At 35.4% G+C, this 69,695-nt stretch overlaps 8 protein-coding genes and 1 long non-coding RNA gene across 27 annotated transcripts; 3 read left to right on the top strand and 6 right to left on the bottom strand.

Annotated features, from left to right (window-relative positions):
- The first annotated feature begins 1,681 nt into the window (after window positions 1-1,681).
- LOC113725531 (uncharacterized) lies at window positions 1,682-8,185 on the top strand. Of its 5 annotated transcripts, none has more exons than XR_011817339.1 (3): window positions 1,778-5,891; window positions 5,973-6,317; window positions 7,665-8,185. It is a non-coding gene; the product is annotated as an uncharacterized lncRNA (long non-coding RNA). The 5 variants fall into 5 exon arrangements; XR_003457356.2 differs by having other exon boundaries at window positions 1,778-6,033; window positions 6,126-6,317; XR_003457357.2 differs by having other exon boundaries at window positions 1,779-5,891; window positions 6,126-6,317.
- Window positions 8,186-9,488: 1,303 nt separating this feature from the next.
- LOC113725507 (uncharacterized) lies at window positions 9,489-23,623 on the bottom strand. Of its 5 annotated transcripts, XM_072056424.1 has the most exons (15): window positions 23,293-23,623; window positions 22,766-22,901; window positions 22,227-22,639; window positions 21,630-21,836; window positions 21,223-21,534; window positions 20,908-21,014; window positions 19,369-20,556; window positions 17,387-17,528; window positions 17,116-17,275; window positions 16,815-16,978; window positions 14,788-14,873; window positions 13,554-13,653; window positions 11,807-11,868; window positions 10,170-10,323; window positions 9,693-9,947 (listed from the first exon to the last, which is right to left on the bottom strand). In XM_072056424.1, the coding sequence occupies exons 1-15, from the start codon at window positions 23,470-23,472 to the stop codon at window positions 9,771-9,773; spliced, it is 3,588 nt and encodes a 1,195-aa protein (XP_071912525.1). In that variant the 5' UTR covers window positions 23,473-23,623; the 3' UTR covers window positions 9,693-9,770. The 5 variants fall into 5 exon arrangements, with proteins under 5 accessions (XP_071912527.1, XP_071912525.1, XP_071912520.1 ...); XM_072056426.1 differs by having other exon boundaries at window positions 9,489-9,947; window positions 10,170-10,232; window positions 22,227-22,901; XM_072056419.1 differs by having other exon boundaries at window positions 22,227-22,901.
- Window positions 23,624-27,831: 4,208 nt separating this feature from the next.
- Window positions 27,832-28,374, bottom strand: LOC140017916 (uncharacterized). The gene has a single exon (XM_072071498.1). It carries the CDS (start codon window positions 28,372-28,374, stop codon window positions 27,832-27,834), a length of 543 nt encoding a protein of 180 aa, XP_071927599.1.
- A 3,744-nt stretch (window positions 28,375-32,118) lies between these two features.
- On the top strand, window positions 32,119-39,237 carry LOC113725499 (F-box protein At5g39450). Of its 4 annotated transcripts, none has more exons than XR_011817299.1 (3): window positions 32,125-34,949; window positions 38,329-38,541; window positions 38,713-39,237. XR_011817299.1 is itself a non-coding variant. In XM_072056416.1 (2 exons), exons 1-2 carry the CDS (start codon window positions 33,091-33,093, stop codon window positions 38,413-38,415), a joined length of 1,863 nt encoding a protein of 620 aa, XP_071912517.1. In that variant the 5' UTR covers window positions 32,119-33,090; the 3' UTR covers window positions 38,416-39,237. The 4 variants fall into 4 exon arrangements, 2 of the variants coding, with proteins under 2 accessions (XP_071912517.1, XP_027104499.1); XR_003457350.2 differs by having other exon boundaries at window positions 32,126-34,949; window positions 38,329-38,411; XM_072056416.1 differs by having other exon boundaries at window positions 32,119-34,949; window positions 38,412-39,237.
- Window positions 39,238-40,286: 1,049 nt separating this feature from the next.
- Window positions 40,287-46,147, top strand: LOC113725484 (uncharacterized). The gene is made up of 5 exons (XM_027248670.2): window positions 40,287-40,538; window positions 41,203-41,583; window positions 41,685-41,760; window positions 44,498-44,634; window positions 45,101-46,147. The coding sequence occupies exons 1-5, from the start codon at window positions 40,436-40,438 to the stop codon at window positions 46,027-46,029; spliced, it is 1,626 nt and encodes a 541-aa protein (XP_027104471.2). The 5' UTR covers window positions 40,287-40,435; the 3' UTR covers window positions 46,030-46,147.
- A 1,463-nt stretch (window positions 46,148-47,610) lies between these two features.
- Window positions 47,611-50,168, bottom strand: LOC113725475 (sorbitol dehydrogenase). The gene is made up of 6 exons (XM_027248658.2): window positions 49,985-50,168; window positions 49,636-49,703; window positions 49,061-49,297; window positions 48,668-48,958; window positions 48,267-48,457; window positions 47,611-48,077 (listed from the first exon to the last, which is right to left on the bottom strand). The coding sequence occupies exons 1-6, from the start codon at window positions 50,067-50,069 to the stop codon at window positions 47,885-47,887; spliced, it is 1,065 nt and encodes a 354-aa protein (XP_027104459.1). The 5' UTR covers window positions 50,070-50,168; the 3' UTR covers window positions 47,611-47,884.
- Window positions 50,169-52,079: 1,911 nt separating this feature from the next.
- On the bottom strand, window positions 52,080-56,556 carry LOC113741457 (double-stranded RNA-binding protein 2-like). The gene is made up of 8 exons (XM_072071497.1): window positions 56,533-56,556; window positions 56,443-56,473; window positions 54,734-54,820; window positions 54,473-54,526; window positions 53,848-54,083; window positions 53,455-53,674; window positions 52,735-52,875; window positions 52,080-52,429 (listed from the first exon to the last, which is right to left on the bottom strand). The coding sequence occupies exons 1-8, from the start codon at window positions 56,554-56,556 to the stop codon at window positions 52,254-52,256; spliced, it is 969 nt and encodes a 322-aa protein (XP_071927598.1). The 3' UTR covers window positions 52,080-52,253.
- On the bottom strand, window positions 56,264-60,947 carry LOC113725445 (F-box/kelch-repeat protein At3g23880). Of its 7 annotated transcripts, none has more exons than XR_011817284.1 (3): window positions 59,406-60,946; window positions 56,985-57,179; window positions 56,264-56,616 (listed from the first exon to the last, which is right to left on the bottom strand). XR_011817284.1 is itself a non-coding variant. In XM_027248631.2 (2 exons), the coding sequence occupies exon 1, from the start codon at window positions 60,742-60,744 to the stop codon at window positions 59,449-59,451; it is 1,296 nt and encodes a 431-aa protein (XP_027104432.1). In that variant the 5' UTR covers window positions 60,745-60,947; the 3' UTR covers window positions 56,264-56,616; window positions 59,406-59,448. The 7 variants fall into 7 exon arrangements, 3 of the variants coding, with proteins under 3 accessions (XP_027104432.1, XP_027104405.1, XP_027104423.1); XR_003457341.2 differs by lacking the exon at window positions 56,264-56,616 and adding an exon at window positions 57,330-57,522 and having other exon boundaries at window positions 56,651-57,179; window positions 59,406-60,947; XR_003457345.2 differs by lacking the exon at window positions 56,264-56,616 and adding an exon at window positions 57,330-57,359 and having other exon boundaries at window positions 56,651-57,179; window positions 59,406-60,947.
- Window positions 60,948-62,875: 1,928 nt separating this feature from the next.
- LOC113725433 (F-box/kelch-repeat protein At3g23880-like) lies at window positions 62,876-69,032 on the bottom strand. Of its 2 annotated transcripts, XM_027248589.2 has the most exons (3): window positions 68,442-68,920; window positions 66,455-68,328; window positions 62,876-63,469 (listed from the first exon to the last, which is right to left on the bottom strand). In XM_027248589.2, the coding sequence occupies exon 2, from the start codon at window positions 67,719-67,721 to the stop codon at window positions 66,492-66,494; it is 1,230 nt and encodes a 409-aa protein (XP_027104390.1). In that variant the 5' UTR covers window positions 67,722-68,328; window positions 68,442-68,920; the 3' UTR covers window positions 62,876-63,469; window positions 66,455-66,491. The 2 variants fall into 2 exon arrangements, with proteins under 2 accessions (XP_027104390.1, XP_027104382.1); XM_027248581.2 differs by having other exon boundaries at window positions 66,455-69,032.
- Window positions 69,033-69,695: the final 663 nt, after the last annotated feature.

The raw sequence follows: 69,695 nt of genomic DNA, 5'->3' as shown, positions 1-69,695 counted from the left end.
GTTTTAGTAACCAAACCTTAAAATAATGTTAACTTGGACAATTTTTTAAATAAATATCCAAATATGCCATTTTGGAATGAGTTTTAATTTATTTTCCTATACAATTATAAGATTATTTAGTATAATTATAAGGAAAAGGTGCCAACTGTTTCATATCCATATCTACTACTTGATAAACAACTATAATAATAATTTTATTACTATGATATGATATTTTTTATGGTATTTTATTACTGATTTAGATTTATAAGATAGAAAAAAAATGTTGCAATAATTCATTTTGAGTTTATAAATTTTTGGAGTAGTGGGATTATTATAATTTAGTAGTGTTTTTGGGCCATTTCTTTTTGATTTATTGTTAATTTTAATACCAAAAAATAGAAAACAAAGATCAGCAAAAACATTAAATTACATATAAAATTAACTCATCAAAAAAATTACTAGCTCGACATTTGGTTATAATAGAAACCTGGAGGCAATAGTGGTAGTTCTACAATTTTATTGGCGAAAAATTTAAAAAAAGGAATAAGAAGGAAAAAAAATAAAAAATAATTTTAAAATTCATTTTAAGTATAAGTATACTAAAAAAGAGAATTTCATTAAATTATTTAAGGGTAAAATTATCATTTTAAATAACAAGAGAAGTATGTATAGTTTTTCAAACCTCAAGAAAGTTCAGTGAAATTATTAGAAACCTCAGGAGAGATTTCTAAAATTATCCCCTTTACAAAAGTACACAAACTAGATTTTCACCACACATGAAAAAGCACAACACAGCACTCAAAGAAATTTCTTTGAGAAACCATAGCTTAGGTTAGGTTAGAAATTCCAAGTAAAAAGTCTTTCACTTCTTTCTTTTATCCTTAAGAAAACCATACAAGAGAACTCAAAAAAAATGTGGTTAAGGACAAATTTGAAACAAAGACTTCTATCAAGAAAACAACTTTTTCTTATCACGAGATGATACAAATAATTTAAAATAATTGTCAAGTTTACTAGCATAACTAATTTGAGAGCCTTGTTCCACATCATGCAAGGCCAAAAAAAAAAATTTTGAGATAGTAGTCACATTGATCATAGAATTCTCAACCGTTTGGAGAATATTGCTGGGATTATATAGTATGGTATATTTTAGCAGTATACAGTGCCTATTGTCTGACTGATTATTTACTAGCCAAGATGTGTATTTTAACCATTCAACTTCTATTCTTATTCATGCTGATGAACCAAGAAAAAGAGAATTTAATATTTCCTCTCTTCTCCAAATTCTATAGAACATCTAAATTCTAAGACCAGTAAACAAGGCAATTGAAACCAAAAAAAAAAAAGTGCAAGGGCAAGACCAACGAAAAAGACAAGAAGATACCTCTTTACTTTAGTCAGACAAAAACCTCTTTTTTGGCGTAGAAAAACTCCATATATTGCCGAAAAGAAAACTTCAAAAAGTGGGAGTTTTTAGTATTTTAACCATTAGGCTATGTCACTTCATCTTTACTATACTAAAGGTGGGAGTTCGGATTGCTACAGTGAAAATGGGCCGGTTATAGCGCGATTTGTGTGAACTTGAGGGGCGGTTTGGTCTTGTGCCATTCAGTTGTAGTGGCTTTGCTGGAAATTGCTCAAAATTTGTTGCTATCCATGTGGAGTTGTTGTGGGCGGTGGGTTCAGTGGTAGTGCCTTTGCTAGAAATTGCTGGAAATTTGTTGCTATCCACGTGGAGTTGTTGTGGGCGGTGAGTTCACTTTTATCAACTGTCTGCATGGCCTTCGCTTCGCTGGTGTCCGCATGGTGGCTTTGTTTCCATCCGTTCCATTCTGCTCGTACCCCGCGTGTTGTCCTCGCATAGGGACACGCTTAGCGGTGGATTATGATACGGTACAAGAACCGTTGCTAGAAAGCTTGGCAGTTTCCACTGCCCTCTCATTCTTTTCTTAGCTTTCTTTGCCAGTTGCTTTTTTTTCCTTCGTCTCTTCCTACTGAATTGTCTCCTACACCACGTCTTTCTTCATAGTTGAACCTAAGTGTTCTGGAAAGAGTGCAAGAACCGCTGCGCGAAGGCTTTGCAATCTCCATTACTGTGTCTCATTTGTTTCTTAGTCTGTGCAAAACTAGATCTTCGATTTTCCTATGATCGGCGGAGTTTGGAGTGCCAACCTCGACAGTTTTGTTGCTTTTAGCCAGATTTTGAATTCGGTGTGTTAAGCATGGTGCCATGAAACAATAATTGGAATAAGGCTGGTGGAGCATCTGTTCCTTTTTGGTGTCTTACTCCCTTGCCCTACTGAACACAGGAGTAACGGACAAGAGGCCTCTCCTATTTAGAGGATAAAGTTTGTGATTCAAAAAAAAACCAGACCAGTTGTTAGAGCGGGGTAGGATAGGCAATTAACATGATTGGTCCCGTTTCAGTTTAAGTTGTTGGATGTGAGTACGTCGGATAAGCGAAAGCAAGCAGGAAATTTATATGCTGTACTTTGGCTTCTTTTCTTTCAATATTTATGGAGCCTGCGCATTGGAGTAAGTTTTGTTTATGGTTCTGTGAATCAAAAGTTATGGTACTACTCTTGGGAGGGGTGGGAAGCGGTTAGTGAAAACCTCATTACCATTCATTTTTTACGCATGTTTTCTTTCAGTTTGGGACCTTTGGGTTAACTAATGCAGCAGGTTATTGTTTTTTAAGTGCTAAAATTATGAAGACGCCACTACTGTTATCTCAAAGATTTCATCTCCAAGAATCATTGATGCACATCACTAAAAACGCATACAAGTTTTCTAACTCCATCCCATTACAAGCAAACAAGAAATAGAGAAGAAGGGGAAAGTAATAGCAAAGCCACAAAAAAGGGAGTCCGAGGAGCACGGAGGAGTCATTGCCTGCTGACCGGAATCCACCACAGCCACTGCCATCGCCATTGTCGTTGAATTTCTTCACCAAAAGAGCATTGTGAACTTTCGATGGTTTTGAAAGGTGAACTTTTCACTCTACTTCTATTAGCTTATCGGTTTTGAGTTTATCAATTTGCTGATCATAATTGAAGGTCGCATTGATGTGATTTGTTTGTTGTGCTGATGTCTTTTGTTTTATGATTAAGGGCTGTATTTTAGACAGGTCATTCAAACTTATTTGACGTGCACACCATATATTCGCTATATGTCCTCATTTAACATCTACAATCATTGTGTGTTAGTTTTTCTCTGTTTCAGAAAATTGTATGATGTTTTGGATTGGTTTAATGTAATTTCATCAATGCATGTTTCGATTGTGATATGGTATTTGCTTGTTCTTTTGTTTTTTGTAATTTGTTATGATATTATGGTTCCCTTCCTGTGTTTACATAGTACATTATATGGTTCACGTAAATTTGAATATTGCAGAGCCAAAAAACTGGTGTCATTGTCAACGGTTATGAATAAAGAAAATAAGTAAGAGACTTTCGATGCTTAATACCCAAGCCAATGAAAATGTCCACTTGGATAGAAACCAAGTAGTTCTTGATTTGTGATTAGTACATGAATTGGCAACCAAACCCATGAGCATTTTGTTTAACCACTTCGAAATATTCATTTGGTTTTAGATTCTGTTGAAGATAAAATACCTTTCAAATCTTTTGTAACAAGTTGGCAAACTATTGCAAAATTGACGTAGCCAGATGTAGATTTTTATATTGAGCAACAACTTCTTTGATATCAAAACTGGTGGAGCATTAATTTGTCATTTTTTTAACAACTCATTTATAATGTATTGGAGCAATTGATTTTTCTTCTCGTAAACAACACCTAACAGGTTTTGCAGTTCCTATAACCTTCTCTTATTATAATATCTGTATAGTTTAATCCATTATAAACTAATAAGTTTCCAAAAAGAACCAGAAAAGCTATAGAACAGAAAGGAATATATGGAAGGCCAATTGGATGCTATTTTTCTCTTTTTCTTTCTTTAATTTTCCTTGTGTAAGACATGGCCAGGCATTTCATACTTTCTGTTTCACTTTGTGTTTGTGTGTGTGTATATGTGTTTTATCTTTTTCCTATTTTACTTTGTGGGTCTAGCTAATGTAGTTTGTAATCTAGCCTATGAATATATCCAATTCATTTTCTATATTTGAGATTTAAAACATTAGAAATTACGCAGGAAACTAATCAAATTAAAAGGTGTTGAACATCAAATTTGCAAGTTCAATTTTTTTTGAATGAGTTTAATTAGGTTGTCAAGAGACAAACTATTATAAACTAATTACATTAAGGTATTTGTATTCCAGAGGCATTACAACTAACTTTTCTATCCAAAACCAAGTAACAAGAAAAATATAGGTGATTTTCTAAACATATTGAGAGGTTATTACAGTTGGTCTAGGTGTCATTCCTAACTTCAATAAATGAATGGTGGTCTAACAATATGAACTTGTTAGCCCTGAATTTATGCAATGTAAAGCTAAGAAAAGATGATGTGTTTTTTTTTTTTGACAATTAGCTATACTTTTTTTTTTTTTGAGTCTGAGCAAGCTTAGACTGTTGAAATATGCCATGGTAGTGAAATTAGTTCCAAAGATTCTTTGATGTTAAATTCAGGCCACTTCAGAAGAGCGTTCAGCATGATTGATGGGTTAAATGTATAATTTTTGGTTCTCTTTTTTTTCCAGGAAAGGAAGTCAGTTTTTGTCCCAAGTCACTTATGAAATTTCACGCAAGTAGCTAACTCTTGAATTTAAAACAATTGGATTTCCCCACTTTTGCATGATTTCTTTTTCCCTTGCATATTTTGTCTCTTCAAACCAAATTAACAAAAAAAAAAAAGAGAAAAAAATGAGAGGCAGGGTCTTGTTCGAGGAATAGGGATGAGCTATTGTTGCCGAGCAGAGTTCGCCACCACTATTGTGGTGGCAAAATTTCTTCATCGGAAAAGCACGGTGAAGTTTCTTCATTTTTTGGGTTTTCTGATCTTGTTCTCCAATTAATTGGGTATCCATGAAACAAACACAGAACACACTCTCATCTCAGGAGCAACTTAAACGATTGAAGAACTCATTCTCATTTCAGACATTTCATTCTCTAGAATCATTAACCATGGAAAATGATGGATATTGTGAATGGATGAAAAGTTGAATTCAATCAAATACAGTTGCGATTGTCACCTCTTGGTTATAAATGTTCCATAACAGCTAATTTCTGCTCTGTTTACTCTTTGTAGTATTTTTCTCCATCCTAATTAGTGCCCAAAACCTATTTGTAAAATGCCTTAAAGCCAGATTTAGCTTTCTGAATTTAATTAAGATAAAATGTTGCATGCTTATACTAGGTGTTCTAAGGATTGCAGATAGAGACAGCTTATTTGTTTTAAACCAAGTTTACCACGTTTAGAACCAAGATAGAGAGAACTCATATTGGAGGGAACTTATTTGTTTTAAGTCAAGTTTACCATCATTAACATATTTTTGTAGCCTTGGACAAGTTGGAACATTTACTGTCTTTAGAGTCTAAAGCAATACAATCATAGTTAGAAAATGCATCTCCTCATGCCAATGTATGACTTGGGAATTAGGATGATGATGGTATTGAATAGGGCTGGTCACTTCTTGGTTATAAATGTTCCGTAGCAGCTAATTTCTGCTCTGTGTTCATATTTCATTCTGTTTTTTATTTTTTAAGTTCTGTTTTCTTACTCACCTTTGTTTGGTGATTTGATGTTTTGATTTCAGATTTCCAAGTTAGCAAAGGGTAATAAGATCTCCTGTTTTATTCCGGTGATTTGAGTTTCAGATGATTCTCTATTTATGTGGTGCATGCTTTGATTTGTGTTCTTTACGTGAACTTTTGCCTCCATTTATGTGGACCATTGTCTCAGGGCCAACTTCTTCTTCCAATTGAAAGCTTCCATTTCCTAATTTTGCAAGGTGAGCTCTTTGCTTTATTTTGCCTTTTCGTGATTTTGTCCTTGTAAAGAAAGGCCTAATGAGTCAGAGCGTTCAAATCAGCGCAATGGTTCACTGAAGGATGTTAATGAATATGTTATTAATTCTTGATAGCATATTGGAGGTACAAACGTTATTATTTATTTATTAATTGTGTTTGTGCTAATAATTTAGTTGGTTATGCATTCTTATTCAGACCTTTTTACATATGTATAGTTGAGCTTTTCTAAATGAGTCGCCGATGAAAATATGCAAGCTTAGAAGAATCGTATGAAGAAAGGATTAGAAAGAGACGTGAGCAACGTGCCAGTCCGAGTGCTAAGCATGACTGTGGTAGATATCAAGGTGTACGTATTATGGCTATAAGTGCATTTAACATATGCGAATCTAGCATGACGAGGACAACAGGTGATATCAATTCATATATCAGCCACCCTGGTGTATTGAGTATGACTTAATAAACCAGGAAAAGGATTCTCTCACATCATAATTATTAAGTATGCAAGTGTTTTATACTAAATTACTCGCCATCATTTAATTTTGATTAACACAAACTGGGGGCAACCTCGCGCAGCGCGCGAGGCCAAAAAAACTAGTAATTTAAAAAGTGGGAGTCAGACATAAACATCTCACTCGTCGGTCTGTCAATACACATGAGCACGGCACGTGTACCGTATCAGGGAGGGAATACCTGAGAAAAGTCAACAGTATTAGGTTAGATGTTCTAAACAACCTCACGACATTTCACCAAATAAATTTTTTTATTATTCACTTTTAAAATAATAATTTTACATTTCTTATAAAATTTTTTTATTATTCACTTTTAAAATAATAATTTTACATTTCTTATAAAATTAAGGGTGTGTTTGGATTGTTATTTTTCAAAAAAAATTTGTTACGTCTTCCGTGAACCGTGAACACATTTTTCAATCATCTTTTTACTTCACAAATATCAAATCGCTACGATATTTTTTCTACAAAAAATTCAAAAAAATACAATCCAAACAAGGCCTTAGTCAGTAAAAATTGAATCCAACATAAATTTTTAATTACTTTTTACCTCAAATTCATCACAGGAATCACACATAATCTTTTTTTAGGGGCAAAAAAGTTTAGATTCCATTTATAATTAAATAAATGACCCAATTCATATCCATTTTTATCCGTAAAAAACAGAATCTAATCCAAACCATATTTATTTTTCTCTAAAAAAGTGGGATTTGACCCAATTTATATTATTTTTATCACTAAAAAAGTGGAATCTAACTTTTTTATCCATAAAAAATGACTACATATAGGTGACGAAGTGATTTCAAGCTAAAAAATTAGTCAAAAACTTAGATTGAGACTAAATTTTGCTAACTTGAACTTATAAGCGATATAAAATTAATATTTTAAAAGTGAAGGATAAAAAAATTCATTTGACGAAATATAAGGGACGTTTTGAATGATTTTTTCAAAGTATCAACAACAATTTGCAGCAAAATCTCCTTAACTTTTTTTGTTTAAAAAAAAATCTTTCTCTTGAAATGTTTGAGTGGAGTGTTTATCCTACATGAAAACGTAAAAGACACCCTAAGTCCAAGTAAGTTTTTTTTTTCCCTAAAATAACTTAAATCCAAGTAAGTGTTGTTGGCTTGCTATTTGTCCCATCTTTTCTACTTTCACTTGCACAAACTTTTCTTGGATATTGAATACCGAAATATTACCAAGATCTAGTGTTGCTTAAAGGTGACAATTTTTTTTTTTTTGAAGGAAAAGGTGATAAGGTTCAAATCAATGAGATGAAGAAGCAAAATCATTGATGAGTGTAAAGTGGAAGAGTCTACATCATCTGAGTCCATTTTGGTCACATGATATAAAAGACTCAGAGTGGCAACAAGAAGTCAACAAAGGCGAGCACTACCCGGAGTTGGAGTTACAGCCACGATGCTGCCCACACAAGTATGCCTTTTGGGCAATAAAGGAGAGTAGCTCAGGAAATAAAAATATTGATGAAGCTGTGGCAATCAAACTAGTTTTGTGCAACGCAGTGGAAAAACAGTGGAGTTCGCAACAAAGAACTTCTGAGACAGCTTAAATACCGAAGACCTCTTGATAGCAGAATGGCAACTGTAATTGAGGACATCCTAAGCTTAACAACGTTGTTCCGACTGTGCCCCTTTTTACTTAGTTAATGAAGATAGTATTAGTGGAAAAATTGGCTCCTATGTTTTAGGCATTCTTTTGGATGTGGAAGGCGTTATTTCTTAATGTTGTTGAACACATTTTGTACAGTTCTTTGAACATTTACTCGTGCTTTAAAGTTTTTCCTATTAATGAAATTATCTTAACATTTCGAAAAAAAATATCAAGACTAAGAAAAGTAAAGCATTGAGATCACTCGAAAAGTTATTGATCTAATCAAGACAAGAAAATAATATTATGAAAAAACGTATAATGACATTTTTCACCAAGAAAACTTTGCAAATATTATATTATGCACGTGACATGTCCGTCAAGGAAAAAGCAAGAAATATATTTGAATAGAAAATTATTTGTGATAGTTTTTTCGAAAAAATATTATAACATTTTTTTATGTGATATAAGTGAGATAAAAAAATGATTGAAAAACGTGTTTATTTTTTTTTAGAAGCAAAAAAAACTTTTATGATATAAGTAAATACAATTATGCAAATAATAACCTATCCAAACAAATCCATCGGCAGAAGAAGACAATCTTTGTTGTTTTCTTGCTTCTTTTTCATGTGAGGGATCCAACTCCAAACAATTACATTAAAGCACCTCCACCAGAGATGCGAATTTCTTCCAGCATAATGCATGTCAGAATGTTTTCTAGCCATTTGTTCAAGGAATAATTAGGAAAAAGTGCTATATTCAAAGAAGAAAAGCAAAAACAGTTACTACAGATTGGTATTGAATCCAATTTAGAACTATAGGATGGATTAAAATTGAAAATGGCTAAAGTAGAGAAACTCTACTTCTGGTTTATTATGAATGCAACATATTACTGTAATTTCACTGTACATATATTATATTGCAGAAAATGTTATAATCTAAATGTTTAAAATCTATTTGTATCTGAGATTAAGCATCTGGTAACAGTGACTCTCATCCCCAATCCTGATGTGTATTTCATCTGAAAGTTACTTTTAACCCTACTAACCCAAAACCCTAGTGAAGTCTACAGTCAAATTCTTTAAATACGTCCACAGCCCTATACCTAAACAGGATGCAGGCATTAGCATAAATGCAAGGGAACAAAGCATGCCATGCTAGTTCTTGATGTACAAGTCTGGCAAAACAAGACATGAGAAGAAAATCTAGAACGGAAGCAAAGAAGTGGTAAGTTAGCAGGCGATACATTCCATACAAACACTCATGCAGCTTACACCTTCTGCTTTCCAAGTATTGTGAGTAGGAAAAACAAAGACATTTTGTTAAGTCTCATGGAAGACCTGCTCGTCCACACTAATACAACAAAGTTACAATATGTCAAACCCAACCATATCCAATTTTAAACTAAAGCAAAAAAAATTGATTTCTGAAGCTCCAAGTTTGCATCTAAGTTCATCCCTATTTTGTAAAGAATACAGTATAACATCTTCCTAGTAATATGTACTCGCCCATCTCTGTAGACATTTACTACCCACCTCCGATGGATCGAATCTCTTAATAACTAAACGAGTGGAACTTCGCAAACTGATCTCACCAAGCCTGTTAGCAAACTCTTCAACCAACTACCAAGCAAGCTCCTAATGCAAAGTGGTTGTCCTATTCTCCTTATCTTAGCCAACAGCTGAGCAACTGTCAAAGCGGACATTTTGTGGTACTAGTCGCTCAGAACTGCATCCAAGTGTGTTAAACGTAAAGAACACCATGCTCTAGTTGTCTACCCCTACCCTCCGTGTAGTAATCATTATAGTTGAGATAGTCCCAGAAGCGTGAAAGGCCAAATTCTCCATGTTTTGGTGACTTGCGGTAACACAAAAACAAATCGTTGATGTTCTTTGCAAATGTTTTCTTAATATTCAGCACCTGCAAGTACATAACCAGATTCTCATCTATAGTTCACCACCAAAAACAAGTAACAATCTCGAATTGGTTTCATATCCAGATGATATGACAGTTCCATTTAATAATCTAAAGTCCTAAAATGTTCAAGTTCCATTGATACTCTAGGCTCTAGTCCTTAAATGAAAGAACATAGATTATTATCACTATCTTTGGCAGAACAAGGATGAAAATAAGAAAATTCACCTGTACAATGTCAATTTGACGAAGCTCTGGGTCCTTTCCGCTGGGCCCAACCTCCAAAGTGCACTGACTCAGACAAGATTGAAAGTCAACAGCACATTGTAGAATGCTTTGGATGATTTTAGCAATTGACCGTAATTCATCAGATAAGAAACATCTGCAAAATCATTGCAATGAATCCAGAAGGCCGTTTTATGCAAAACTTAAGATTAATTACTGCCAACTTTTTCCACACAAGTTGCAAAAAATCTAAGCTGATGAATTTTCAGCACTAAAAAGTCATTCATGCATGCTGACATTAGTTATTTCGGAAACACAAAAGACTGACAACAAAATTACTAGTGTCACCAGAGCCGAGAGTCCCTTAAAAATAGAAAAGAAAAACAAATGGCACCTAGTGATAAGTAACAAATTGCATTATTTACTTTTATTTCAAAATTTGTCCATCAAGAAAATAGATATACTGTTTATACACCACTGCTCCTCCCAACTGCATGCAGATTGGGCTACAAAAGGTCCAAAAACTCCTAACCAGAAACTTCTAGTGAACAAGGTGCATGTTACGTGGTTATAACTTGAAATTTGCAAACCATTTTACGTGGGCAGGTTGCAAGTCCCACTTTTAATTCTTATTTGCCATCAACTAAGCATATTATTAGTCAGATGTTGCTAGAAAATACGCCTAACATAATAGGAGATGTCAATGCACCTTATGCAGCAGGATTATTCTTTCCACCCTTTTTTTTTGTTTTTATTTTTTGTTTGCCCAGTCACTGCCACCACACTCACCAGTCATCCTCACAAATCAACATCACCTCCATCATAAATCACCATTATCAGTGCCACCACACTAGCCAGCAAGAGAGCAAAAGATAATGAAGAGGGACACTAGCGAAAGAGGGATGGGCAAGGGGTGCAAAAGTTGAGTGGGAACTTGGAAAAGGCTTCAGGGAAATGGAGGAGAAAGAAGGGCAGTGGGAGAGGGAGAGCACACAGCAGAGGGGGTACGAGGAGGTGAAGTATGGAGTCTGCCGAGGAAGCACACAGCATTATTTGTATTAATTCTTGTTTATTGTAAGGATGTGCTACATACACTTTTGCACGTCTAGTAGGCAATAACTTCAAAGCAGGAAACTCATTGAATGAAAACTACCAGTCAAAGCAAGCTCACTTGATTAACCAACCATGTACTATAATCTAACATCTTATGCACAAAAAGAAGGGTGGTGTCCTGTATATCTCTGTTTTTCAAAGTTCCTCAGATAAAACTGATTCTGTAAACATTATTTGAACCACTAAAGGGCATTTTTCTGTTTAAATTTTACCAAGCAAAAAATTCTTTTGCAATAGCACCTCTAGGCAGCTTGTCAAAGTAATCTTTTCTAAGATTAAATAAAGTTAAGAACATAAGTTAAGAGGCATAGGACATTATCTCAAAACAACTGCATGTAATAGAACTAGAAAATTAACTTGAGTTTAAGCATCTAAGAACAAGCAAGAACTATTGCCAGAAGCTTTATATGTCATCCGTAAACAAAGCTTTACTGCTTTAGCAATACAAGACAAGACAGAAACATACTTTCATGCACATTCAATAAATGGTGCATGTGTGTTTGGAGTGTGTGATTGTGTGAACTTACATATGCAGTGATTCAGTGAGATATTCCATATGCACTGCCTCAAGGTCGATAATATCTTTGACCTGTTTGAACAAAGCATCCTATAAGATAGACAACAGATGGACCAAATAAAAGTCATCCATGATTCAAGAAGAAGACTGACGTCAAAGCATGCTGCTATAAGAATCAGACAGCACAATTTGTGCAAAAAAGAAAATAGAGGTTTTCCACTATCAGAATATCATCATGCTGTGCCCCCATCAAGTTGCTCATATACAAGAAGGGACATCTTACCAGATAAATGACAAGCTTCTACTTGTATCAGGTACCAGTCAGATAAAATATACCTTTTCTATGAGTTGGAAAGGAAAAGAGACATACGGTGGAAATCAATTGCTCCATACTGTTTTCTAAAAGTTTAAAGTCCATTTTACCTCAAAAGAAAAGAAAAGAAAGAAAAAGAAAAATCTGAAATTAACCAAGAAAACACAAGGGGTAAAATAGATTGACTAACTTCCATTCAGTGACCTTTTTCTTGAGAGGCTTATTATGCTAATGATATTTCTTTGTCAATGTTTATCATAAGATGTCAAACACATGAGAGTTGTTACAACATGTCCCAAACAACATTCTCTATTGACTACCTGATTCATCATGAACTACACGGTTAAAACACATGCAGAGCCTTAGCTTTTCAGCACTTAGCAAAAGCAAGAAACCAAACAAGACAGGATTTAAAAGGCAACATACAGCAAGAAGCATGGACACAGCCACCAGCCTTATATTTCATTTTCCTGCCAATAATTATGAGGATTACATCTGAGATAATATTTACAACCGCAATGGCACTATGGAATGAACTGCCTAATCCATTTCCTCCAGTCTTGAGCCACTGAGACCTTGCACATGTCACTGATTGTTGCTCATCATAATTTGCACCTATGCTCCTGGTGACTAAGCTGGTCAAACCCACAAAAATGCATGACCAAAGACCCTTGGTCAAAGCACAAAACCAATCCCCCTTCAAGACTTAAACATTCTGAGCAACCTCATGCCACATTAATGTCATGTAAAATAGCACTGTATACATGCCCAGACTGAACTTTTTACCCAATTCATAGCTGTCGTCACGTTATGTTGGTATCCACTCACACAATAAAGAACTCAACCAGCACATTCAGTTTACACGGAGGTTGGCATTGATTGCCATTTCCAACAACTAGTGTCTCCAAAATTCTTAGCAGAAATTCCAGCATTTAATTGAAACTGTTCTAAAGTACCAAGACGGAAAAAAAGCCCTGCCCATGACACATTGTTGAGCCAATTCATTGTAAGAATAATCTACTATTAATTAATAACATTTCATAAGATATATGAAAAATGTCTGTTAGAACAAAGATGGAATAAATTAAAATCATCAAGAAAAAGAAGAAAGCGGAGCTAAATATTGGAGTACCATTCCTTCTAGAAGTCCATATTATGCAGAAGAATTCAGTTGTTATTATACGCCATTCCAGAAAAGATAGAAGAGACTTCATGTAAATCATTTAAGTATATGAATACAGCATATGACTTTATAAACGTATATAACTAGATTCTGATACACTGAGAAAACTAAAAATGTATGCATGCATAGGTAACTGCAGTCACACACAGAGATGGACAGTGAGAGGGAGATCTAATGACTGAAAACATAATAGATACATACATCCATGCGCACACGCGCATGTGTGTATTTCAGACTTAGGGACAATAACTTAAGACAAACCTTGTGCTTAAGAGAGTCTGAAAACTTGCGCCAAGATACATGGGATAATTTTGATTGAACATATTGCTGCAGTGTGGTTATGAAATGAAAAACTTGATATCTGAAATGAAATAGAATATATACATAAGTAGGCATGGCAAATAACAGTAAATGACCACATTATAAGTTCAAATTTCATTATGAACATATTTCTTGTAGACACTAGAACATGATTGAGAATTTTGTTTCTCCTTTTTCAATCTTTGGTTAAAATAAACAATTATATGTGATAAGTCACCAGATTAATTTGTTTATTAATGCCCTCTTTGTTCCACACGTTGAACTCAATCAACAATAAATTGGACAGGCTGCAGAAAATAGAGATGTTAACTCTTCTGAATCAATGCAAAATGTATCAATGACTATCTAACTTTGTAACTATGCACTCCAGAGTCTAATTAAACAGAATAGCCCCAACAAACAGGCCTCATATTTTCCGGTCTCTGAGAAGAAGAATGATCAAGATACCTCCCCAATTTGACCACAGGAGAAGCAGAAGCCTTCCATCATCTTATTTAACCACAGAAACACTCAAGGTACCAAAAAGAAAAGGAGTGCAAATAAGAGGCCAGTCAATTGGGTAAGGCAAAACCCTTTCATCTGAATCTGTTTTGTAGTACAACAGAACTTCTTAAAGAAGCATCCATGCCAAAGAAAGAGACACATAGCATCACATCAAATTCTCTTCACAATTCTAGCCTAGAAAAGCCTAATCTTGCTTTAGAACAGTCTTCCTCATTGAATGATACTCGTTTGAAAACAAAATTACAGCTTGATACAAAGCAAAATTGAATCTTGCAAGCAAACTTTATGCTGGAGAAATCTGTCAATTACAGGTTACACCAAAACATCAGTCCCAAATCCAAATTGTGAAGCCTCATAATCACAAGACTCTAGAAAACTAAAAGCCACCAACTGAAGTCATTATTGTCAGCTTAATTTTCAAAACTACAAATTTAGAAAGCCAACCATACAGCAATCCAATCAGTGTAAACAAGGATAGGGAAAAGCATGAAGCTCAATCTCAGAATCTTTTCCACAGATTGATTAGGATAGAAGTTGCCCCCACTTATTTCTTCTTTTGAGTATCTCTTTTGATAATGCAGATAATTTGTTTTTCCAATACCACAAATTTTCTTATTCTGAAAGATGTTAAAGCAGATACAAAATTCAAATTAAAAGCTGTTGAATTTACCTGGTTTCAGTCAAAGCAGAAATATGTTGAAGAGTAGGCTTAAGCCGATCAGAAGGTTCACTCCACCTAGTCAACTTTACTATGTCCTGCAAATCAATTTCATAACAACATTAAGGATCATATGATCAATACCTCTAGCATTAGATTGCAGTGACATCTGTCAATGGACATAAAAGTACTTTTATTAATGTCATTTACAGTTTTCAATGTTCAAAAATTGCTGCAAAAATCGCAAGTATCCAATGAAATCTATCAAACCAGGATCACATCAATGCATCCAAACAGTCAGTAATGCAGATTGTCAGTTGCTTCAGACATTTTGTTGGCAGTCTCTTAGAGTCACCCAAAATTCAAGTAACATTACATGTGTTCCGCCTCCTGCTAACTTTGACACAAATGCCAAAAGGTTTTCCAAAACCCTTTTTTTTTGGGTTTCCGAATTGGAGATAAGTGGTATTTTGCATATTCCCTTTGGCAGAGCTGTCTTGTGATCCAAATCTGGAACCAACTGTTAAAGTAGGGCAAGAAATAACCACTTGGCAGTAGAGAAACTGGTTCACATTTAAGAAAACCTAAAAAAATCCATTTGTGGCTTAACCAAAGACAAGAAAGGTGCCCCTGCTCAATTTTCCATCCATTGCTTCAAGTGTGTACCTCAAGCATGTTACCAGAAATCCATAAGTGCGTTAGCAAATTGGAGTTGCACAATCAGAAAATTTTTTACCATTGCTACTTCGAGTGCTACTCTTGGCATTCTAAAGTTGAAACTAAATTACACATAGAGAGTCTGTGGTTTTCATTTATTCTATCAGTAAATGATAGCACACAAATCCCAGCAATCAGAAAATTAATTTATCTACTTCATATGTACAGAGCTTTACTAACGCACAAGGTTATTCATATTCATTCGAAATGGTAGCAAAGAAACATTTCCATATTCTGGGTGATCAAACTCTGTTCCCTAAGTGCTCGAGAGAAGCCGAACTCTACTGTTCAGCATTCCATCAAGGATAGCATGTCACATTCCTAATTTTGTCCTGAATGCTAAAATATTCCACAACTTTGGCAACGTTAGGCCTAAATTGCTGAACTGATCACTTTGCAGGCCATAATGCCAAACTAGCAGTCACATCCCTATTTGCATGCCTGACCAAATTCTGACAGAATTATTGACAACTAATTGTGGACCATCAAGTCTGACCAAATTATATTGACATCCAGCGTACTTGCGATCATTATATAACCGATAATGCAACACGTAGAGTATTTATTTTCTACTAGTATTAAAGGCGCACCCTATGTGCATGCATATTTAAAGAAAATTTGATGAATATTTTAAAAATGTATGGAAGTTATTGGTAGTAATGATTTTGAAAATATGACTATGGATGTTTTTCTTTTTTTTTTTTTTAATAAATATAATTGTGAGCAGCCATGGGTCATGGTAGTTTCTTAGCGATTCATTGAATGGAGGGTAAAACACAGGCAAAACATAAAGTGACAACTTTTTTTAACATCAGGCTGATGCTTTATATATATAGAGACATTATAATGATTATGATAGGGTCGCACAGAAATTTCTTAGAGGATACACAGTACATTTCCACATTCTTACTTGTTCTTCAAAGAGTAGTAAACAATTCCAATCTAACTATTTGAGATTCACCAGAAACACTGTTTTGAAATAAAAATCAGACGAGAAAAGAAGAATTTATTTTCATGACCGAGCAAAAGCAGTTTGCTAGGCTTGTTATGGTTAGAGAAGAAATCTATCTAAAGATCTTTAGCTTGGCCGAGAACGAGTCAAGCAGATATATACATTATGAACCAATTGAAATAGATAGGTGCACTCTTTGGCTAACTTCAATTTACAGAAAGTAGCAGAAATTATGCCTATTCAAATGTATTCAATAAGTGGAGCAATGGTACTTGGTGTAACACAACAAAGTTTTCAATTGATACAGTAAAAGAAGCATTAAGTGTATACTTCAAGGCATGCAGAACAAGGTCATTTATGAAACCCATACCTTTAATGAGCACCATGCATCACTTAAAGAGAAAACAGCAAGCTTGACTTGTATCAGAAAATTGAAAATGTTGGAATAAATCTTCAATGCATCTGGCGTCAAAATGATACTAACAGGCCAATCCACTCTGTACCCCAAACCTAAAAAATCAAATGACCGTATTCCTGCACAAAACAGAAATAATTAAAACACTATATAAGTTAGCCATGACCAAGGAAATATGGAGAAACTTATAACGATTTGCAAAAGCAAAAAACTGAAACTATGCTAGTATGACTGATACAGGATGTAGGGCATTTACCTTTGGCAGAAGCTGAAAGTGGCATCACACAATCTCCTTTGATATAAACATATAAACGGTCCTTGTTAAAGTCTCCTTCACATGAAGACCTCTGAACTGACAACTCGAGTATCCCCTGGATTTCTAGAATTCTTTTATCAACTTCCATGACATGCCACTTCTGGTTTGTAAAAGAGAAGGAATTAGAAAGGGAAAATAATAAAGCAGAATGTTAAATGTACAATAAAAAGGATATAAGCAGAATGTTAAATGTACAATAAAAAGGATATACATGATGCCACAGAGACATGATAAACAAATCTGCCCAGTCTGCTAGTTCCATAAAGTGATATCGCCGCAGTGCTAACAGATGCTCTTGCAAATCAAATCCTTCTTCAAGCAACTTGAGTGTTAGCCTGCTTACATACTTATACCTAGTAATGTAAAGGAAGAGACCAGGTACAACAAGCTGACTCGGAAACACCATGCTTGCGGGAATTGAAAATGATGGCAGAATTTAAAATTGACAGGGTAACAAGAAAGATGTGATAAATGATATAGAAAAATAGGTTGACCTTAATGATACATCTACTTCCTTTCTTTAGTTTCCTACCCCAAGATTGTTTAATCCTCCAAAGAACTGAAGACGGATCAGAATAAATTCTGTGAAAATTCTATCCAGACATGTTCAATTAATTTAAACAACACTCAAATCTGCACATTGGAGTAGTCCCATTCCTAAGTTGATGTCCTTTACCTTTTTCTTCTTTATATGGGTCATTTCTTTGTATTCATCCTTTTGTGGTAGAAGTGAGAGGGTCTTCTCAAAGTTTTAAACAAGTGAAAAACAAATCATTCTGTAATGTACATCCATTGCATGTGGACTACGATTCTTTATGTATTGCAAAAAATTTGCAGCCTTATGGTCTATGTTGTGCTCTATAATCCATGAATTGAGTTCATTCAAATTCTAGCACGTTAAAAGAAGATATTCCCACAAAACATCCAAGCTCCCTCTTCCCTCTTTTTTTCTTCCTTTTTAGTGTTTGGCAAGTATGATTCAGCAAAGCACAAAAACTTGAGAGCCTGTATATAGCAACTCTATAGTGGATACTTAACAGGAAAAAGGAGAAACCAGTTGTGAATGAGGAACAACTAAACAAATATTGTAGATAAAACGTGGAAGGAAAAAGGGGCAATCTCTGAAAACCTTCACGCAAAGTACTTTACCACATCAAAATGCCTCCTATGGCTTGATATTCGAGTACAGGGGCCATATTAAGTTACTGCTATCTAAATCATCAATCTTGAAACTCTAAAAGGGCCATTATGCTGAAATATATATGCTTCATATATCAGAACATATAATGTACTAACCATTCTATGCAAAAAGATTCAAACTTTCTGTATAAGAGAATAATGAAGAAGCACTTTTGAGACCTGGGGAGATATTTTTGATATCATTAGCATAACTTTCCCTCTTCATTTCAAAAGGCTAATATGTAACCTGCTACCAGCTCCAGTTATGAATGCAATCAATGCAAACTACAAGGTACTTGACACTTGTTCAGTTGCTTGGATTTCATGAATACAAATAACAGTTATGCACAGAATCAGTTTACAAATCTGACTCCCTATGTGGTTAATCTACTCCATAAGAGTAAATTACTCGTTGAATTTCTTTCATTTACTATTAATAAAAATGGAAACAGTCACTTCTAGTGGTAAATAGAGTATACACCACTAGATATGTATATAATTTTCTAATTTTGGAATCGCAACCCAACATGTTAGAATGTTTGAGCAAACATTACTACTATTCATAGTCAATTTCATGCACCTAGTGTAAGAAGCTGAAATATGCACCATTAAGTGATTATAATCAAATCTCAATTTATAGCATACAGTAGCCCATATGGAACGAGGACTGTTAAAAATTAAAGTTTAGGAGTCATATTTCATCTGTGAGAATAAGTGGGAGCACCTAGCCAATAAAATCAATTTTTCTACTTATTATTATGTTGAGTTATGGAGTTAATGATCTCCTGACAGCACAAACATATAATAGCAACATTCTATAAACTTCAATGCCACATAAGGTTATTAATCTAGCATCGCTAACATTTAAGCACATTTGACTCTATGCATGTCTGAAGCAGCAGCTCCTAAAATTAGCAAAAAGGGGACACAATTATAAAGCAATAAATCATTTTGGCAGCATAAGGAGAGACATTGGTTAGAAAAAAAATGTATGATGCATAAACATGAGGATACTGAAGCAAAATCTCCTCCCAGAGGCATTTTTCAATAACATAATCCAGCGGCATATCAAAGACAGCCGATGAACTTGTCCTGTAACCTTTTTCAGTAACATTAGTGTTGGTGCCAAAACAAGCAAGTATAGTTTCCCAGTCACTTCCACCAGTAAGGTCAGCACATAAGGCATCTTTCCCCCTATCCATCACTGAATGTGATGAGAGATAAACCAGGGATCTTTTCATCCTTTCCTCTTTGTCCTTGTTAATGCAGTCTTTACAATAGTAATCACTTGTAATGATTGCAGCATCAGCTGTAGTCTCAGTTGGTATTGAATTTCCGAATCCGCACTCACGTCCAGAAGTGGAAGCCAACTTTTCCTGACAAACTTGACAAGGATCTCTCACAGATGTGAAATCAAAGTAAGATAAAGGATCTTTATACTTCAACCCTCTCTCTTCAAGCATGTCATTGTTATTAATGAAAGAGCCTTTCATCAAAGTTGGGTTCATACTCAGCAAACTCGTATTGTATTTAGAGGTCCATGGCTGCACACATAACGAATTTGATGAAGCACAATTTCCATCTCCATGCTGGTGCCTATTTTTCGTCATTTCTGTGATAGCAATTCTTGGGAGTGTAGTGTCGCTACAATTTAACATGCTTGCCTTGCACTCTCCAAGCATGCTCTTTCTCACTTCCAGTGCTGAACCAGTCATATCAAACCATGTACCACTATTGTTTCCTCCATTCAAATAGGAGAGACTGTCAGCCATGCAGCCAGCTCGCAGGCATTCATCAGGTTCAATGTTGATAATTTTGGACTCAGCACTCAGTAACAAGTTCTGCTCTGCAAATTGAAGAGTGGAAGAATTTCTGTTCATATTGGATCCTTCATAATAGGAATCCATGCCATGACAAGCTTCCTGTGTTTTTTCACCTACTTTGGAAAAATTCTCTGAGAAGCATGAAATCTCACTTTTGAAAGGCTTCCATACTGAATTCTCAGCAGATAAACCAAAGCTGAAGCTCACAGAAGATAAATAACTTGGTTGAAATCCCATATTATCATTAGGCATCTGTTCAGAATCATTGTGCTCGTCAAAACTGTTAAGAGATGATGATTCAGATGATTCCAACAGATCCTCCGCACACGACAACTCGTCTGCAGTGCTAGAAGCCTCATTTTGAAAAATGCCGGCATCCCTGAGCATCAGATATATCTACCTTTAAAAACTGAAATATGTCTCAAAGCAAAAGCTACAGCTCCAGAAAACCTCAAGCATTATCACTTAAAGGAGTAGAATATCAATTAAAAAATAATACTAATAATAATAAATAAATAAATAATTGGAAAAAATATTGCTTGTAAATGCATCAGACTCACATTCAAAGCATCTCACCCTTTGAAAAAAAATGAACTGTTTGCAGGGATGTGTGCATGCAAAAAAACTGAACAGATGAACAGTAGGAGAAGAAAAAAACAAGTTTCACACAGATATGTATATGTGCATGCACACATGTAGCGTGGTGAAAACTAACAGATTTGAATCTCACTCTTCCATTACAGCAGGAACCAAGTTATCATCCAGCGTAGCCTCTGCATGCTTTGGATTTCTTCCATGGTTTTTCGAAAAAAAGAACTGAATAGTGTAGGGAGATTCCTGAATAAGGAACAAATTACATGAAGATCATTTTCCTGAAAAAGGGCTGATACATAGAAACACAAGAACCTACTTGAACAGAGCATTTGAGATGACAATAGGAATGAGATGATACCGTATAAAAGTAAAAAGATGTTCAACACAAGCAACTACTTAGATGGTGCCATAACCAGAAAGCAAGGAAATGTAAGAAGGACTACATGTATACCTTTTGAGATCTAAATCCAAATCTAGTTAGAACATTGTCCACTTTTTCAAGCATCCTTTGGTAGTAACTGCTTCTTGCAAGTGCCATTCTTCCCATGGTTTCTTTGTCAAATGTCAATGGGGAAGCAAAAAATGGATATTCATTTGAAAACTCATCCAAGAAAGGAAGAATCTCCTCTTGAGCATTGTTATATGTGCCAAGACTGTAACACAAGTCAAGCAGCTTCATTACAACTTGAAGCTGCTGACCAGCTCTGAGAAGTGGAATCAAAAAATCTTCAAGAAAACATGGTAAAGTAACTCCATCCCGGACCTGATATAATAAGATACAGACCATCAATCAATTTGAGGTAGTACAAAAGGAAGCCCCAGGATCTTAAGGTTCTTAATAACAAATGTCAGCATTACCCTGACAGTGCTTAATGGGAATTCCATAGAAATTCCAGCATTAGCCCATCCATAACCCGGTAGATAATCAACATATTCCATCGCAAACTCTTTGTATGGATCACTCATTCTGCCTCCATAAATCCATGACCTAATAAAATGATAGTATGGTTCAAATGCCTGGAGAAAAAGAAACTTGAGTAGAACAATCTGAGCTGGATCAACAACCTGCAATATAAATATCAATCAGATGAAGCAGCATTGCAGCAAACATGAAATTGAAGCAAGATCATGCATGATAATTCTGTTACTGCATCATGGTAAGTGTACAAAATGCCAGTGTCACAGCACCACCATCAATACAACAGCAATCTCCAGAATATCAATGGGCTTCAAAATATCTATTATGTCATGATAATTGGAATAGTAAAAACCATCTCAAGTAGTCTGGCAGTTGATATATAAGCTAGAATGGAGTGTGAAAGCCTATTTCATACCAAAAGAGAGCAATCAAAAAGCAAGAACAGATATAAAGGACTAGGCCAACTAAGACTAACTCTTTAAGCATTAAAACTTTCACTGAAAGGTAAACTAATGCAATTGTTACACACTGCTGACCTTTAGTTGTGTATACAGAAAGGTCAACAAAGTACCACCTCTTGGAAAATTGGCAAATTCCAGGTTTGCTTTAGCACTTAAATCTTCAAAAGATGATAGCGAGAAACTATAAGCTGTATCACATATCTGACAAATATTTCCAAGGGCTTCTATCTGGGTTCTTAGCCCTTTTGTATGCAAATAAACCTCCAATACTGTAACTTCAGTATCACCAACACTTGTTAGACAGCCACCATTAGAGTTCTTCAAATTACGCCTCAAACTCACTGAAGTGTGTACTGTATTCAGGGCAGAGATATAGCCATCTAAGATCTTTTTCACAGCAACTGCAAATGCCTGATTGACAACACTGCCTTTAAATTCCGACTGTGCTTTGTTCTCTCCATTAACCTCCTTCGGAGTTGTTTGTAATCCTGAATCTCCATCAGCATTTAAATGAGAAAAATATGCAACAAATTTGTGGAGGAGGAAAACAATGCAGCCAAATTGGCCAATGGATTTTAGTAAATTTCCCAAAGAACGAGTGCTCGAAGACCTACTCCACAAACTTGAGATTCTATGGAAAGTTCTATCTGCTGAAACTGAACAAAACAGCGCAGAGAGTTGGTCAACAGCAATCAGAGCCGATTCTAACCCCTGCAGAGCAGTCAGTACCAACCTCACTAAACTAGACTCCTGCAACCATTTGATCGAACTTAGATTAGCAGAAAGATCAAAAATACCAAACAACAAAAATACACTACATGTTTGTAATTCCATATAATCCCAGTTTTAAAAGGCCCATATTTCCAAGTAAACAAACAAGGCCAAGAATTTCTCTAGTTTTACCAATCAATCACCTACATTTCAAACCAATCAATACACGAAAGCAAAAACACATAATTTACCACCTAAACCTACATGATTTCGCAAAATAATGATAATTCAAAAGAAATGCCTGAAATCAAAATGAAAACTAAAACTTAAAACCTATTACTTTCAACTAATCAATCCCACAATCCATACAATATTCTACATCACATAAAAAATGAAACCAAATACATTTACAATTTGGATGTAGACATACGGAGAGATTGGAAATGGGATAGAGGCCATGGGAGGACTGAGAACGAGAAGTCGAAGGATTTTGGCGGCGGCCGCTCTCGGAAGGGATTGATTCCCATGGTTGTGGTTGCACCCATGGATCATCGACCTTGAGCTTCTCCAACAATGCCGCCACCATATTCGCCTCCACCGCCATTGACATGGCCTCCGGTGGTGGTGGTGGTGCTAATTGCTAACCAAGATACTACTACACTCGAAATTCAGCTCAATTTTGATTTACATTTGAACATTTTGTGGAGTAACATTCCAGAATTGATCAAATTAGGGCTCTTTAATTGGTGATTTTAGGAACAAATTTGTTATAGAAAAGAAAAAGGTACCAAAAAGTTTCAATTTTGGGAAAGTAAAAAAAATCTGCTGCTCAGGCCAGTGGTGGAAAAAGAGAAGAATGGAAAAGTGAAGGGGGTGTATTGTATTATTAGTACTTGTATGTTTTTAACTTTGTTGATTTTCCCTCCAAAAATTATATTTAAACAATTTTGGCCAATGAAGTTAGAAAATTCGATAAATTCTATTTTGCTTAGCAAATTGTTTTAGAATGATCAAAATTAAAATGTTGGTTAAGAATTTTGCCTTCGAAGATTCTCTTTGGAAGGGCATATCACAACTCATTTTCATGCTCTTTAGCTTCAATTATGCTAGTCAAATAGACAATCTTCAATCCTTCCTCAAGTCAATCAAATCAAAGAACTCTTCTGCCACAGATTCTTGCGGTGACATTAACCATGCAGAAAAATTCTACAAATTACCAGAGCAGGCAGATTATGTTAGTAGCATAAATCAGTATGCAGGTTATTTTACAGTTGATCAGGCTGCTGGAAGATCACTCTTCTGATGCTTTGTCGAGTCTCCGAATAATTCTGCAACCAACCCTCTAATTCTGTAGCTCAATGGAGGTAAAGCAACCTTAATTACTCATGTAATAGCACTGCATATTGACATTCTTTGTTTATAAGCTAGCTAGCAATAAATATGTCCTTTTTTCTCATTTGAGTGCATAAACTTGCAATTTACGAATTTTTGTACTATGTAGGACCAAATTATTTATGACTTGAATAGGGTTGCAAATTGCAACTAGTCGGGTCAAGTTGAACTTTGGCTTAATCAAACCGAGCATCGTCTCAATTTTATCAATCTCAAACTCGATGAACTTTCAATATAAAATTCGAGTTTGAGTTCAATCTTAAATTTGAATCCAGCCGAACTTGAATTCAAGCCTACTAGAGTTTTAAAATATAAAAATAATTATTTTTAAAAATAAATAAAATATTCATTTTTCCCTAATAAATAATAAAAATACTAGATATAGATATAATTTCACTATTAAAATAAAAAATAAAATATATAATCGATTCAACTCACAAGCTATTGAACTGAGTTTCTTTATACTCGACTTGACTTTGATAGCTCGACTAGATTGGCACGAACTCAACGCGTAAATCGAATTCGAATCGAACTTTAATCGAATCAACTCACGATTAGTTTGATTCGTTTGCAGCCCTGCACCGGCTGCAACGGAAGAATTGGGCATTTAAAGTTAAATATGATGGCAAGCCACTTTATCCAAACTATTGGACGTGGAACAATGGTGACTACATCCTTCCTTTTCTCATTTTCTTTCCACATTTTCTGCAAAAAAGTTTAAAAAAGAATCACCAGGGCTTAGTTTATCTCGTAAAAACTAAAAGCCCAATATATTTGGGAATTTTTCAGTTTCAAATGAGATCTTTTTTTCTTGGGAGTCACCTGGATGGTAGGTTCTTCTACTCTATCACAAGACTATTATCTACATTGTGGGATAATTATGGCTCTCTCCAGAATTGGTCAGTTTGAGAGGTTTCCACAGTACAAGTCGCAAGATTTTTACATATATAGCTGGAGAAAGTTATGCTGGTCATCATATACCTTAAATAAGCAAATGAATAGCACTATCATCAATTTGATAGGCATACAATAATTTGCTTCACAGTTTTACTTTAATACTCCACTAGCAGTATTATAACTTTTTTTTTTTGTGTGATTGACAAGTGTTTTAGTATTTTGATCTCTTGTGGATTTGGGATTTTCAGATTGGAAATGCATTGATTGATTATCAAACACTTTGAAAAAGGGAAGCTATTATGTTAAGAGTTAATCTGATATATATACATATATTATTGACAGACAGTGTAAATTTTAAATTTTAATTCAGATGACTGGATGAGTTGTTTTGCATTTAACGAAGATGGTGTATATATTATCAGTATATAGAAAATTAATCTTCCAAAATTAAATTATCAGGACCTCAATGTCTTGCCTGCATGAATTTTTTCACACATGGTACATCAAAATAAGGGCCGACAAAATATTGGTTTTCAATTATGCCAAACAAAGTCCAACAGATTCCCTCAAATTGGTTCCGTTTGGATTGACTATTTTTTCAAAAACAGTTTTTCAAAAACAATAAAAGTTACAACAAAGTACTCTAAAAGATAATCTAAAAATTAATTTAAAATTTTTTAAAATTTTACCAAATATCTCAAAATAAAGTGCCAATAAAAAATATTTCAAAATATTTTCTAAAAATATTTCAAAATATACTTTAAAAACTCTGCTACAGCAAAGTTTTTCAAAAACATCCCCAAAAACAGCTAATCCAAACGTGTCTATTTTGAAAAACTTTCCCCGTGGAGGATCATCACTAAAGATATTTCAACGTTAGTGGTCCAAATTATTTAGCATGGGGACTATATTCACATGATACTATGAGGATGCTAATTTATTTTTTCAATGGCTAAAGCCACAAGGTCGATTTATGCATGTGGCTTGATTGAAGGGCCTGATTGGAACAGTCCACCAGCTTTTCTCTTTGGCAGTCAATAATTGAATGAACTTTTTAGGTAGAGGATACACATGAAAACTATTAATTAGTTTGACTCTTTGCTACTACTTTGTTAGGAAAATTTCAATAAAGCAGATGTCCAAGCTGCTATTCATGCAATCCCCACAAACAGGGGTCTTTGCATGTAAATTGAAGAATACAATGAACTTATATAGCACAAATCCACTACTTATTTTTATACCTTAATTTGTTAATGTAATAAATGAATTGCTCATAATTTTCAATTACCAAAACGTGGAGTTCAATCGACTCATGGATTGAATCACCAATGTTCCATTCTCCCAATTATTAAGGAGCTCACCAAAATGGCATTAGGGTTAGGTTGTACAGGTAACTATCAACTGTTACTCTTACAACCACTCCCATTTGATTTGCATATACAGGTGTTCTTTTAAGAATTGGATAACTTTTTTACGCATTGTCAGTGTATACACTTGTGAGTCAAGATGTACGTCACAAATTCAAAATTTAGTATTTCAATTTAAAGTTAGATGATGTAGAATGCATTTCGACCCGTCAATATATACACTGACGATGCAAGCAAGATTAATTCATTACAATTTATGTGATAAATGAAAATCCAAGGATTTGTCATATGTTGTTCTGCAACTTATTTAGAAGTAAAAGAAAGGCCAGCCCAACTAATTTTGGCAAAAATTTCTATATTTGCGGTGGTGACACTGATGGAGTTATTCTAGTTACAGCAAATAGTGTGCTATAAACACTCTTGCTATGCTGATGATGATGAGGTACTATTTTTCTGTGTTGCACCATAACTTTCTTAAGCTTAGACGGCTTTAATTTTTTACTGTTTCTTGGATGTTTCTCGTTTTAGAAACCTCAATTCCATGATATTTTCTGTGCTAATTGGCAGGTGGGAGGATACATAGCAGATTATGGTCAAGGGCAAACATTTGCAGCTTGTGAAAGGAGCTGGACAAATGGGTCCATTTGACAAGCATCTGAGTGCATTGGCAGCTAAACTGATCTGGTTTTGCTTTGTCATGTGACAATGCTAGTCAAGAAATGTGTTTCTGAGCTAGTGAAAAAATAAAGTATAAAGCCCTACCCCAAGCCGCTAGATCCACCTTTACTGGTAACATGCAGTGCATCTTAGGTAGGTTTTGTACCGTCGCAGGGATTAGTCTGACGTAGTAAGTCAAGATATCCACAAAAATAAGATAAAATAAAATAAAATAAGCTATAAAAATGTGAGCTAGTAGCAGTTTAATCTCACTATCCTACGATTACAATTACTACTTTTGCTTTGTCAAATGTAATATAGACATGGCAGTAGTACCTTATTAATTGTATCTGGAGAGACTAAAAAAAAAGTTCTTGTTAATAGTAAAGAAACACAATTATCACTCTGATTTTTTTTTCCAACAAACGTTAACATTTTTATAAATATTAACAATTGATAATACAAGAGTTAATTACAAAAAGGGGTAAATACCCCCCTATCTTTTCTGACTAAATCTAATAGCCATGTTGGGAAGGATTCTTCCCACTCAATATTCCTAATCAACTTGATTGCAAATTGAGCTAGCAAATGACTACAACCATTTGCAGCTCTGGGAACACGAGAATATGCAATAGTCAAAAATCTGTTTTAGATCCTCAATGTCTTCCAGGATTGTTTGTAAGATAACAATCCTGAACATTGCCTGTGTTAATTTGGCTTACAACACTTTTGCAGTTAGATTGGACCTCTATGTTTGTCCATCCTGCATCTTTTACCATTTCCAGTGCACTTCTTATAGCTAGTGCTTCCTCTTTAGCTGCTTCCCCTCTCCTACTTTCAGTGATTCCTTTCGCTTTCACAATCCCTCCACGCCAATTCCTAGCTATTATCCCCAGCTCTGTTCTTACCATTTTAGCTGAGATTGCTGCATCAGTATTTATTTTGATCACCCCTTCCTTAGGTGGTTCCCAACCATGTTGCAGCTGTTTGTCCACTTCTGATGAAGCATTTGTTCTTGTATCTGTTTCAGTCTCAGCTTCATATTCAGTCCATTCCTGCTGTGCTTTGTCTACTATCAGTTTTGTATCCACGTTCACACTCTGGAATGTCATCCTATTCCTAGCCTTCCAGATTTGCAATAATATATTGACCGTAAGCTTGATTCTGTCCATTCCTTGTTCCTTCTTAGCAGATTGCATCACTGCATCCTACCATCTCCATATGTTACTTTGCAACTCAGTTATCCCCTCCCAACTCACAGGAGCTATCCTCCACACCACTTGAGCCTTTGGACAAAAGAAAAATATGTGCTCAATGGTTTCAGTATCCTCACTGCAGCAATTACATAGGCTGCTTCCCTACCCAATTCTCTTATAGATGGCTTCATTACCTGGCAAGCTATTCTGCTGGCACCTCCAAAAAAATGTTTTAGCTTCATCTTGATGTTTAGACTCCATAGACTCTTCCACACACTGTTTCCTAATTTCCTAACTAGTTTCTGAGCCCAGTTCTATCCTTCGACTCTGAGTCTCACCTTTCACTTTTGCTACAGCATATCCAGTCTTCACTGTATACACACCAAATTTGCTATGTTTCCAGTAGAGTCTGTCTTTTCTTCTAAATAGACTGAGGGGAATGCTAGTTATGTATTCCACATCTTTTGCATTAAACCATTTTTGCAGGCAATCCGTCTTCCACTTCCCTCCCTCTATCAACTCATGAACATGACATAACTGGCAATCAGCAGGCCTTATAGTTAATACTCTTCCATTCTCCAAGCCAAGGATCCATCTATCCTGCCAGATCTTCACTCTCCTTCCATCTCCCACTCTCTTCCACAATCCCTTTTGCAATAACTCCCCCCCTTTGTGGATACTTTTCCAGCACCAGGATGCAGTATTTGGAGGGTTCTTCTCTAGCCACTCTTCATCTTTCATATATTTAGCTTTCAAAACTTTGTTTACTAACAAATTTGGATTGGTAATAACTCTCCATATTTGTTTTGCAAGCAGAGCTAGGTTGAAAGCTTCCAAGTCTCTAAAACCCAACCCTCCTTTCCCTTTAACTTCTGACAGTTTACCCCATCTAACCCAATACAACTTGTTTTCTTTATCCCCATCCACCCACCAGAATCTGGCAATTCTAGCACATATCTCCTTACACATACCTTTAGGTAATTTAAAGCATGACATAATGTATGTTGGCATTGCCATGAGAATTGATTTGATCAGAACCTCTTTCCCCCCATGACTAAGCACCTTCTGTTTCCATCCTTGTAACTTACTGTTTATTTTATTTTTCAGATATCCAAACACCTGGTTTTTAGCCCTCCCTATAGTCATAGGTAAGCCTAGATATTTTCCACTGTGTGCCTCCCTCATGCTATCCAAAGCCTCACTTATCTCCCCTCTTATCTGGTTGGGAGTGTTTCTGCTAAAAAACATTGTCAAAGTTAACTACCTGTCCTGATGCTTGTCCATATTGCTGGAGGATTTCCTTCACCTTCAGTGCTTCCTGCTTACTTGCTTTGCAGCAATAGTGAATCATCTGCAAAAACACAAGTGAGAGACCATAGGGCTATCTTTGCAAATTTTAATGCCAGTTAACTGCTTCCCTTCCACAACTTTCTTGAGTAAGTTAGAAAGCCCTTCAGTACAGATGATAAACAAGTAAGAAGATAAAGGATCCCCTTGTCGAATTCATCTGGAAGGCTTTATATATCCCACCTTATTCCACAATTATTCAGATTAAAGGAATAAGAGACTGTGGAAATACAAGCCATGATCCAGTGAACAAAAGTAGGACAGAATCCCATGTGCATCATAAGCCTTCCTAAAAATTTCCATTCCACCCCTATCACAGGCTTTAGACATATCTAACTTTAGGGTCATGAAGCCTAAAAATTATCACTCTGATGAAGCTATAGATATATTGCACTTTGGCCCGATCAGTGTTGAAAATGATCAAAACATGGTCTAGTGGATAGACTAAAGAAAAGGACGAGATAATTATTATACACACATGTATACTATCAATATAATTATATAACATATATTATAAATATATTAATATTATACTAATATATTATATAATATATATTTATAAATATATAAAATTATTATAAAATTATAAAAATATATATTTATAAGGTTGAGAGCAAATTATATAAATTTAGTGCAGAGAACAGGAGGAATTGAAAAAAATAAATGAGAAAGTTCCTTTGCACTATTTTTTGTTTTAAATTGGAGGTATATTTGAAATTCTTATTTTTATTTGGAGTAAACGATAAAGGTAATGATTGTAGTCTTCAAGTATACTTTTGATCAGCACATGTTGAAAAGCCTAAATTCTTTGCCATCAACTTTACTATATTGACTTTGAACATGACTTGAAAAACACATTAGAGGTTCACAGTGTGAAATAAACACATCCCATGTCCCACCTTTCTCTTTCTCTTAATAATAAAAAAAAAAACAGCACACTTAAAAAAATATAGAAGAATGGAATATTTATATGATTTTTCTGTTGTACTCTTTTGTTTTTGTGTTATGGGCAAGTTAAACCCAAGAAGTTGGAGGAAAAAAAATCAAAATGGAGAAAGTTAGCCAAGTTAATAGATATCCCACAATTAATAGCTTAGTTGGTTGCGCATAAAAGCTAGTTTGGATTGCATTTATTGGAGAGTTTTTGGAGAAAAATTACTACAACATTTTTTTTAGGATGTAATGTTTGTGGGGTAAAAAAGTTATTGAAAATTGTATAAAAAAATATCAATTACAAAATTGTGCTTGCCTCCTTGCTCGTGTGTTTGGCTGTATTTTTCCCTAAAAGGGATAGTAACAGTTGGTACTATCAAAACTTCTTTTAACTCGCCCAATATGGATAGTTATTTTTAAGACTTTTTGTAAGAAAATGTATTGTGGCGATTTGATGTATGCGAGATAAGAAGGTGATTAAGAAATGTATTCACGGAAAACGTAAAAAATTTTTTTGTAAAAAATTACAATCCAAACAAAAATTAAACCCATTTAGATAATCTCCTTATAAACCAGCTTGCTTGTTGCTTTAGATTAACCATTTGATATCCATATTCACTAATAAAACCTGTCGAATACATGCATCTAAATAGTTTTAAAAATCTTGAACTAAATTTTATTAAACTAAAATTTTGTTGCATCAAAACAAACACACTCATAAGAACAAAAAAAATAAATTACAACCATAGTTCAACAATGTCATCACATACAATTTGGAAATAAAAACATCACTTCAAAGACGGTGTTCAAATAGTCACGACCAAATATGAATAGCAAAATGATACACAATAACTTTGAAGATGGACTCGTGTATTCTTTATTCTAATCCCACAGCATGAAGTCTTGAACATTTTCAAGAACCTAAAAACCTACAAATCAAAGAACATTGAGAAAAATGAGGAGGATTTGACTCTTGTTTTTAGTAATTGCCATCCTATGGCGTAAATTATATAAATACATATGTATAAGTATCGAGATTTTAAGAATGTCTTATTAAACCCAATCTAATTACTTGTTACTGGCTTAACTTTTTTTAATATCAAATTTTAGTGAATAACCCTTTAGTCGTTTAATTGGATTAATCATTGAGTCGAGTATAAATTCTTCCGGATTATTCATCACTAACTTCTACTAATACCATGTTTGTTGGGTTCAAAGAGATTGATATGATTTGGAATGGATTGGAAATTTATAAGGTAATAGTTATAATTTTCTCATATCTAGTGTCTCTGTATCATTTAAATCTAATATTTTTGTGATATGTATGACGATATATTTCATAGATGAAATGATAATTTCAATCAAAAAAATTTCACCAATATAAAATTCTAACGAATAACCCATCAAATCACATAACCGGATCAATCCACAGTACCTAATTTCATTATAGTGCATATTTCACAAATGAAATGATAATTTCTATCAAAAAAATTCACCAATACAAAATTCTACCGAATAACCCATCAATTGAATAATTGGATCAATCCGCAGTATCTGATTTCATTTCACTCGATTCCATTCTATAGAAACTTGCTGTCCTTTCGCAATCAAGAAAATGGAAACGCAAGAAAATGGAAACGTGGGGAGTGCGTGCTGCCTAGTGGACCATATGTGCAGACAACGATTTTGGACTTGGGAAGGACTTTCATCTTCTACTTCCAAGTTTAACCACCATTATTAGCATTCAACATTCAACATTGTCAAGCTGGCCTGGCCTAGTTTGGAGGAGAGGGCCCCTCCCAAGTCCTACAGCAGAAACAGGACAGGGACAATTCTTATTCCAATGCATCTTTTGTCATCCTCAATAATTCCTTCTAAAATACTCCAGACTTCCAGCTTTGATCAATTATCTGGACATCATCCCTCTTCATATTGGGTGATGATTTCTGTCTCATTCATCTCCAAGCTTTCTTTTTTCCTTAATCAAGCTTAATTACCCCCTTTCTGAAGTTCAAGAAATTGAAGCATCTGGGGCATAGCAATTGGGCTTCAGCTGATTAGGGAAATCTTTCAAGAATCCAAGGCAAACCCTTTTGATGTTGTTCTCAAATTTTCTCTCAGTTGGATAAGCTGTGAGAATAGCTATAGCTATAGCTTTTTAAAGTATGTGCTACTCTTTTGATCTTGAAGAGGTATGAGCTATAGCTTTTTCAGTCTGTACTACTCTCGAGTTCCTGGAGGTTTTTAAAGTTATAGATTTTTTGTTTTTCCTTTATTTGTTGCGGGATTTGCAATTATATGCCCAGAAAAGAACATAGCTTTTGTTGCTGAAGTTTGAAACCTGAAAGGGTATGATTACATTGCTTTTTTCATGTACAAAAGGGGATTTTTATAGCTGAAGTTTGAAGCCTAAAAGAGAATTTGTGGTGTTGTTTTGTCATGTTGCCTGATCAGTGTGGATCTAGCTTGCTTCTGCATCTACCAGATGATGTTCTAATCATAGTCACCAGGTCCCTCACTCCCAAGGATTTATGTAATCTTGGTCTTTGCTGTCGAGGGCTGTGTGAATTAGTGACCTCTGAGAAGGTCTGGCTTGCACAGTGTGATAAGCTGGGGGTAGTTCCTTATAAGGATCTTAGTGAGTGGAGGAAAGGAGTTTCGTCCTACAAGGCGATTTGCCGGTTTCTTGTTGGTGTCTTTCCTCTGCTTGGAATATGGGTTCACCAAAATCCTGAGCTTGGCAATGTAGTTTATGTCATGCCTGGTTTTGTGTCGGTTGTTGGGTGCCGAATTATACCTCAAGAAATTGGACCTTTAGGGATTGAAGATGGCCCAATTTTATGGGCGCCCGTATTTGAGATTCTTTGTGATTTTGAGGGCTCTGCTGAATTTTTCTTGCATGGAAGGGAGAGAGACCATGACTATGTCTATCCTGGTTCACTCAAGGCAGTTGATAGGACTTGTAATGTGCTCTTACTTGAGGTTGAGCCTCGGCAGCAGAGGAATGGGGGTATATTGGCCCACAGCAAAAGTTTTGCCCATGATTTGGATAAGGATTTCTCACGGAAGATTTCTCGGTCGGATAGTGGTATTTCAAAGTCAAACAGAATTGTTGGACACAATGCCTCAATGGTGCCTTTTAGCAGAATGGCATTTGGTGATAGGAGAAAGCTTCTAGACCTTGTCACTGGTCAAGTCCGGCTGCAGGTCCCAGACGCAAAAAATTCACTCCTGTTTCCTCGTTTAAGGGGTGATGTTGATTTATCAGAGGATATAGCAATCCTATCTGAAAGAAGATTGCTGCTTATGCAGATGTATAATCTTGGTAGCAGCCCCAGTGATAGGAAAGCTGGTGCCAGATTGCTGTTGGATCCTACTCAATTAGAAATGAGTGAAATCAGAAAGAATATGAATTGTACACATGGCTGTGAAACTTCATGGTATGGTGATGGCAGCCGGACTCAGTGCATGAAAAAGAAAACTCTTACTGGATATTTCAGGGATAGTTTTAGGCATATGCTTGGGAAATCAAACTCAATTAATGGTAGCCGTGAGACATTGAAAAAGAATTTTTCTTCCGGGGGAAACAGACATGCACAGCTTCATGAGTTTCTGCATTCTGGTGACACAATAGGACTGACGTTACATGCTTCAACTGTGAAATTATCGTCTTACAGGGCATGGCCTAATATGCATGATAGTCGGTTTGCTCTTTACAAGCTGCCCATGCGGGAGCCAGTAGCAGGCCAAGAATATTCTGGTCTTTGGGGAGGTACATTTGGTTGGCCTCCTGGGCGGCCTAGCGAAGACAAGCTTGGAAAGGCTCTCTTTTTCCTTTTGCTCTCTTATGAGGAGTCACAGGGTCAGACTTTACTCATAGCTACCAAGATATTAGAAGGTACTCATTACGTTCTTCATCCAAATGGCTCTGCTATGTTCATAGTCAATATTGATGAATCTTCACTGGAGCCATTTCCTTGGGAGGCTGATGAAGATGGCCGTGTTCTTAACGTAGAGTGTGCTTATAATGGGGAAGGTATTGCAAATGGGTACGGTTTCAGATATCCTGGTTCAAAACCTGGCTCTTTATTTGTGATTCAAGATGGACTGCTCGCTTTTGTATGGAGGGAGTCTAAATCAGTTTTGACCTTACAGAGGCTTAACTTAGAGAAGCTTTTGAAGAAAGGTGAACGGATGCATGCACTACCTCCAGTTTCCAATTTCGCTTATCTGACCCGGTCCTATTCCAATGTGTTTGCTGCCTTCTCTAATTCTGCTAATAGTTTGTCTTCACAAAGGTATGCATTGTGAGCCCCACATTTTTTGCTTCTGTCTCATTCTTGTCTTAAGTTAATTGGAATATCTTGCTTGACAGTATGCCGATATAATTGTGTGTCGACAATCCTATTTTATGTGTTTAAGGTGGCTTATATTGTGTACATGTTTGCCAGTGTGCATCTGTCACAGCTATACCGTTTGATATGTAGTGCTTACTAAGAAACTTACTTTGCTGGCCTTCTACGCACTTTTCTTTGTTGTTTTAGCTGCATTTATGGCATTTTTAAATGCAAAACCTTATATTTAATTGACAATTCATCTATGTAGTTTTAGATTACACACTCAACCTCCTCCTGCCAAACAAGTATCTATCGCTCTCCCTAAACTATATATGTTTCTTAATCTGTGATTTTGTCGATTCTCAGTCATGTTGTGTATCACTTAATAGTAAAAAATATTTAGCAGGCAAAAAAAAATGTAGAAGTGGATATTTCCAGGCCAAAGGTGAAACTAACATTTAAGTAATCAGTCAAACCTATCTATAATTCTCACTCTGTCCCATCCCTTTTTTCTTTTTTTGTGTATATCTTTATTTTCCAGACTTTTGATTTTGTAACATTATAATCCCTTGACTCTAATCTTATAGTTGACTTCAAATTTGCTTTTCTTCTTCAGGGATCAACAATTAGTAGTAACCATGGGATTCTGTAGTCTGTATATCTGTATTTTCCGCACTCTTTTGATTTTGTAACATTATAATCCCTTGACTCTAATCTTATATTTGATTTCAAATTTGCTTTTCTTCTTCGGGGAACAACAATTAGTATTAACCATGGGATTCTGTAGTCTGCTATTGTCATTTAATTAGATTTGTAGAAGGTGGACACTGCATCTCTAATCAGACACCTTATTAACTGATTGCTTCGGGTGCTAGAAAAGGAAAAAAAACTAATTGTCTACCTAAGACAGAATATCTTGAGGATCAGAGGAGAGGGAACATAGAGATAATAGGCATAATCGGTTTTCAGAGGCATTCCTTCCTAAATAAGAAACTAATGAAATTGCTGCTAAGTTTGTGTGATTGTCTCAACCTACTGCATATTGGACAACAAGCTGCTCTATAAAACAAGGGAAAAAATGGATTTCATTTTCCTGTACCTCCAACATCTTCCAATTCTTTGTTGCTTTCTTCTTATTTTCTGCTTCCAAGTGCCATGTTTCCTATACTTTCTTTTGATATGTCTCTAGGCAAGCAAAATTTAAAAAGAAAGTTTAATGCTTGGCAAATTATGGAGCAGGGAAGAATATCCTTTGAGCATTGCTATTTTCTATATTATAACACAATTTAATGAACTTCAACACTACTTTAAGCTGCTGATAAGTTGTGAGAAGTTAGAATCAACAACTTTTCAGGAAAACAGGGTAGAGTAATTCCTTCTCTATCTGATGTTGAATCCTACACATCAGCAATCCACTTGAGGTAGTATAATGTTAACCTTAGGATCTTAAGCTTCTCTAACCCTGTATTACCTTATCAATATTATGGCTTTAAAATGGAATTAAATAGAAATTCCAGCTTTGTCCAGTGCTTAAACTGGTTGCAGTGACTGGACAGGAGAAACTTGGTTAGAGCACAATGAAGTGGTTAAGGATCTTTGAAAAATAAGATATCCGTTGTGTGAATAGCAAATTGTCAAAACTTGAAGTTAAAGAGTGATACTGCATGGTAATTCTATTTTCTTCTTATTAGCAGACAAGATAAAGCAAGTCTAACCTGTACTTTATACTTTGGTCGACCTCCTTTTCCCTCATCTTGTCCCGGTTTTTCATAATGATTTTTGGGGGGTTATTTACAAGTGTCTTGTGTTTTATCAGGGCAAAGAAAGAGCACATTAAGGGCTTTATTTTGTATTCCAAAATATAGAAAGTCATCATGTAAGAATTGAATTTAAAGTTGATGATACTCAAATAAAAGGGGTGTATCCCCAGAAATCAACTTTCACCTGTAATATTTTAGAAGTGAGACAACTATTTTTCTGTCTAATTTCCTAATAGCTGCCATGACTGTTTAATATCAGTATATGGGTACTTGTGGCATTTTCTTTTTCCTTTTTTTGGTGATTATTATTTCTTAAAGTTTCGATCTTTACACTCTTTTCAACCAAGGCTTTATGGTTTACCAGATTGAATCTTAAGATGCTTTCTGTAACAACTGTTTTGAGCATGTGTGGTCGTTGATTTGGATGGAGTACTATAGGTACAGTTATGTTGGTGTTAAATTTGGGAGTGTGAGAGAAGATGATATTGAGGAATTGGAGAGAGGAAGTAGTCCAGATGATGGAGAGAGAACTGAGGGTTCTCTGCAAGGGGGGAAGAACTATGGTTGAGAGAGGGGGAGAGATGAAGATATATGATCTTATTTAGAAGTCGATCTCTAAAGATTAATTTTTCTATCTAGCATTAAAGAAAAAAAAAGAATAAGTGTAACTATTTTTGTCTATATAATCCCTCTTTTGCCCTTAAGTGGCCTTCCATTGGGTTGCTTAGGTTTCCTTTACCAAGGTGAGAATCTTTTTGAATTCTTTCCATGATGATCTTTTTTTCCCCTCCTTAAAGCAATGCTTAATAGTAATTTTGGTACTGATTCTGGTTGAATTACTCCCTTCCTTCCAGAGTTGGCGCCAACAATTAGAATGGAATGAGACCTTTTCAAACATGGTGTTTGCTATTGTGTACATTTGGAATTTTTACCACGAAAAAGATACCTGTTGGACATAACCTGCTGTGCATGACAACTATACACTGAAGAACATAGTGGTGCCTGCCATAATCCATCATCATGGATTAGTGGATTGATGGAGGTACTGGCATTTGGAGGGAAGGGAGCAGGGTGGAAGGGAGTTGAAGGGAGTGCCATGGATGGTGGAAGGCAGTGAGAAGGATAGGGTTGGGGGGTGGGATGAAACTGGTCTTTGTCATAATTAGCTTTAGAGTAGGGAAGAAAATTGAGAAAAGAAGAAAACCAAAGGTAGGAACAAAAAGAATAGAGAAAGGAAACATATGTGAATTTACATTTATGATAATAGGTTCGAAGTAAATTCTTTTAAGGCTTTTTAGTGCTATAAAAAATTACATTTAAATTCTGAGATTTTATAAATTAGTCCCTGCATCATTTTAGCAATTTAGCCTTCACCCAAAGATAAACTGTTGAAAAATCAATAATAAACTGTATAGGATCACAAACATTAGAAACTGACTAGATAAGCATCAAAAGATGGAATTGCCTCACAATGCTGACCTTCATTTGTACTAGTGTTTAACATTTTGCAAAGTACCACCTGTTTAATCAATGAATTCCTGGTTTCTTTTAACACTTTAATCTTGAAACATGTTACTCAGAAACTAAGAGGTATATCAGTATCTGGAAAGTACTTCCCAGGGCTTCTTTTCGAGTTCTAATGTACCGGTCCTCCTATATGCAGGTAATGTCTTATACTGTAAATTTAGCATTGCCAACAATTCTGAGACAGCTTTGATTACTGTTGTTCAAGATTTGCAGCAAAGACGCTGATGCATGTAATGTATTTAGGGCAGGGTATGATGCTATTTGGGGTATGAGCAAATGCCAATTCCTGTTATACTTTAATGAAGCAATTTTCCAGTTGTTCTATGGTTGTCTAGATTAATAGCGCTGATTCTTCAAATATGTTAAAGTAATATTTAGTTTCGAGAGCTTGAATTTTTGGCATTGAATGTAAAGTCATCTTCTTTTACATCGTGTAGGTAATCATGGGTACCGTGCATGCTAGAGTGAAGTTGATTAAGCTGCAACATATCTCTCTCGGCTATATTCTGGAAAGGCAACGAGGATATACAGATAGTTAATGACTTCCAAAAGCACTTACTGATGTCGAGGGTCTACTATTTTTCGTGGGACATCATAATAACATTGAGAAGTTAAGCTGACCAGTACAAAATTCCCAATCTTGGTAGTAATACATAATTTGGTATCTGTCAATACAATCTTCCGTGTATTCTTGCATTTGTTGGGGTGTCTCCTTTGCTTTTGACAAGAGCTCCTAGTTTGGGAAGGAAGTTTGCTGTTAGAGAATGGTAGAAGTTCGAGTTTGTTGATTTTTCAGAGCACATGAAGGTGCTCATTCTGTACGTCTTCTAGATGATCAAATACAGTTGAGACAGAAAGTACCATGATGTAGATGTTATCAGAGTGACAATTCTGTTGAGATTTATATGTATACTTTCCAGAACAAAGTTGTCAATAATATGCTGCTCCTTGATTTTGCAACACTCCTAATATTCCCCACGTTTGAATTGTGGACCATTATGGATTCTGCCCAGCAGTTATAGCTCAACAGCTGAAGGTAGGCCTAAACAGCCTTCCTCCGCTCTGCAGTCACTTTACTACCAAGATTAAGTCTTCTCTTCATTGTTTAATTACTTTCATGAACTTTGGTACAAGACAAAGCCCTGTTGAATTCCATTGGTTTCTTCACTTTACTTTCATTGTTGACAGTAGAAACCTTCAATAGTGTAGATGTCCTATGCTAGCAGCAAGATACTCAGGCCCAGGTGATAAAACCTTGAGAAATGATACCTCTGAATTAAACCAAAGATCAGTAGCTCTCTCATTACTTCTGTCTGAGAACTTAAAAACACTCTTCAGCTGAACGTAATTATTTTTATCACCTAAAAGATAATTATTCTCTTTGCTAAGCAAAACTAATTTCTCTTTTGCAACTTGGATGATTAAAAAAAGTTGCCTGCTCGGATATTACATGTCCTCTTTAACAAAAGATTGGGGATTTGGGGGTTTGAAGAAAAGTTACACTTAATTGAAATGAAAGGATATGGTTGATGTAGTCTGCTATAAGAAATTAGCAAATGCAAAGGTAATTAAAGTTGAAGTGGTAGATTGCACTTGATCCAAAAGAAATATGGAACATGCAAAGATAATGTATAAAAAAGAAAAGGGAAAAAAAGCCAGCAAAGAAAAGCAGTCTTTGTTTTCATACATATAAATATCATGGCATGAGATGATGGCAGGAATGTATATGCTTGCCCAGCTACCACCAAGGAGAGTACCAATATTCTTGGAGGAGTATTAACAAAACAAAGAATAGTTCCACTTTAGCCATGAAAGCTGCAACAAGAGAATTAAACTAGTAAAATTATACGCTCATAGAACATGAATAGATAAAGCAATCATGGTTAGCTGTTTTGCCTTTCCCACAAGTAAAAGTAATAGGAACATGTCTTTTTACAAAAGAAAAGCAGAAGGTATCAAACAAAGAAAGTGAAGATATAGCTAGTAAGAAAAAAAAAGTGTATGTATTAAGTGAAAATTGTATTAAAAAGTTATATATACATAGATGAACCGACTGGCTACACATCCCATTCACCACAGGAGTCTTTAGAAACCAGCTAATCAATATACATGTATCTTGAGTGAAGAAAGCAAGTCCAAATTCTTGAATTTACTCGGGGAATGGAGGCTGCTGCACCTGCATCTCTCATGTATGAAGAAATTGAACCACTAACTGAAACTGTGGAGGCAAAAGATTGTGACACCATTCTTCTCCATGTACCTGGTATATATAGTCCTTTTATTTCGCCCGACCCCCCCCCCCCACCTCCTCACCCTAGTGGGATTTTCTTCTTCCTTTTTTCCTTTTTTTTTGGGACTTTAACACCTGTTTCCTAACATTTTATGCTTAATTGCTATGAACCATTTAATTAGCATATGACTTCATGTTCTTTTCTACTTCGGGAAATGTTATGCACTGTTGGATTATTCTTTATGTGAAGGTTTTTCATGTTCACAATATGTATGCTTGTGAAATCTAGTTTTGACAGACAATGTCCTCAATGGACTGTAATCTTCCTGCAATTTAGCTGATTATCTTGTTTACCAAATCTTGTGAGTTGTGATTGGATATATGCTACTCTTAGAGGCTAATGTATTTTGATCAACCCCAACTCAGTCTCTTACATATATTACATTTGATCTTTGACATATTTCTCCTGTATTTCTATACAAGAAGATAGAAGATTGATATCAGCTTTTCATGTGGAGCAAACAAAAAACTAAGATGAAACCTGCTATGGTTTCTACTCTTTGATTTAATTTCATTATTTTTGGAGTATAGAGTGAATTTTACTCACTTTGCTCCCATGTCCAGTTCATTCTGATATTTGAAAGGTTCACAAGTACTTTAATTCAGACCATAGAAACTTACAAACTGAATCCGGCAGGTTTCAGAAAGGAGGAACTGAAGGTCCAACTGACTTCAGTAAATACTGTAAGGATCAGAGGACAGAGAGAGGATGAAAACAATAAAACTATCAGCTTTCGGAAAGATTTCTCTGTTTCATCTGATTATGATTCAACAGAGTTAGTGCTAAGTTTGAAGATGGCATCTTGTATGTTAGACTACCAAAAGTCACCGCTCCAGAAGGCAAGCAAGATAGCAAATTGCCTATCCCTGAGCCTCCAACACCTCAGACTCCTGCAGACAAGCCAGAATCTTGGATGCCTGCAGATAAGCCACAGCCATCCCAGAAGCCTGCAGATGAGGTTGACAAAGGAACTAATGAAAATGCAAATGGATAGAAAATTACATGAGGACTGCACTTGATCTGGCAGCAAAACTGAAGATGTCAAGGAGAGTAAAGAATGTGGTTTTGGTTGGTTTTTTTGGTGTAGTACTTGGTCTATACTTCCCTAATTTCATCAGGTCTTTCTGGAGGAAAGCTCAAGACTGAGGCTTATTTATTGCTGTCTAGTGGTTGCGCTCGTGCACGACAATTGCAGTTTTATCTTTTTAGTTTGCTTTTTTGATTGATTTTTGAGTGGTTTAATTTAGTTCTTTCATTGTACCGATTGGACATTAAAGTAGAGCTTACAATTTGGACAATAAAGTCTTGAAACATGTTAGAAGGTATAGCAAAACTGAAGTAATTGAAGAAAGAAAGAGAAGGGCAGAAGAAGAGAGGTTAAGACAAGAATTAGCTCCATGATCAGATGCTCTGCCTCTGCCTGACATGTTTGATAGTGGAAGGGCCAAATGACTTGACTGACTGCATTCGCCATACCACTGTCCAGGAAGGCGAAGCTCGAGGCATCTAGCAACAAATTGGTGCGAACATGTGTTTGCAGAAACATTATCCAGTCTTGACCAAACCAAGGAACTAGAGCAACTGCATTTGTAGTGACCAAACCACTACTAGCGCCATGGTTATTAAACTCCTGATCCTGCTGTTACGATCCTAATTCAAAATTTATGAATTCGATCACGACACTAGTAGGATCATTAGAGTTTGTAGATTATAGTTAGATCACTAGAAGATTAAAGATTTAAATACATAGTATTTGAACCAAGAGATATCCTAATAATTTGAAATTAAAATTTTTTTTTATCTGATGAGTTTGTATCATCTACACTTGGCTAAAGTTGAATCAATTTTGGAGTGACTTGAACTTTTGTATTATTGATTGTTCGAATTAGATAAACAGATTGATGGAAGGACAAAAAATGAAAGACAAAAGAAATATCATGTTAAAAGGAAAGTCAAAATGAAAAACAAAAGAAATATGGATTAATGAAAGATCTACGTCCCAAAAGAACGCACCAAGTAAAAAGATGAAACGGGAGAAGTACTTTGTCATGGTAGATGGCAAAAGATTCTTTTATGGAGTGAGAATTTAGAAGTTGTAAGCACGAAGATTTTTAGAAGTTATGTGATGTTTAGCTGTTTAATTTGATATATAATTGGGTGGTGAGGAATTTATAATCGTAAAGAAGTAGTTGTGTAGTTTAAAGAGTTGGAGTATATCGACAATTAAGCAGTTAAGATTTAGTTGTATACATGATTATTGGTTAATAGTTAATTCGAAGGATAAAATTGAAATCACAAAAGATGGCACTAAATTGTTTACACCAAACCAAACTCCCGCTCTTGTTTTATTATTGTAGAGATGTGATGATAGAATTAAAAATCTTAGTTGAAGAAATTTATTTTTTTGATGCATTTTTCATATCTATTTCTATGTGTTCATGAATTATAAGCATACAATTGAATGAAATGTTGGTTGTTTGCATTTGTAGTAGGATTGTACGATTTTATGATTCCACTAACAATTGGATCATATGACTTCTAAATGTTCCAAGGAATTATATCGATTTTAAAAAAAAAAAAAAGGCTTGACTTTGCAGTGTTGTCACCTGACCAATACAGAGTTTTGTTGCCATTATTTCAATTGACTAATGGAAAATGTTTCCTTAGTAAATGTTTGGAAGGTGCTTCGTTGAAAAATATTTTCTATTCAAAGCATTGGACTTTAATTTAGACAAATTTTGATGTCCATTTTGTAATTAACACAAATTTCAGGGACAACAAATGTGATTAACTCAAAGTGTGCCAGGGTGACAGAGAGATTAAGCTCGAGCATAAATGTCATTTGGCTTGAACTTAATAGATTTCCATTTACTCCCAATACTACTGGTAATTTCATTAAAGGACTTTATTTATGCTTAATCCATCACATAGATTGCCAGAGCTATTAGAATTATATGTGAAAATAAAACTTTTTTCATTCTTTGGCTTCCGCAAACAATAGTTGAATTGCCAAAAAATGGTAAAACAAAACAAGCATGATTAAATTACAATTAGAAAAAAATCAAACCATATCTTTTTGAGCATCCACAGGCTACTACAATGAACACCTGTCTTAATTGCATCCACAAATTGTTGTGGAATATGCCAAGAATACCCAAAGAAACTACAAAATCCAATCACGATTGCCATGGTTGTCTCTGTTTTTTTTTTTTTTTAAATAATTTCTAGAATAACACTTTAATGCTTTGTGCAATATAACATATGTGAGATTAAAAAATGATTGAAAATTCTGAAAATATAATTTTAAAGACTTATTTAGAAAAAATTCTGACAACGTTTTCCGCAAATCACTTATCCAAGCAAAATCACTAAATTTTCTAATTGATATAAAATGTGGACACGAACATTGCACTAGTTAGGTTCGGGGAACACTCATATCTCTATTTTTTCTCCAATTCTGTCAAAGGTCCTACGTTACTGATTTTTTGTAAAGATAGGGGACTAATTAATATTTGATGATAGATGAAGGATCACATTGCTAAGAATGGAGTTAAAAAATATATAATTTTACTAAAACTAGTAGTACATTTATACCCTCAAGGAAAATGAATTGCTCAAGCAATCCTGTTTTAGCTCTTTGCCTTTCCCCTCAAGGAAAAGTAGTGCCTTTCCCCTCAAGGAAAAGTAGTGGGAACATGCCTTTTCCCGAGGAATAGTGGAAGATTATCAAACAAAGAAAGGGAAGATGTAGCTAGCAAGAAAATAAAAGGTATATTTGATATCAAAGGAAACTCAAAATGTATAAAACCCTGATGAAAAATGGATGTATAAATCCATAGATTATCTGACTTGCTGTATATTCAATTGATCATAAAAGTCTTTAGAAACCACCAAATCCATACAGATACATATTTATATATATTTAAAAAAGAAAACAAATCCAAAATCTTGAATTTACTCGAAGGATGGAGGCTGCTGCACAAGCAGTTATCAAGGATGAAGAATTTGCACCATTAGTTGAAACTGTGAAGGATAAAGATTATAGTACCATTCTTCTCCATTTACCTGGTATACTCCTTATTCTCTTAGATTCATTATTTTCTTTCTTTATTTTTGGCTGACTATCCTTTTTATTTCTTTTTTTTTTTTTTTATCAACCTTAATCTCTCACATGTATTCAATTTGATCTTCCAACACATTTCTCTTGTATATAAGAAGATTGATACCATTTTCCTGTTTGAAGCAAACAAATTAATTCAATGAAACCTTGAATGCAAAGTATATTTTGCCTTAATTTCCTTTGATGAGTATTCTTTTCGGATATTATTTTGGGCCAAACAATCAGTAAAGTTTTTACATGTATTATGGAACATTTGCTGTCCCTTAAGTATGATCTTTTCTTGGAATCTGAGGATCATCCAATAATAGCACCCGGATAAATCGCATGCTTTCCTCCTGTGTCCATTCTAGTCTGATTCATGGAGGGTTCACAAGCACTTTTAAGTCTTGAAATCTTACAAACAGAATTCTGCAGATTTTAGAAGGGAGAAACTAAACGTCCAGCTGACCGCAGGCGCAAAGTTGAGGGTCAGTGGAGAGAGAGAGGCTGAAAACAATAAAGTTATCCGCTTCCAGAAAGAATTTCGTATTTCATCTGATATTAACACTAAAAAAATTGCTGCCAAGTTTGACGGAGGCATATTGTACGTTAGACTACCAAAACTCATCGCTCCAGGAGGCAAGCAAGATAGCAAATTGACTATCCCTGAACGTCCCACACCTCAGAAGCCTGCAGATCATAAGCCTGAATCTTTGAGGCCTACAGATGAGTCACGAGGATCCCAGAAGCCTGCAGATCATAAGCCTGAATCTTTGAGACCTACAGATGAGTCACGAGGATCCCAGAAGCCTGCAGATGAGCCACAACAATCCCAGAAACCTGCAGATAAGTCTGACATTTCGAGGCCTACAGATGAGTCAACAGTATCCCAGAAGCCTGCAGATGAGCCACAACAATCCCAGAAACCTGCAGATAAGTCTGACATTTCGAGGCCTACAGATGAGTCAACAGTATCCCAGAAGCCTGCAGATGAGCCACGGCAATTCCAGAAGCCTGAGGATGAGGCACGACCTCAGGAGACTGTTCAGCAGAAAACTGCAGACAAAACCAGTCCAATAGATGGTCCATCTAAGCAGACTGATGTTCAAGATGTTACTCAGAAGAAGCCAGAGAAAGAAGAAGCAAAGGCTGCAGATATGAAGGACAAAGGAACTAGTGAAACTGTGGACGGAAGTGGAAAAACAAGTGTAGATAACTACAACCAATCTGCAGTTGATCCGGCAGCAAAACTGAAGATGTCAAGGAGAGCAATGGATGTGGCTGTGGTTGTTCTATTGGCTGTTGTAATTGGCCTATACATCATTAATTGCCTCAGGTGTTTCAGGAGGACAACTGAAGACTAAGGCTAATATATTTGCTGTATCGTGATTTGCTCTTGTACTTGTGTTTGTATAATTCTGGATCAATACCTGTATTTTTCTGACCCTAGAAATGAATAAAAGATTCTAGAATTGCATTTCATTGATTACTACCTGCAGTAACATCATTTTTTTTAGTTTGTTTATGTTATTTTTTCTTGGGGGGGTTAATTTAGTTCTTTCAAACGTCAAAGTAGAAGGCTTAGAAGTTATTGGACAAGAGAATCTTTGAAACGTGTTGTGTCAAGAAAGAGTAGCAAAACTGAAAGAAATTATAGAAAGAAAAAGGAAGGGGAGAAGAAGAGAGCCTAAGACAAGAATTAGTTCCAAAATCAGATGACATTGCAATCCTGGTTGTGGATGCAGGGGTTGGAGCCGCAAATCACTCCATCTTGTGAAGATCTGAGGCTGAAAAAGCTTTTTTAAGAGAAATTCATTGGGTGCTTTATAGAGCAAGTATTATTGTTGCCTTTTTCTTAAACCTTTAACCTGCATCTTCTCTTATTCATCTCCAGATGCTTCAACCAAAGCTAAAATTAATTATAATGTTAAAATTGTGTTTAGGACATAATTAGTTATTCTATGAATGAATTTTATTTTTGTTTCCATTAATGTCTAATTGTGTGAAATGCACTTATATGCATATAATTAGGAGCAGATTGTTTAATTGCATGAAAAATATTGATATGATAAGATTATAATGGTTATTTTATAGGGCCGAGGTAGGTAAATATAATATTGAAAATCTCAATAGTACTAGGTGAAATTGTCATGAACTTGGAGGGAGGTTACTGAAACTATCCCTTTCTTTTAATCGCGTCCCCATGCAGTCGCTGCTGACAGTTTTGTAATTTTACTTTTCACTTGCAACGCTCCCACGTGAAAAAAAGAGGCAATAGACAGTTAAAATCTTAATAAATTTAAACAGAATAAAGTTGTTATTTTGATGTACAAATCTTCCATGGGGAGTTGTTTCATAACTAGATTACGAAACAAAAAAAAAATTAAATTGAACTTTCTTGTAATAGGATTAGCCAAAAAAAATCATTAAATTCTGAGATTTTAAGGACAATAAATGACCCAAATCACTTGAATATTCGATAATCAGTTTAGAAATAAGCACCCTAAGGTGGAAAACCTTAGGCCATCATGGGAGAACTAGCTAAAATTAGTGAAAAGATTGGTCCATATGATACAAAACTCCCAAGTCATAATTTATTTATAGAATATAATTGAGATTTTAAAGTTATCTTCTTCTTTTTTTTTTTTGATAAAAATATCATATTTCATTAAAATCTGTACTAATGGCAGAAATTACATCATCAAACATACACAGATATCAAAGAACAGATATAAAGAAATAGAGCAAAGCTCTTCTCCAATTCTCGTCCCAATCAAAGAAATTAAACTTTGGTGTCAATGTGGATTAACTAGGAATTAGAATAAATGTCCTGTAAAAAAAAAAATCCATCTAAGAATGAGTACCTTATCAAACATAAATGGTGATATTATTCATCTATATATTGACATGAACAGAAAATGAGAAGTGTTTCAACAATCGAACCATTTAAACCTAATAACGGATTATATAATTGGTGCATCAGACCTTTCACATAGAAACATCAAAATTTACATAGAAAAAAGAAAAGGAATTAACACTTGAATACATAGAAACATCAACCCTAGGCAACCTGCCTTAAAACTCTCCAAAAACCCTGGAAATTTAAGCAGGAAAAAACCAAAAGGGAAGTGAATTAACACACTTAATCCTTAAAACATTTATAGGGCAACTTCTCCCATAGCCTCTCCCAAAAAGAAAGCATAATATATGTTCCCTTTTCTAAAGATTGAACATGACCTTGATAGCGTTACTGCCACGAGCACTTGTCTCAAATGCATCTACAACCTCCTCCTGAGAGAAGCCATACCTATGGGTTATCAATGGCTTCACATCAATTTTGCCACTGCTCAAAAACTCAAGGCATTGAGGCCATGTGTTCTTGTAGCGGAATACCCCAAGAATATCAACTTCCCTATTAATTATCAACATAGAAAAACCCCATCAATCGAGTTGTTTCAAAACATTTGCAGGAAAAAAAAAATAATATTCCAGATGCAAAGTTGATAGAGAAAGTTACACAAAAGTAACTTTGGAAAACATATTCGAAATATTCCAATACAAACATTTTTCCAAAAGAACACTTATCCAAATAAACACCAACCTTGCTGCAGCTGGGGTGAGGGGAATAGTCATATCACAGTGTCCCATTCCCACAAGGCAAACTTTGCCACCACTTCTCGTGGCAGATAGAGCTGTGCTCATAGTTTTGCTGAAACCAACACAATCTAGGGTTACATCGATGCCAACTCCTCCCACTGCCTTTTGGATTTGTTCCACCTCTTTCTCAATATCCTTCCATATTGCCCAAAAAAAAAAGGATAAAAAAAATTGCATTAAGACATAATTAAATTGGATTAATCTTGTATATTGGTTGGATATAGAAGCATGTCATCTAATCCCAAATTGAATTTGAACTTTGATTTTATATAAGTGGCATGCATCCACACTGATTGAAAAATATACTGTCAGTCTATGCAAGATTTATTGTAACGTGGGACAAACCTCAGTTTTGGTTGAAACTTGTACCGTCGCAAATGCTCCAACCTCTTTTGCGACGGACAGACGGTTGCGATCAACATCAACAACGACAATTCTTGGAGCACCAAATGCACGAGCAGCTAGCAAAGAGACGAGGCCAATTGGTCCTGCCCCCATCACCAAAACATTCGTCTCAGGGCCAATCTGAGCACGACGGCAAGCGTACACACCCACACTTAATGGTTCACACATGGCCCCTTCCTCCAAGCTCACATTGTCCGGCAACTTGAAACACAAATCCGCCGGATGCACAATCTATTGGGAGAAAGAAAATGTTGCAAAAATCTTTAGTGTTCAACAAGACAAGGCTGGAAATCAAATAGGATATATTACCAAGTATTTTCAACAGGCAGATACCTTATTGGCAAGAGAGCCATGGATTGGTGGGGTGGCGAAAAATTTCATATCAGGGCAAAGGTTGTACCGGCCTTCTTTGCAACGATCACATCGCCAACAACCAGTTCCGGGTTCGAGTGCAACGCGGTCGCCGGGGGCTAGTGTTGTCACCTCCGATCCAACTTCATCTATGATTCCAGCGCTCTCATGACCAATTACCATTGGTTCTTTCACAAGAAAGTGCCCACAACTCATAGTCTAGGAATATATTTTCGTTATAAGCATTAAGATTAATTTTTTCTACATTGACAACAGTATTAAAAATTTCTATATAATCAAATGTCAGACAACTTAAAATTAATCGTTGCATATGAAATACAACAAGGATTTGTGTATTGCTACAATGGGATCAGTGACCAAAAGCTCCCAACAAATAATTTCATAAGTTTTAAAGCACACGAAATAAATTGGTGACTGGACAATTCCTCTTATATAAGGGATGTCAGCCCTTTAATTTTATTGATAAATGTTTATACAAATAGAAAAAAAAAAAGAGAAAAGAGAAAGTTATAGTACCATAGTTAAGGGGGTTTTACCTTGAGATAATGAACATCACTCCCACATATACCAACAGCTTTCATACTGACCCTAACATCACGAGGACCTAGAACAAAATTTTTAAAAAAAATAAATTAGCCAAAAAAAAAATGAAACAATGCATGTTCACAAAAAAGAAAGGAATAATAGACTGGAAAAAAAAAACATTTCAATATCTTCACCTAATAGAATTTGGGAAGGACTTGCTAAAATACTGTCATGAACAGATTCTCATGGGAAAGTACTAATTAACAATAATTCATCTGGTAAATTAGGAAAGAACAGATTCAAAAGAACACAAATTAAAAGTATCACCAAATTGAAAAAAAAAACAAAGAGATGAATTACCAAGGGCAGGGAGTTTGTATGGCAGGACTCTGAGATCATTAACACCATATAGCCAAGCAGCCATGTTTTCTTCACAGCTACCCATATTGATCTTCTTGATTTTTTTTTCCTCCTTTTTTCGTGTCTAAAAAGCTTTAGATTTTGGAAGCTAGGAAAGTAGGAATTATGCAAGTAATTGAGAATAATAAATGCTTGGGTTACAACATATTTATATATGTTTTGAATAATCTTATCCGGAATCCTATCGTACTTTTAAATGGATAAATTTACTTTACCTTTATTCTAAAGTAATCTACTTTTTGCTTTACATTTTTATCTTTTGCTCGTCATCTCATATTTATATAGATGATTGAGGTGCCCTTTTTTCCTTTTCTTTTCTTTTCTCTTCCTTTTCGAATCCAATTTATTCTCCAAATAAAGCTGGATTCCGATTCAAACTATATCAATTTCTCCTCGTCTTGAAAAAGAAAAAAATAATAATTTCTTCTACCAAACTTATCGTACTGCTGCAAATGGGGCACGTCAACTAACGGCTCGGTCATATGATTTCCCGTCACCATTTTTTTAAAGTTGGATTCTACCTCTGTGCATGAAGGCACAAGATAAAAGATTGACCCCATGTTGTTTCATCTTATAGAGTACATAATTTAATTTCAACCTTTAAATTTAATTTCTACACGTGACATATATCTAAAATTGATAGTGTAAAAAAAAAATTCTACACTAATAGTATATAAAAATTTAATTTTTTATCTTATAATCCTCGTCATCTCTTTTACACGATGAAGTGATGTTCCAAATTCAACTCGCATCATGTATATATATATATATATATATATATATATATATATATATATATATCTTTCCTACTTAGCTTAATGAAAAAGTATGTAGTTACAACGTACTCTAAAAATAAATGCCAGCTTGCTAATCTTTTCATCTTTCTCTTACTATCCACTAATCCAAGTAGCTTTTCCATAAACTCCTTCACTCGGCCTGTCTTTCAAGTTTCAAACAACAACCTAACAAATTCTCTATTTCAAAATTTCAAAATTTATAATCTGGATTATCCTTATCATATACGTCTTCCTTATCCTATAAGTTTGTTTAGTTGATTACCCTTATTTTCTCATTCTAGATTTGTTGTATTATTATTTTTTCAATTATCAATAAGCTTCTTGAAACAAAATTCACTAGATTTGTTGTATTATTATTTTTTCAATTATCAATAAGCTTCTTGAAACAAAATTCTTACTCGTGCTTATTTGACGCTTTCTCATCTTCAACAAGTTACAACTATGTAAACCTCTTGTCTTCATCGGTCAAAATCTATTTTTTCAAATCAAAATTTCAATATAAAGGTATCCTTTTCATCTTAAGTTCTATTTATGTGCTTTGATTATACAATCATCCTTATTAGTTGTCACAGATTGCATTGCCAATATATAAGAAGGTTTTATTTATTATATTCTGCATAACTGTGTTACAGATTTTCTTAATGGTACTGGCTTTTTTACCATATCAATTTCATAATTTCTTCGTTGTTCTAGGTTTTCCAAATTTTGATAATTGATGTCTTTTTTTTTTTTAACTTTTGAGCTTTTTTTTTGGTTAAATTGACACAAATATCATCGATTGTTTTGCATATATGAAGCTGTTAAGGGATGATAATTTTGTGCACTTTGTTAACCCTTCTTTGCGAGGAGAATAGTTGTACACAAGAAGTCTACATTCATGATTTGATCTATTATATGGTATGGTGCATCCTTTTTTGTTAGCTTTTGTGGATTCACTGTTGTCACTCCTTACAAAAATATTATTAACTTACTTTTAGTTCTGATCTTTTTCTTTAAAAAAATTTGGGTTGCAGACTAACAGATTCCCAGTGAATGGCTCTGACTTTATATGATGATTTACTCTTCCTTTCATCTCCCAAAGGATGGGGGGCATGTCAAGGACCATTGTTTATTTTTATTTTCTGCAAACTTTACCTAAGTCTGCACAAAAGATATGTCATGTTGATGCAAAGGCATAAAGCTGTTCCCTAACTGCAAGAAGTTCAAGAGCATCTTGGTTTTGGCAAATGCACAATATATCAGAAAATGCACTTAATGTATATCCTCTCTGCAACTTGGGCCTATCTTAGTCTCATCCATCTAAGCAAATATCCATTGTTCTAAAACCTGCAGTTAGTTTCACTTGAATAATTAGATAGTAACAGAAATTAATGATACCAAGGTATATAAACTCTCATAATAGGAAGTAATGGCTATGCATCTTTTTCATTGGGGAACTCCAAGTTCACAACTGCCCACTTGCCCTCAGCAATTGGTAGTGCTACATTGCCCTTGGAAAAGATCATCTCTGGAATGCATGTATACACTCTGACCCTGTTACATAGCAGGTATGTATTGATATCTTCTGTGGTCTTCTTGCTTAAAGAATCTGCAGTTAGCACGAAGCAAATGTAAGAAGGCATGATAGTATTTTAAGACAATTGGTTCTTAAGTAGCACACTTAAGTCAGGATTCGGAGAACATCTGATCAATTTTGTTATCATGTATAATATTGGACCGGCAATGACCTCCTGGTCATGATTGCTGGAATCAGTCTCTTCATCTTCATCTGCTAGATAGTGAAATTATCCATTATCTCATCCAACCTTAATCTTAAAATGAAATATGAAAGAGCAAGAGTTTGTGAAATAAACAGGTACGAAACCAGTGAAATTAGATTACAAATGATTTAACCTTTGCTTTCATCAGCCTGAGTTCCAGGATTGGCGTTCCTTTGCTGATCACCAATGGTGAGTGAGTCCAAGCTAGGAGCAACTTCAAGAATGTCATCCTTTGAGGAAATAGATGTATTGTCATCCATCAAACAGGATTTTCCTGAATCAGGGAAGAGTTAATCAGTCAAGAAAGCACAAGGAATGCTGTAAATCCAAGATAAACAAATATCAGAGTTGAATTACCTTGAAGTGCGTCTCCTGGTTTTCCTTATGTATTCAACCAGTTCAATATTTGACAGGACTTCATAAGGTATATATATGTATATCGTCTATAAACCTAGGTTCAAGCAAAAGATTATAACAATAAAACACTGTAACTTAAGCTTGTAAATACAATGTAGTTGAGATTCCCAATTCCCATTCAGCAGAAGTCATGTGGTAATATGCCACTAAAAGTCTTCATTAGTTATATCGTTAAGCTTGTGAGAGAAGTAGAACATATTAACAAAAATTCTTACACAAGGATATAGTATATGTTAGCTGATCTTTATACCCTCCCCCCTCCCCCCCCCCCCCACACACACCCCCTCTCCCCCCCCTTCTCAAAAAAAAAAAAAAAAAAAAACAACAGAGGCTGCTTAGTTTTACTTGAATTTATAAAGTAGTTATGATTCTTAGTTTGCCAAAAGTTCCATATGTTGTAACAAGCAAGAGAACTAATGTTGCAGGAGTCACTTACCCAGCATTAAAGCAGTGTGTGCAATCTTTGCAGCACTAAACTCTGCCAGCTTCTTGGACTTCTCCTGATTCCCATGGAAAATTTCTCCTTCTACTTCCACAGTTGAGAAGAATGTTGACTTATGATCCTCACCAGATTTCATAGTTTTGTATTTTGGCAAGAAAAACCCATTCTCCTGAGCAAATTCTTGCAGCAGATTCTTGTACATATTATCATCACTCTTCATAAATACAAAGCAAAAATGTTAACACAGATGCGAACAGATAGGACTAAGGACAATAGGATAATGATGTAATACATTTCTTTATGGCCACCTCTCCTACTACATATTTTAACTGACTGTCCCTTTAGAGAGAATTAGATGGTAGAATTGATAATCCAATGATAACTCACCTTGCGAAAGGCATCCATTGTCAGCGATGTTAGTGCAGCCTGTGCAGCAGCGTCCTCTGCATCTTTTGTAGTCTCATAGAATCCTGGACTTTCGAAGATATCTTCACCAACTAAAACTTTCGCTGTGAAGCAAAGAGCATCAGATTGCTCCACTCTCTTAGTACGGTATAAGGGCAAATCAAGTTTCTTTGTCTGAGCATACTTCTGCAGCTTCCTCTTGTAATTTTGTTGCACTTCTGCAAGCATGAAGCACCAATGAGCTTGCAGGTGAGCACTTTGCAGTGGCTGGGCAGAGATGAAATTTAACTTCAAGAAAGCTGTCTAAAAACAGCAGAATACAACATACTAATTTTCAAACATATGAAAGAACAATTTCTGGGGACTATAGAGTGCATTCTAGTTGACCACATCCTAATTATATAGATGAAAGGATCATTTCATGCAAAGCGAATGTAAACTTCTCATCATAGTTTTGACTATGGAATTAAAAAAAAAATCAAGCTGTTTCCACCAAAGATACCATAAAAGTAAGAAGATAATCGGTAAGGACCTCCAAAAGTTGGATGAAAAAGTGCGGAAAGATATGTAAAATGCAAGGTGGGACAAAGGTCACAGACTTCCTTACCATCTTCGCTGCTATTTATAGCCCCATCCTTCAGTGCTTGTTCGATGTCTGGACCTGCATTAGTTGATTTATCATCCACCATTACTAAAATGTTAACAACATTGGACTGGTACAAATTTAGAAAATAAATCAAGTCATTCACATGGATATGAAGCTAAGAAAGGGATTAGAATGCCAGGAAACGAAAGTAAAAAAGGAACAACGAAGGCAGGCAAGTCAGAGAAGTGTCTGAGGCAAGGCAAAGGAGATGAATTTTCCTACCAGCTTCATTGCTCAAAGCATTTGAATTAATATCTCTGCCCTTCAACCTTCGTTCAGTCTTTGATCCTTCAACAATAGCTTCTTCATCTGCATTTCATGAAATGTGAAAAACCTTAAAGATGCACAAAAAAGGCTACAGCTTAGCGTATTGCTGTGGCTAATAGTCAGAAATATTTTAGGCAAAACTTTTTGGAAATTTCAACTTGAAAGATGGTCTACTCCAAGATATTATACATTAGATATTCTCTCCATTTAAATATTAGGCTTTCAATTAGCAATAACATAGCTCAGAAATCAAGTTTTGCGGGTTTATTTTCTGTTAGTAGCACATTTCTAATTATACACAGACTTATTGGGACTTAAACCACAATTGATCCACGTTAGTTAGACTTCTTTACGTGTTTAATCCTGACTTTCACCAAAGTTTCATGACTTGAAATTTTTTTTTTTAAAAAAAGTTGTCTATACGAAATGATACTTAAAGGAAGTCACATAATTTGATTTTACATGAAGCTCTGTTGAAACAGAGTCCTAGCACATAATTCATAGCAATTTGGATGAAAAAACTTTTAATACTGAAAATCTCTGAGCTCAATTGATTGTACTAGTAGCAAAAAATTGTTTCATCTAATTGCATCTTAAATTTAATGTCCTTTAGCCCTGAAATTTCAATGTCAAAATCTGACATATTGTATTCTGTCACAACTATTTCACATTGAATGATAAAACAAAACAGGAAACAAATTCGCACAAAACTCAAGAAGAATCTAAAATTTTCTTGACAAGTCACCAGAAGTGAAGTGGAGGAAAGCCAATTTAGCAGCCTCATTATGTGCTTCTTTCAAGGACTTAGAAATGCTAGGTGAATCAAAGTTGATGCCATTAACAACAACTGAAGCTTTGAATTATGGGCTATGCTCTGCTCCATCCTTGATGCATGAATATATTGGCAGAGCCCATTTTTTCTGGTGACACAATTCTTGCAACTTTGACTTGAACATTTTCTCCACCTTGATTTTCTCTCTTCTTCTAGTTTAATTAATGTAAAAATTGTTTATTTTTGTGAAGAAAACAAAAGGGTAGACATTTACTTGCATACAAGGAAAAAGATCAATAGTGTTATTTAATAGTTTACTCCTAGCCCTTGATATCAAAATTTACCAACAAGTGGTGTTCTTTTACATTGCATACATTTTTGTGTGAGGTGTCATTGGAGAGAGAAGAGAATAATGTGAATTTGCATGTTGTACTTGTCACTGCAAGACATATTCAATTCTCATTTCTGCTTATAAAATGTTTCAGATTGTATGTAAAAGTTTTGCCATTTTAGGTGCAGAAAAATTCTCAAAAATTGATAAACAAAATATTTATTGGTCATTGATGGCGGCCCCTCAAATTCTCCACCTATGTTTTTCAAGGAAATCCAATCAACCCCAAGTTTCCAATGCATGAATTGCTGGAAAATGTGTTGGATTCTGGGCATTGAGGAATACACCAGATAAGATGTATGTCTGATAGGTTTAAGAATGATAGCCAAGAAATTTCTCTTTCGATCAAATTTCAAAGAGGTCAACCGATTCAAGAAAATGTATACTGGAATGAGACCAATACATGATTTCTGATTTCAAGTACTGAGGTCGCTATAATGCCAATAAGGGAGTAAAAAATTAAAGTTTCTCAAAAATCTTGTAGGGAGGAAAAAGCGCAACCTCCAGTTCTTTGAACCTTTGGTCGAGTCTTCTACCATTTCGCACGCAGAAGCCAGAGAGAGAGAAAATCAATATTCCTGCTTCGTTGACTGAAGCTCCAAGAAGATACTTCATTTCATCATATGCATCTCATCAAACTTCCCTGGCTGTTTCTTCAAAATGGTTCTCAAGAATCTAAGTGCATACATTGTGTAGTAATTTATTCCAGTTAGTGCATGATAGCCGGAGCTGAGTATCTGTATATATCAAAGATATTTATACAATATGTCCAACACCACTTGTTCAAGGGGATTTCTCAAAAGTCTAAAGCATATTGATTCAACTCTACTTCATACAAGCTTGAACAGAAATGCTGCTAATATTTTCTAACTTTTGATCATTTTAACATGACATATTAACTTCTCTTCCAGCCTTACATATCAGAAAAGTCTACATTGCTGAGGATGAAGTCAATTGTAGATGTGAAATGTCCAAAAGATGTTCTCTTATAAATCCGAAAAGATACAAAAATGGTAAACAGTTAGTTCAAACTAGATGACTACCTGAAGTTCGCAAAATGTTCTTTACTATAACTAGCAGTTGAACTTCATGACCGTTCTGACTCTGTAGTCCATGCAGTGAAACATGCTCTAAATAAACATGGATATATTGGACATTCAACATCAATGGCAGCAGGAGAGGGTTCTTTTGCTCTGACTGGGGATATAGCAACCACAGATGTTACTGATGTGCATAATCTGGATAGAAAACCAGGATTAGACATTCATGTTGAGAAAGATACATCAGGAAAGGTTGATGTTCATTTAAGTAGGAAACACAATTACGAGGGCATAGTACAACTGAATGCTGTTATGGATAATTTACAGCCTCAGCTGGATAGCCAGTACCTATGACCAAAGAATTAGTCCCGAACATGTCTGAAACAAGATAATGGTCTGGTGTCAAGTTCTCAGAAGTTGTCTCATTTGAACAGGATAAATTGAAATTGACAGGATTTCTTGAGCAGCAAGAGAATAAAACTGATGACTAGTTGACCAACCCCAAATTCAACTGTTGAAATGAGTCCAAAGTCTACTCTACCTAATAATTAGCAAAAGGTCAGCAGACTAGCAGATATTTTAGAAGTTTACAGATCATGCAACAATTGCTGAAGCAAAGATAGGACCTTTTCTGTTTACCTTCTAATGTTTAAACAAAAGTTGATTTCCTGTAATCCACTTCTCTTTGAAAAACAGAGAACCGGTAATCCTATTCACAAGGGGGGAGGGATGGGTCGGGTAGTTCAGAGGGAAGGAGTGTTAAGTGGCAGGTCTTGGGTTCGAACCCTCCCACTTACACTTTTGAAAAAAAAAAGGTAATCCTATTCGCAAATATTGCAAGGGCATCAACATGTAAAAAAAACCTGGATGGAGCCATCAAATTCTAATTCCCATACCCTCCAGAAACACCCAGTTAAGAAACTACGTTCCAGTTAGAGATAAAGAGACAAAACAACAAACATAATTGTCAATAGCAGGTTACAACCCTAATGTAGTTCAGTGCTATAGTGTACAGCGTAACGACTTTTGAATAGCACTCAGTATGTGTGTGATAGCGGATACCGCTGAATAGCATGCTTTTCTAAAGTCTTGTAGATTTGTAATCTGGGCTATTTGACTATTGTGGATCTTAGCCTAAAAAATTAAACCAACTGGTTGTACATCTTAATTTGTAACTCATGCAACCCTATTACATAAAATCATTACATTTCTAGACTAAAAGAAGGGGCACATGTGTTTCAAATTCAAGGACAAAAGCAGTGATCTTAACCCTCCCCCCCCCCCCCCCCAAAAAAAAGAAAAAAAGAATCTCTGTTATGTAGCTAATATATCTCTTCCTTCTCTTCTTCTTCAATACCACCTGTTTGCCTCATTGATGAAGTGGATGAACTTTGATACTATTGATGATGAAAAGGAAGCAGAGTATGTTAATAAATCCAATGATAAGACAACTTTATAGGAGATGGATGAAATGACTAGTACTCTACTCTAGGGTGCTGCTTATTTTGAAATGATTCTAATGTATTTGACTACATTTGTATTCGATCTTTTTCACTCTGCTTTGTGCTTAAGAACATTGAAAAATTAATCAGTAAAAATGAGTGCTTTTACTGCAGAATTACTATATATAGGACTAATTGAGATTTAGAGCATTAAGTGTGCTTCCCTTCAATATAGGGTGCTGTGCGTTATGCACCATGAACCACAGCTCCATGGGGACCCTATAGGCAATTGACAAATATGCTAGGAAGTGCTTCAAATATTTCATTTCTGCTCTTTTTTTTTTTTCTTTTTTTAGTTCTTTAAAGTACATTTCTTTGACTTCTTAACAAGGCACTTTGTGCATGAACTATAAAAGAGAGCACAGGAGATATACATTTGAATAAAATGTATTAACATTTGACTGAAAAAGAAGAGTCGTGTTTAAAAAGTTAAATTATTTGTCAAAACAAATAAAAAGAAGACTACAAAATCAAGCAAGGATCTACAGCATGACATCATGAAACGGAAAAGTATATGTGAATGTGTGTGTGTGTGTGTGTGAAGCACAATATAAAACATTTCCTGAAATGAGTTTTGTAAATGCAATGATGATAATGTTCAAAAATTTCAGGTAAAATACATATTAGCTAGAGATCAAAGAATTCAATTCTTCTCTGTTAGACACAATAGAAGTATAAAACAAAGCAGAACAAGAAATTCCAATTGCTGTAAGCTCTATTGCTGGAATAAAAGGATATTAGTGAATCTAATCCTGGATTAGTACCTTATTTCTCAGCAATATACATATTGAATTGGTCTGGTTTCATGTCATAAATACTGAAGCTAGGTCACAAACATTCCGTGAATAATGTAAGTGCAGATTACTAAGGGTTCAGCTAAAAAGATAATATAGCAGATGAAAATTAGAGAAGCCTTTCTTACCTTTTTTTCCCCCTTACAGTCCCTTTGAACTCCATCAACGGCATCAGGGAGAAATTAAGCTTTCAACATACACATCTGCTCCGTAAAGACCTTCTGAGTTACTAAACTGAGGATAATGGTGTGAATTCTGATTTGGATCATAAACTCCTAACTTCAGATATGACCAATTCACGAACAGAAGTTGACCATCCTTTGATAAAATCAAAGGCTTTCTGAATAAACGACAACCAGGTCCCTGACAACCAGAAATCACAACCATTTTAGTCCAAGATCCTCTTACTCCATACTCCTTCATGACCCACAGTTCCACCTCATCCTGATTCCCTATGGAACAATGCAACAAAGAAAGGCATCCTCCTAGCGTTCCTAAGTTCCACTCATGACCGAAATTCTCATCTTCAGGCGTTTCTATCTGTCCATAAATGTCATCTGCCAAATCAAGACTAACAATTATTCGCTCAAAATTTGTACCATCAGTACCACGACTTAAAATCTCATATGCAATGAAGTGGAACTTCCCATTCAAAAAGTAACTTCCAGAACAGATGTCATCAATCAAACTGTACTTGAAATGCTCAATCTTCTTCCAAGAATCCGTCTTCCCACTATAAACCTTGGCCACAGTCTCATATTCTAGCCTATCATTGACAACACAGGAAAGTCCAAGTATCATGTAATCACCATTAGACTCATCATAACCAATCGCAAATGACAAGTCCTGAAAATTGATAGCTTTATGCTCCTCTTTCCAACCACAATGAGGCAATTTTCTAGATTTTCTTGTAGCTGGATTCCACAAAAACATATTTTCTGCAGCAATCGTGATTAAAACCAACCCATAACAAGAACCCAGAATCTTATATCTACACATGTCGTCGGAGACAATAGCGGGACTGATAATAAAATCGTAGGTTACCTGATCCTCATTTTTCTTGGATGATGCCCAGGAAAACGCAGTTTGAAAGGAACACTCAAACTTCTTGAGTCTGAGCCCTTTCCTCTTTTGCTCCTCATCATCCGTAACCGTAACCAAAATGAGCCTATGATGCTCATTTTCCTTGTTTTCAGCACATTTCTTGATATGGGATTTGATGAAATTGGGGTCGGACATCAAGGAATGCCAAGATTTTGAAACACAGCTGAACCTCATCAGGGATTTGACTGGAAGCCTTGTGAGTATATCAGCCATAATTTCATCAGGAAAAATACCATTAATTAGTTCGGGTTGGGACTGGAATTCCTTTCTCTTGTGTTGTGCTAATAACAATGGCTCCAAAGCTGAAAATTCAGCTTGGTTTGCAGAAGATTCAGCTTGGCCTTCGTGGGTTCTTTCTTGCATTTTTGGGGGTTTTGCTGCCGATGGCAGATTGGATTGGAAGAGAAACAACAGAGATGACCGGGGAGCGAGCAGCGTTTTGGGCTGTGGGAAGGTAAAGTGAAGATTTTGAACAAAAGTGAATTATCATAAGAACAGGAAAAAAAAAAAATTCTTTGTAGCAAATTAGCATAAATATGTGCTTTTCAGAACCCTCCGTTCTTTTTTTTTTTTTTTTTTTTTTGTGCACAAATTTTGCTGATGGCAATTTCATGATTTCTTAACCAATCTCAATCTTATTTAGGAAGAGCATTAATTAATTAATTGATCATAGAATCCTTACATTTGTCTTGTCTTGTCCTTTTCGTCTAGCTATGCTTAACGTTTGTAGTCTCATTTTGTGCATTACATTCATATGTATCACGGATTTCAATTCAAAATAATGGAGGGTAGAATGATATTATACTATCATCTAAAATCAATGTCAGGTATATGTTTACTTTTTTCCTTTTAATTTTATTCTTATAAGATTTAGGCAATTCACGAATTATTCGCGTAAAATCATTCGTGTTAAATTATATTGATAATTACCCATCATTTGTAAGTAAGTGCCATATGAACTACTAATCCGTATGTTTCATTTCTATTGTATACATTTTACATTCATAAAAACTCTCTAACAAATTATTATGCAAAGTGTAAAACTAATTCTTTTCCAGAATATTTGCAATTCCTTCTTTAATATCTCCCTCTTCATTCTAGATGGAACTTACTGAATACTATGAAAGATCAAGAACAACATGAAGAAACCTGCAAAATGTCCAAAAGATGTTCTGTAATAAATCATAAAAGATTTACCACAATGGCAAACATTGAGACGAACTGCATAACATCTTGCAGTTTGCAATACATTCTTACTCTGCAGTCTAAGAAAACCAGGTTTTACAAACAATCATATTGTTTGGATAGAGTATTATTTGAAATATTATTTGAAATAATTATTGTAACACTTTTTATGATGTGACGTGTGTAAAATAAAAAGGTGATTAAAAATATTAAAAAATGGGTTAAAAATGTGTTTATAATGCAAACAAAATATTATTCGAGATAATTTGATATCCAAATACTAGGTTTTCCGGTGTGAAGATTGATTCTGGATTTGGACCATTTATACGTCCAAATAAAAAGCCTCCAGTGATTAACATTTTTTTCTTGCAGACTTAAGCTCACCAAATTTAGATTAAACATTCACATAGGATGTGCTGCCATTAGAGCTGTTAATCGAGTCGAGTATTTGGCCGCTGAACTCAACTAGGTGGACGAGCTTTGAAATGTGTTCGGACTCGACTCGCCAAATGGAACATGTGGTTCGAGCTCGACTCGTTTATCACAAACGATCTGAGCTTGCATGAGCTCGAACTCGTGCAAATTAACCTCAATAAAAACTTATAATTTTCAATTTTTATACTTTTGAATTGTGAAATAATACATATACCCTTCCTTATTGAGGCTAATCGAACTATTCGGATAACAAACGAGTCGAGCTTACTCGACTTGTTAATTAAATGAGCATATCTCGAGCTCGAGCTTGACTCATTTACCACAATTAATAAGCGGAGCTCGAGCCTTATCGAGTCGAGCTCAATCGAGAGCTGCTCATTCCATTTAACAGCTCTAGCTGCCATTGAGTGGATTGCTTGACAACTATGAGGGAAGTACTCATTTAGACTTGTTAGAAAGCCTGAAGAGACGAGGAATGAATTTCCTTTCCCATAATTACTTTAACATGATATATCTGTAGCCTTGTAGATCAGAAATGTCCCATGTCATTAAAGCCCCTTTGATAAAATTGAAATATGAAAACTAAAATTTAAATCCATTTAATTATAAATCGTTAAATACTAAACTTGATATATTTGAATGTATATCACATTAAGTGATAAGTAAATTGCTTATCACTTATTTTTTTTATATCAAAATTTGTCTAAATAATTCAATGCAACTTAATTAATCTAAATGTTCTATTTTTTATTATCAAATATGTATAAATTTATTAATATCTGAATTCATTAAATTTAAATTTTGAATTAAATAATCAATTAAGGCCCAAGTAAATAGTCACTTGGACTACACTCACTATATCTCCAACACCCAATAAGTCATGATAGGCATTTTCGTTCTCATTTATATGTGAAAATTTCCTTTCACCATCAAGCTCATATTCATACATCACATTGAAATCTCTTGTTACAACTAATTAAATACATAATTATGATCTTCAACATTCATCATCTACTGCAGCATTAGCCTCAAGATTGACTCTTCAATCTTGATTTCCTCTTTTGAGCCACTATCTTCATTCAAAACGCCAAGATTGGAACCCTGACTAGCACTTCTATTACCATCATTCATGTTGAGCTCTTCATTCAAATTCACTGCACTCTCATCCAATACAATCAAAGAAGCAACACTAGTTTTTTTCATATGGATGATACCTTTGAATTTTCTATACACGAAAAACATCAAGCGCATATCTTCATCACCAGATACATCCAGCAAATGCGATGTACCAAGAAACTCACAATTAAGCTATACCATAATGGTCTCATTCCCAGGTACATCATGAAGTGCAGCCTCACAAGACATCATTCACAAGAGGGAGAAAAGAGTAGTCGTTAGGGTCCACATTCCCAATCATTGCATTTTCATTCTTGTAATGCAAAACAATGCCATAAGAAGGGTCTGCCATCTACAGAAAATGGAGAAAATAAAGTACAAATTATAACACAGAGAAAGAAAATAGGCTAACCAACGAAGAAAAAGTAATTACCAAAATGAATAGCAAAGTAAAGCTAATTAATGATCAGGATGTTATAATTCCCCCAAGGCAAACCACAAGCTTTTAACACATGATTCAACATATTCTACCAAAATTAGCCACATCATATGCAAATATTTTTACTTAAACAATTAGACATATATTAATTAGCAAGGATGGAAGCATGCACGTATCTAATCAATCAAACAAAATGCCATTATTAACAAACTATAAGTGTGAAACCAAGGCTTAAAATGTTAAGTTCTTTTCATAATACTGCTGTCATAGTGCAGTTTAACACCCCCAACATAGAGTAAATCTTGAGAGATGAAAAAGAAATTATGGAAAAAGAATGATGATGTTAGTTACAAAACCTGTGAAATGAATTTCTAACTAATTATGGGGGAAAAGAAAAAAAGAAGCAAAGCATTTGAGAGGGGAAAACTAATCATAAGATTAGAAAACAAAAGTACAAGAAGGTAGAGACAAGCATGCATACCAGTAATAAGTAAAGATAGAACAATATGAACAAATCAGATTGGATCAGAGAGAATTAAAAGAGCAAGTTTGGATGATAAGCTTTTGATTCACGAGCTCCATGTATAGTAGGTAAAAATATAAACGAGCAATTGCATTTACAGTAACTCTTGCACCTAGACATTCATACTAAATTGAATTGCATATGTTAAAAGTGGACTTCAATAAATTGATAGCTTCAACATCTTACCCCTCAGAATTCAAATGGGAATTACCATGAAAGTGGACTTCACAGATGAGCAAGGTTGGATTATTTAGTGTGAATGCACAAGATCAGCTTTCAAAGAGAGAGATTTTTAAGACATCCCTAGAAACAAAAATAATTAAAACTGTGCCGTAGTAAAAATACTTTATTGACTAATCAATTGACCAATTTTTAACGTTTTGTGAGTGGCACTTTGGTCAAAATATTGAAACACCCACAACAATATGGGTTAACTTTAAAGGTTAAGAGAGACTTCTCAAAAGAATAGTGACAAGTAAAAAGAATCCAGAAGGGGGATTCTCTGATTCACAAATATAACAGGGCCACCAAAATTGGTCGAGAAACTCTAAATGAAGTTATTGCATTCCTGATTGCAGCCTCGAAGCAAACACTTAATTACAAACTACCATGTCAATTAGAGATACCGATGATTAAGTAAGAAACACAGCTGTTGAACATGGGCTACATCCCCAATTAGCTCAGTGTTAGTATAGGGGCTTTCCAATAGTGCTCACTAAGTGCGTATAGTGCCTACCACTAAATAGCATGCCTTCCTAACGTTTTGGAAATGTCTAATCTGGGCAATTTGATTACCATGGATCTTTAACAATATCAACTGGCTGTACTTCTTTTGTTGTGACCCGTGAAACCCAAATACACATTTTATTACAATTCCAAAGAAAAAGAATGGGCAAATGTGCGGTGCATTATAGACAAAAACCAGAGTTGTTGATGTGAACGTAGGACCTGATGGTTCATGTTCAAGTCATACAGGGGATTGGTCCATTGGAGTTCTCAACAATATGGGTTAATTTTAAAGGTTAAGAGAGACTTCTCAAATCTAGATCCCTTCCAGCGTTTTAGTGTGTTTATGTTAGTTATTAAGTTGTTGGTTAAGTGTGTCGTTTGTGTTAAATTAATTCCAGCCGTATGTCACAAAACTCCTCTCATTTCTTACCACAGTTCTCTCTCTCCGACCTCTGCTTGTGTAGCTAACATCTCTCTTACTGCTCCTCTTCTTCAATTCAGCAGTTTGCCTCATTGACGAAGAGAACGAGTTTAAATACATGATGAGAAAATGGAAGACGAAGATGTTCAGTGTTACAAGTCCAGTGACAAAGAAGATGACTTCATAGGAGATAAATTAAATGACTATCACTCTAGTCTAGGATGTTGGATGCATACAATTGCTTATTATAACGTGATTCTTTATCTATTAGATTTATGTTTGTACTGCAAACTTATCTTAAACTTTCTTTCCTTTTATGCATAAGAACATTGACAGAATCATCAAGTACATTTGGCAGACAACAGGAACATAGTGCTTTTATTGCAAAATATGTATGTATATACATATAGGAAAATTCAGTTTTAATGCATTGTGTGTTTCCCTTCAATGTAGGATAAACAGTGCAATGTGCCATGCAGTATAGCTCCAATGGACCTCTGCCATATGGGCAATTAAGAAATATGCTAAGATTTATTCAAAAGATTTCATTTTCTGCTTCTTTTCTTCTATAGACTACCTTTTTTAACTGAGTTCTTGAAAGGCAATTTGCATTTGAACGATAAAAATGGGCATATAAGATACACATTTAAATGCAATGTATTAAATATGGGCCGGAAAAGAAAAACAGTCATGTTAAAAAAGTTAATTTATTTGCTTTCTCAAACAAATAAACAGAGAACACTATTAAAATGGATCAATATCTACACCACGATAGCATCAAATTAATGATACATATGAAGCACCTCGATAGAAAAAACGTTTCCTGGGATGAGTTTTGTGAAATTCATCGATGAGAAAGCTCAAAGTATCAGGTAAATACAATAATGGCTAGAAATCAAAGGGTTCCATTCTTCTCCCTTGGACAAAAAACAAGTAAAAAGTAAGCAGAGCAAGAAAATTCAATTAATGCGAGCACTATGGTTGGAATAAAGCAAATAACAGAGAAAAGCAAATCCTAGATAAATACGTACTTTATCAGCAATACTTCTCCTTCGGATGGTCTTGCTTCATATCATATAGACCGTAAAAATTTAGTGCATAATGTAGGTGCAGAAAACTAAAAATTTAGTGAATGGTGCAAGTGCAGAAAATTAAGCGGTACTGGAGGGAGATCAGCAATCAAAAAATGATTCAGCCAGGTGAAAATTAGAAAAGCCCTAATTACCTTTATGGCTGAAGTCCCTTTTAATCCATGAACAGCATTACGGAGAAATTAAGCTTTCAACACACACATCTACTTCATAATGATATTCCAAGTTAATAAACTGAGAATAGTGGAGTGAATTCTCATTTGGATCATAAACTCCCAACTTTGGTCTTGGCCCAGTCACAAACAGAAGCTGACCATTCTCTGATAAAATCAAAGGCTTGCTGAATACATTACCATCAGGATACTGAAAACAAGGAACAACAACCACTTTAGACCAAGATTCTCTTACTCCATACTCCTTCATGAGCCATACATCCACCTGATTGCCTCCAGAATAAAGGAACAAAGAGAGGCATCCTCTTAATGTTCCTATTTTCCACGTACAATTGGTAATCACCTCTTCAGGGAGTTCTATCTCTTTAAAAATGTCATTCGCCAAATCAAGACCTACAATTTTCCGCTCAGAAGCTATATTCCAAATACCACGACTTTGAGGATCATATGCAATAAAGTGGAAAATCCCATTCAGACAATAACAGCCGCCTAGCTCAATCAAAGAGTACTTAAGATCTTCAATCTTCTTCCAAGAATCCGTCTTCCAGCTATAAACCTTAGCCAGAGTCTCATTCCGCATACCACCAACTGAGGAAAGTACAAGAACCTTAAAATCATCATTAGACTCATCATAACCAATCCCACATAACAAGCGAGAAGAGCCGGGTAACTTATGCTCCTTTTTAATCCCAGAATCAGGCAACTCTCTATAGTTTCTTGTAGCAGGATTCCACAACAACATACTTTCTCCCTCAACCATGATCAAAACCAACCCACGACAAGAACCCCAAGTCTTGTTTATATAATACCTGAATTTTTCAACAGGAATACTAATAATAAAGTCGTTGGTTACCTCAATTTTCTTGGGTAACACACAGGAAAAAGCACTATGAAGGGAACACCCAAACTGCCTGAGCCTAAAGTTGACCCCGAGCTCGAACCCGTACCCGAGCCTTTCATCATGTTCCAGCTCAACCTTAAAGAACATGATCCTATGATGCTCGTTTTCCTTGTCTTCCGTGCATCTTTTGTAATGGGATTTGACGAGATTGGGGCTGAAGATCAAGGAATGCCAAGATTTCGAAACGCAGCTGAGCCTCCCCAGGGATCTGACCGGAAGCCTTGTGAATATTTGAAGCAAAATATCATCAGGAATACTGCTGATAATTGGCTGGAATTGGGGTTCGGGGCTGGTTTTGATTTTCTTTTCTCGGGTTCTTTCTCGCATTTTTGAAGGGGTTCTAGAGGAATGAGAGATCTGAAGAGAGAGCTCCAGAGAGGGGTTCTTTCTTTGCAGAGTGTCAAGTTCTGAGAAGTTGTCTCAGATATGGCCGGAAGCGGGGCAGGTTCGGAACCGTGTAATTTTTGTCACGTTTTGTAAATCTGACCTAAACTTTCCGTGCATCCTCGTAACAGAAATATGATATTTTACAAGTAATAATTATATCTCTATTATTAAATTTTAGGGCAAAAAACCTCAGCGGCCATTAAACTATTGGTCGAATCATGTTTTGACCATCAAACTATTTTTCGTCAATAATTGACTACTAAACAACTTAATCAGTAAATTCGTGACCATTTGGTAGATAATTGCTCTTAATATGAAAAATTAACCGTACACGTGGCAAATTATGGGATCAATTTTGTCCGGCAACTAGTTGACCGTATTCTCCTCTTATTTCTTTCCTGAAACAATCACCGAATGGAACATCACGTGGAGGAAAAAATAGAGACTCAATTGGGAGCCCTAAATCTTCAGCCACCACAAATCAAAGAAGCTGAAGAAGAAGATGAAGAATGTCGAGGAGCTCTCCTAAACCCATACCTAGATGCTCCTGCGAATTAACATCAACAATGAAAACCTCATGGACAAATTAGAACCCAGCAAGAAGATTTGTGGTATGCCCTTTAGGAGAGGTAAGATTTTTTCTAGAAATGACGCCTTTACCAGTAAAAGAGTGACGTCTAAAAGCCGGCTTGCGGAGAAGCTCTCAGCCTTCATCTGGGTTAAGAAACCTCATCCGCTGAACGATTCCTTGTCGTCGGCTGATGACGAAGCTATATTGTTCGCAACTCTGTCATCCCGAGTGGTGAGCTGCACTCTACTGGCAGTTGGTTCTCGAGACGGAAGTGCAATGCGGAGGCACTCCCAAGCATCGGCAAAGCAGACATCATCCAAAACAATCAAGAATCTCTTGGACTGCAGGAACTGGTAAAGCTTCTGAGCCAAGTCCAAGTCTGAAAATAGGGCCATGTCATCCCTGGCTCAGTAGACATGTTGCAGCAGCAAATCTTCCAAAATTTTTCTGGTGCGGAAGTCCTTCCCCACCGTAGCCCAAGCAAAGCAAACAAAATGGCGGCGGACGAAGCAGTCCCCAGGTACCTTTTGGGCGAGAGTTGTCTTCCCGATTCCACCCATTCCAAATATCCCAATTTAGAAAATCGATCGCGTAGTTAATAGACAAAATTGCCCCCAAACTTTGCCACGTGTATTACTAATTTCACAGATTAAGAGCAATTATCTATCAAATGGTCGCGACTTTACTGATTAAGTTGTTTAATGGCCAATTATTAACGAAAAATAGTTTGATGGTCAAAACATGATCCGACCAATAGTTTAGTGGCCGCTGAGATTTTTTGCCCTAAATTTTATAAATAATCCACGTAAAATTATACATCGTTTAGAATAATTATTACTGACAACTATTGATACTTGGGGCGGATGCGAGGTTGGAGCGGTTGTCAGAACAATCACTCCGGAAGGTGTAACATCATTTGTACATGGTGTAACATCATCTGTACAAAGTGTAATAATAGAACAACAGCGAGTAACATTAGAACAATATTTTTGTGAGTCTCACATGACGTGAAAATCGAATTACAAAACGTGATCTGAGCCGCCGCACAAATTTTTGAGACCTCATCTAGGCCATGAGATGCCTGGGACGGCAGGCCCCTCGTCCGCTTGGGACAAGGGGCAGGTCTGTCATGACCATCTGCACAAAGGCGGCGTTAACCAAGTGGCCCACTGCCTTGGACAACTTGTGGGCTGTTTTTCAAAAAAAAAAATCACAATTCCATCAACATCTACCCTAATAATAGAAGTTATATCATCGAAGGTACGTAGATTTGAAAGAATAGAAATAAAGAATAGATACTATAAATTTGAAGAGCAAAAGGAAGTGCAGCAATTTATCTATTG

Source organism: Coffea arabica, chromosome 1e (genome assembly GCF_036785885.1).
Source record: "Coffea arabica cultivar ET-39 chromosome 1e, Coffea Arabica ET-39 HiFi, whole genome shotgun sequence".
Taxonomy (NCBI): Eukaryota; Viridiplantae; Streptophyta; class Magnoliopsida; order Gentianales; family Rubiaceae; genus Coffea; species Coffea arabica.
Note: the sequence above shows the minus strand (reverse complement) of the source record. Positions and strands in the feature narration are given on the sequence as shown.

Excerpts from the sequence above, each read along its gene's own strand:
- LOC113725507 (XM_072056419.1), bottom strand. The coding sequence starts at position 23,472 with ATGTCAATGGCGGTGGAGGCGAATATGGTGGCGGCATTGTTGGAGAAG. Across the intron at positions 21,837-22,226 it reads TTCTGTATACACAACTAAAG|GTTGTTGATCCAGCTCAGAT; the intron begins GTCAGCAGTGTG and ends TTTATATTGCAG. Across the intron at positions 14,874-16,814 it reads ATGCATGGTGCTCATTAAAG|GACATAGTAAAGTTGACTAG; the intron begins GTATGGGTTTCA and ends ATTGATTTGCAG.
- LOC140017916 (XM_072071498.1), bottom strand. The coding sequence starts at position 28,374 with ATGCAATCTGCTAAGAAGGAACAAGGAATGGACAGAATCAAGCTTACG.
- LOC113725499 (XM_072056416.1), top strand. The coding sequence starts at position 33,091 with ATGTTGCCTGATCAGTGTGGATCTAGCTTGCTTCTGCATCTACCAGAT.
- LOC113725484 (XM_027248670.2), top strand. The coding sequence starts at position 40,436 with ATGGAGGCTGCTGCACCTGCATCTCTCATGTATGAAGAAATTGAACCA. Across the intron at positions 40,539-41,202 it reads CATTCTTCTCCATGTACCTG|GTTTCAGAAAGGAGGAACTG; the intron begins GTATATATAGTC and ends TGAATCCGGCAG. Across the intron at positions 41,761-44,497 it reads GCTCGTGCACGACAATTGCA|AAAACAAATCCAAAATCTTG; the intron begins GTTTTATCTTTT and ends TATTTAAAAAAG.
- LOC113725475 (XM_027248658.2), bottom strand. The coding sequence starts at position 50,069 with ATGGGTAGCTGTGAAGAAAACATGGCTGCTTGGCTATATGGTGTTAAT. Across the intron at positions 49,704-49,984 it reads ATACAAACTCCCTGCCCTTG|GTCCTCGTGATGTTAGGGTC; the intron begins GTAATTCATCTC and ends ATTTTGTTCTAG. Across the intron at positions 48,078-48,266 it reads CTCACCCCAGCTGCAGCAAG|GGAAGTTGATATTCTTGGGG; the intron begins GTTGGTGTTTAT and ends GATAATTAATAG.
- LOC113741457 (XM_072071497.1), bottom strand. The coding sequence starts at position 56,556 with ATGAAGTATCTTCTTGGAGCTTCA. Across the intron at positions 56,474-56,532 it reads AGTATCTTCTTGGAGCTTCA|AAGACTCGACCAAAGGTTCA; the intron begins GTCAACGAAGCA and ends GCGAAATGGTAG. Across the intron at positions 54,084-54,472 it reads TATAAATAGCAGCGAAGATG|AAGTGCAACAAAATTACAAG; the intron begins GTAAGGAAGTCT and ends TCATGCTTGCAG.
- LOC113725445 (XM_027248631.2), bottom strand. The coding sequence starts at position 60,744 with ATGCAAGAAAGAACCCACGAAGGCCAAGCTGAATCTTCTGCAAACCAA.
- LOC113725433 (XM_027248581.2), bottom strand. The coding sequence starts at position 67,721 with ATGCGAGAAAGAACCCGAGAAAAGAAAATCAAAACCAGCCCCGAACCC.